General features: G+C 35.0%; 4 protein-coding genes and 1 non-coding gene across 5 annotated transcripts; 2 read left to right on the top strand and 3 right to left on the bottom strand.

The window, feature by feature from the left end:
* The first annotated feature begins 20,564 nt into the window (after positions 1-20,564).
* Positions 20,565-30,068, top strand: LOC139840629 (uncharacterized). The gene is made up of 4 exons (XM_071830885.1): positions 20,565-20,646; positions 20,733-20,857; positions 29,760-29,897; positions 29,946-30,068. The coding sequence occupies exons 1-4, from the start codon at positions 20,565-20,567 to the stop codon at positions 30,066-30,068; spliced, it is 468 nt and encodes a 155-aa protein (XP_071686986.1).
* Positions 30,069-31,844: 1,776 nt separating this feature from the next.
* Positions 31,845-31,917, top strand: TRNAK-CUU (transfer RNA lysine (anticodon CUU)). Its single transcript has one exon. It is a non-coding gene; the product is annotated as a tRNA-Lys (tRNA).
* A 415-nt stretch (positions 31,918-32,332) lies between these two features.
* Positions 32,333-34,427, bottom strand: LOC139840225 (peptide-N4-(N-acetyl-beta-glucosaminyl)asparagine amidase A-like). Its single transcript, XM_071830471.1, has one exon. The coding sequence runs from the start codon at positions 34,289-34,291 to the stop codon at positions 32,483-32,485; it is 1,809 nt and encodes a 602-aa protein (XP_071686572.1). The 5' UTR covers positions 34,292-34,427; the 3' UTR covers positions 32,333-32,482.
* Positions 34,428-38,781: 4,354 nt separating this feature from the next.
* LOC139843451 (clathrin heavy chain 1-like) lies at positions 38,782-50,574 on the bottom strand. The gene is made up of 30 exons (XM_071833530.1): positions 50,362-50,574; positions 49,678-49,882; positions 48,775-48,863; positions 48,601-48,679; positions 48,381-48,508; positions 47,844-47,942; positions 47,635-47,743; positions 47,470-47,549; positions 47,163-47,390; positions 47,017-47,082; positions 46,748-46,864; positions 46,430-46,627; positions 46,201-46,317; positions 46,011-46,070; positions 45,796-45,882; positions 45,584-45,667; positions 45,374-45,508; positions 45,234-45,296; positions 45,050-45,154; positions 44,835-44,947; positions 44,484-44,736; positions 43,973-44,109; positions 43,602-43,880; positions 42,167-43,169; positions 40,970-41,455; positions 40,716-40,886; positions 40,413-40,598; positions 39,567-39,689; positions 39,361-39,471; positions 38,782-39,257 (listed from the first exon to the last, which is right to left on the bottom strand). The coding sequence occupies exons 1-30, from the start codon at positions 50,404-50,406 to the stop codon at positions 39,108-39,110; spliced, it is 5,106 nt and encodes a 1,701-aa protein (XP_071689631.1). The 5' UTR covers positions 50,407-50,574; the 3' UTR covers positions 38,782-39,107.
* A 1,452-nt stretch (positions 50,575-52,026) lies between these two features.
* On the bottom strand, positions 52,027-54,720 carry LOC139844167 (uncharacterized). The gene is made up of 5 exons (XM_071834370.1): positions 54,257-54,720; positions 53,776-53,868; positions 53,480-53,635; positions 52,971-53,345; positions 52,027-52,332 (listed from the first exon to the last, which is right to left on the bottom strand). Exons 1-5 carry the CDS (start codon positions 54,540-54,542, stop codon positions 52,181-52,183), a joined length of 1,062 nt encoding a protein of 353 aa, XP_071690471.1. The 5' UTR covers positions 54,543-54,720; the 3' UTR covers positions 52,027-52,180.
* Between the last annotated feature and the right edge of the window lie 17,369 nt (positions 54,721-72,089).

The raw sequence follows: 72,089 nt of genomic DNA on the forward strand, positions 1-72,089 counted from the left end.
TTTTAAATTATAATCTCAAGTTATCATTTATCTGTATCTATTTAGATATATACTTATTTATCTACAAGTAATTGTTCGTGAATCGTCGGGAGTGGTCGAATGTCAAATGAATATATGAAACAGTTCAAACTTTTTGAGATTCATCCTTACAGACTTTGCTTATCGTGTCGAAATTATATAAAGATCAAGTTTAAATTTGGTCGGAAATTCCCGGGTCGTCACAGTGGTCTTGAGGGTCCCCTATTAATCAAATAAGCCGCCGTATTAACCGCATCCGCCCAAAACATCTTAGGCAAACCGGCATGTAGTCTCATACTCCTAGCTCTTTCGTTCAACGTACGATTCATACGTTCGGCGACCCCATTGTGTTGCGGTGTCTCCGATACCGTTTTCAACATTCTAATACTGAACTTTGCACAATGGTATTTAAACTCAAGACTACCATATTCTCCTCCATTGTCCGACCTTAAGCACTTGACCTTTAAATTTGTCTCATTCTCAACCATAGCTTTCACTTCACAAAAGTACCAAAAACTTCGGATTTAGCTTTAAGAAAATAAACCCATACCTTTCGAGTGGCATCGTCAATGAAGGTGACATAATAACGAGAACCTCCATGTGATTCTACATTCGTTGGCCCAAAAATGTCCGTATGAACTAGCTCCAATTTCTTCAACTTTGGTGAATTCCCCGATTTAACAAAAGTTACCTTCTTTTACTTCCCATAAGTACATGGTTCGCAAAACCCAAGCTCTATCTTTTTCAAATCCGGAATTCTCCCACTCGAACTAAGAACCTTCATACCCTTCTCACCCATATGCCCGAGTCTTCGGTGCCATAGAGTAGAACTAGCCCCAACATCAACCGTAGCAATCATCGTGTCTGCTTCAAACACCTCAACCATATAAAGAGTTCCCCTTTTATGTCCACGAGCTACGACACTACTGTAGTGACCCGAACTTTTCCATGTTTATATATATTAATTGAGATTGATATTTACATGATTAAATGTTTCCAACATGTTTGAAATGTCCCGTTCTTATTGATTAAAAACGTTCCATATTAATTGATTTCGTTGCGAGGTTTTGACCTCTATATGAGACGTTTTTCAAAGACTGCATTCATTTTAAAACAAACCATAACCTTTATTTCATCAATAAAGGTTTAAAAAGCTCTACGTAGATTATCAAATAATGATAATCTAAAATATCCTGTTTACACACGACCATTACATAATGGTTTACAATACAAATATGTTACAACAAAATAAGTTTCTTGAATGCAGTTTTTACACAATATCATACAAGCATGGACTCCAAATCTCGTCCTTATTTAAGTATGTGACAGCGGAAGCTCTTAATAATCACCTGAGAATAAACATGCTTAAAATGTCAACAAAAATGTTGGTGAGTTATAGGTTTAACCTATATATATCAAATCGTAACAATAGACCACAAGATTTCATATTTCAATACACATCCCATACATAGAGATAAAAATCATTCATATGGTGAACACCTGGTAACCGACATTAACAAGATGCATATATAAGAATATCCCCATCATTCCGGGACACCCTTCGGATATGATATAAATTTCGAAGTACTAAAGCATCCGGTACTTTGGATGGGGTTTGTTAGGCCCAATAGATCTATCTTTAGGATTCGCGTCAATTAGGGTGTCTGTTCCCTAATTCTTAGATTACCAGACTTAATAAAAAGGGGCATATTCGATTTCGATAATTCAACCATAGAATGTAGTTTCACGTACTTGTGTCTATTTTGTAAATCATTTATAAAACCTGCATGTATTCTCATCCCAAAAATATTAGATTTTAAAAGTGGGACTATAACTCACTTTCACAGATTTTTACTTCGTCGGGAAGTAAGACTTGGCCACTGGTTGATTCGCGAACCTATAACAATATATACATATATATCAAAGTATGTTTAAAATATATTTACAACACTTTTAATATAATTTGATGTTTTAAGTTTATTAAGTCAGCTGTCCTCGTTAGTAACCTACAACTAGTTGTCCACAGTTAGATATACAGAAATAAATCGATAAATATTATCTTGAATCAATCCACGACCCAGTGTATACGTATCTCAGTATTGATCACAACTCAAACTATACATATTTTGGAATCAACCTCAACCCTGTATAGCTAACTCCAACATTCACATATAGAGTGTCTATGGTTGTTCCGAAATATATATAGATGTGTCGACATGATAGGTCGAAACATTGTATACGTGTCTATGGTATCTCAAGATTACATAATATACAATACAAGTTGATTAAGTTATGGTTGGAATAGATTTGTTACCAATTTTCACGTAGCTAAAATGAGAAAAATTATCCAATCTTGTTTTACCCATAACTTCTTCATTTTAAATCCGGTTTGAGTGAATCAAATTGCTATGGTTTCATATTGAACTCTATTTTATGAATCTAAACAGAAAAATTATAGGTTTATAGTCGGAAAAATAAGTTACAAGTCGTTTTTGTAAAGGTAGTCATTTCAGTCGAAAGAACGACGTCTAGATGACCATTTTAGAAAACATACTTCCACTTTGAGTTTAACTATAATTTTTGGATATAGTTTCATGTTCATAATAAAAATCATTTTCTCAGAATAACAACTTTTAAATCAAAGTTTATCATAGTTTTTAATTAACTAACCCAAAACAGCCCGTTGTGTTACTACGACGGCGTAAATCCGGTTTTACGGTGTTTTTCGTGTTTCCAGGTTTTAAATCATTAAGTTAGCATATCATATAGATAGAGAACATGTGTTTAGTTAATTTTAAAAGTCAAGTTAGAAGGATTAACTTTTGTTTGCGAACAAGTTTAGAATTAACTAAACTATGTTCTAGTGATTACGAGTTTAAACCTTCGAATAAGATAGTTTTATATATATGAATCGAATGATGTTATGAACATCATTAATACCTCAAGTTTAGTAGGTAAACCTACTGGAAGTGACAAGAAATGATCTAGCTTCAAAGGATCTTGGATGGCTTGAAAGTTCTTGAAGTAGGATCATGACACAAAAACAAGTTCAAGTAAGATTTTTGCTCGAATTAAGATAGTTTATAGTTATAGAAATTGAATCAAAGTTTGAATATGAATATTACCTTGAATAAGAAAGATAACCTACTGTATATAACAAAGGTTTCTTGATCTTAGATGATTACTTGGAATGGATTAGAAAGCTTGGAAGTAAATTAGTAAACTTGAAGGGATTTTTGAAGTATTCTTGAAGTGTTCTTCCTATGATGATTATAGATTGATTCTTGAAGTGATTTTTGATGAAGATGATGATTAAATACTGGAAAAATACGTTCATAATAGTGTGGGTGTGTTGAGAGAGAATTAGAAAGAGATTTGGAAGTGAAATGGAGTGAATGATGAGTGTTAATTGGTGAGTGGTGAGTGGGGTTAAAAGGAGTTCTAGTTAGTTGACTAGCTCATGGTAGAAGTTAAAATTGATTAGTCATACATGACATAATCAAGAGTGGAATCCCATGCTAGTTCCTATTGGTATATACCCATAGTAAGTACGTTTTGAAGCTGTGTATAATACGGGTAAGAATACGACTAGAATTCTTGATGAAAGAAAAGAATGGGAAAGTAACTGTAACCATTTTCGTTAAGTATGAGTGTTTTGATATATGTCTTGAAGTCTTCCAAAAGTATTTTAATACATCTAAATACACTACATGTATATACATTTTAACGGAGTCGTTAAGTCATCGTTAGTCGTTACATGTAAGTGTTGTTTTGAAACCTTTAAGTTAACGATCTCAATTAATATTGTTAACCCATTGTTTATTATATCTAATGAGATGTTAAATTATTATATTATCATGATATTATGATATATTAATATATCTTAATATGATATATATACATTTAAATGTGGTTACAACGATAATCGTTACATATATGTCTCGTTTCGAAATCCTTAAGTTAGTAGTCTTGTTTATATGTATATAACTCATTGTTAATATACTTATGGAGATACTTACTTATCATAATCTCATGTTAACCATATGTATATCCATATATATATCATCATGTCGTTTTTACAAGTTTTAACTTATAAAACACTAATATGAAGAAAAAGCTTTTATAAATGAGTTCATATTATGCTACGAAATATTATTAACTACTCTTAATATTCTGTAATGATGTTCATAACATCATTTGATTCATATATATAAAACTATCTTATTCGAAGGTTTAAACTCGTAATCACTAGAACATAGTTTAGTTAATTCTAAACTTGTTCGCAAACAAAAGTTAATCCTTCTAACTTGACTTTTAAAATTAACTAAACACATGTTCTATATCTATATGATATGCTAACTTAATGATTTAAAACCTGGAAACACGAAAAACACCGTAAAACCGGATTTACGCCGTCGTAGCAACACCGCGGGCTGTTTTGGGTTAGTTAATTAAAAACTATGATAAACTTTAATTTAAAAGTTGTTATTCTGAGAAAATGATTTTTATTATGAACATGAAACTATATCCAAAAATTATGGTTAAACTCAAAGTGGAAGTATGTTTTCTAAAATGGTCATCTAGACGTCGTTCTTTCGACTGAAATGACTACCTTTACAAAAACGACTTGTAACTTATTTTTCCGACTATAAACCTATACTTTTCTATTTATATTCATAAAATAGAGTTCAATATGAAACCATAGCAATTTGATTCACTCAAAACGGATTTAAAATGAAGAAGTTATGGGTAAAACAAGATTGGATAATTTTTCTCATTTTAGCTACGTGAAAATTGGTAACAAATTTATTCCAACCATAACTTAATCAACTTGTATTGTATATTATGAAATCTTGAGATACCATAGACACGTATACAATGTTTCGACCTATCATGTCGACACATCTATATATATTTCGGAACAACCATAGACACTCTATATGTGAATGTTGGAGTTAGCTATACAGGGTTGAGGTTGATTCCAAAATATATATAGTTTGAGTTGTGATCAATACTGAGATACGTATACACTGGGTCGTGGATTGATTCAAGATAATATTAATCGATTTATTTCTGTACATCTAACTGTGGACAACTAGTTGTAGGTTACTAACGAGGACAGCTGACTTAATAAACTTAAAACATCAAAATATATTAAAAGTGTTGTAAATATATTTTAAACATACTTTGATATATATGTATATATTGTTATAGTTTCGTGAATCAACCAGTGGCCAAGTCTTACTTCCCGACGAAGTAAAAATCTGTGAAAGTGAGTTATAGTCCCACTTTTAAAATCTAATATTTTTGGGATGAGAATACATGCAGGTTTTATAAATGATTTACAAAATAGACACAAGTACGTGAAACTACATTCTATGGTTGAATTATCGAAATCGAATATGCCCCTTTTTATTAAGTCTGGTAATCTAAGAATTAGGGAACAGACACCCTAATTGACGCGAATCCTAAAGATAGATCTATTGGGCCTAACAAACCCCATCCAAAGTACCGGATGCTTTAGTACTTCGAAATTTATATCATATCCGAAGGGTGTCCCGGAATGATGGGGATATTCTTAAAAATGCATCTTGTTATTGTCGGTTACCAGGTGTTCACCATATGAATGATTTTTATCTCTATGTATGGGATGTGTATTGAAATATGAAATCTTGTGGTCTATGGTTACGATTTGATATATATAGGTTAAACCTATAACTCACCAACATTTTTGTTGACGTTTAAAGCATGTTTATTCTCAGGTGAATACTAAGAGCTTCCGCTGTTGCATACTAAAATAAGGACAAGATTTGGAGTCCATGTTTGTATGATATTGTGTAAAAACTGCATTCAAGAAACTGATTTCGATGTAACATATTTGTATTGTAAACCATTATGTAATGGTCGTGTGTAAACAGGATATTTTAGATTATCATTATTTGATAATCTACGTAAAGTTTTTTAAACCTTTATTTACGAAATAAAGGTTATGGTGTTTTAAAAATGAATGCAGTCTTTGAAAAACGTCTCATATAGAGGTCAAAACCTCGCAACGAAATCAATTAATATGGAAAGTTTTTTAATCAATAAGAACGGGACATTTCAGTTGGTATCAGAGCGTTGGTCTTAGAGAACCAGAATTTTGCATTAGTGTGTCTTATCGAGTTTTTTAGGATGCATTAGTGAGTCTGGACTTCGACCGTGTTTACTTGAAAAATGATTGCTCAACAAATTTTGTTGGAAACTATATATTTTTAACATGTGAATATTATGTGATATATTAATCTCTTAACGCGTTTGATATTATGTGATAGATGTCTACCTCTAGAACAAGTCCCATTGACTCACCTAATAATAATGAAGAGTCAAATGTAAATTGGAATGATTCGTGGACTGATTCACAAGTTCCCGAAGAGGAACCGGAAGAAGAGTCGGAACCAGAAGAAGAATCGGAACCGGAAGAAGAATCTGAACCGGATGAAGAAATAGAACCGGTGGGGGAAATAATAAAACGGTTAAGTAAAAGAAAATCCTCAACCAACCGACCAAGGTTAATTATGGTCAATGGTGTTTCCGCCAAGGAAGCAAAATATTGGGAGGATTACCAATTCTCCGATGAATCGGATTCCGACGAGAATTCCGATGATGTTATAGAAATTACCCCAACTGAATTTAAAAAGGCAAAAGAAAATAATAAGGGAAAGAGCATAAAAATAGAGAAATCTAATTCCAACCCCGATGAACTTTATATGTATCGTCAAACCCCGAAGTCCTTAAGTTGTACAATGACCCGGGAACCTCTAAACCACCAGGTTTTTCTAAACCAATGTGGAAAATTACGGCTCGTATTAGGGGAACATCATATATCCCTAGAAACTTGGCAAAACGAACCAAAACCGAAGAAGAAGAAACAAGCGAGTCGGAATAAGATAGTTGTATTCGTGTGGTGTAATATATGTAATATAGTGTGCTTATGCTTTATGATATATGTAAAAATTGCTTGTATTAATAAGTATTTTTTTTATGAATCTAACTCTTGTCTATTTTACAGTATAAAAACACAAAATGGATAGACAACCCAATATTTTAAGAGACCTACCCGGAGACATGATTGATGAAATCTTGTCTAGAGTCGGTCAGAATTCTTCGGCACAACTATTTAAGGCGAGATCAGTTTGTAAGACATTCGAAGAACGTTCCAAGAATGCCTTGGTTTATAAAAGGCTTTCGTTCGAAAGATGGGGGATATCACATTGGGAAATCCATAAGTTACGATGTGTTTACTTTGACGCATATATTGCGGGGAACCCAAATGCTATTTTACGCAATGGGTTAAGAAATTATTTTGACTCAATATATCCGAATATTGGACTTCGTGATTTAGAAAAAGCGGCTAACATGCAACATAAAGAAGCATGTTATGCTTACGGATTAGTAATATTCGATTCTCACCAAAGTGAGAACAAGAACATCGGCCTACAACTATTAAACAAAACGTTCCCACAAGTGACGGAGTCGGTAATTGGGGTAAGAAATGAGGTTTTTAGATTGTTACGGGACTGTTGGACATTACGTAACCCTCGTTCCTTTGACGACGTTACAACACGCTGTCTTATCAACGGCCATAACGGTTATGTTTCACAAGACCAAGGATGGGAAGTAGTCCTAGTAAAACCAGAATGCATGACTTGTTTCTGGACGTATGAATTACGTGTCTTTATTGCCTTTGCTGAACGACTTGTGTATTAGCTAGAATTATCTTCACAACTATCTTGTATCAAAGTTATTGTGTGCTATATTTCATGCTTTATGTAAAATAAGCGGTATTGTAAGTTTGTAAAATATTGTATAAAAGTTTGAACGCGAAATATTATTATAATCAGTTTTTCATATAGAATTGTAGTAGTTGAATTGTATATTAGCTACTAAGTATGAACTTAACGGGTAGGTGCTACCCGAATTTAAATTTATAAAACGCTAATATGAAGAAAAAGCTTTTATAAATGAGTTCATATTATGCTACGAAATACTATTAACTACTCTTAATATTCTGTATGATTAACTTGTTCCATTTGACTATTTTGAAGGAAATGGCACCGACTACTCGACACACTGTAAATATGAATGAAGAGGAATTCCGTACTTTTCTAGCTTCAAACATAGCCGCAGTACAGGCTGCGCTACATACCAACAATAACCTTGGATCTAGCAGTACAGGAAATCGTGTAGGATGCACCTACAAAGAATTCACTGCCTGCAAACCTTTAGAATTTGATGGAACCGAAGGACCGATCGGATTGAAACGGTGGACCGAGAAGGTCGAATCGGTGTTTGCCATAAGTAAGTGTACTGAAGAGGACAAAGTAAAGTACGCTACGCATACCTTCACAGGTTCTGCGTTAACATGGTGGAATACCTATCTAGAGCAAGTGGGACAAGACGATGCGTACGCACTACCGTGGTCAGCATTCAAGCACTTGATGAACGAGAAGTACCGTCCCAGAACCGAGGTCAATAAGCTCAAGACAGAACTTAGAGGGTTACGAACCCAAGGATTTGATATTACCACGTACGAAAGACGATTCACAGAATTGTGCCTATTGTGTCCGGGAGCATTCGAAGATGAGGAAGAGAATATCGACGCGTTTGTGAAAGGATTACCGGAAAGAATCCAAGAAGATATAAGTTCACACGAGCCCGCCTCCATACAACAGGCATGTAGAATGGCTCACAAACTAGTGAACTAAATTGAAGAAAGAATTAAAGAACAGACTGCTGAAGAGGCCAATGTGAAGCAAGTCAAAAGAAAGTGGGAGGAAAACGGTGATAAGAATCACCAATGCAACAACAACAGCAATTACAACAATAATCGCAACAATTATCCCAACAATCGCAACATCAATCGCAACTACAACAAACGGCCCAACAACAACAACAACAACAACAACAACAACAATAGCAACTACAACAATCATCCCAATAACAATAATAACCGCAACAACAACAACAATCAGAAGCAGCTATGCCAAAGGTGTGAAAAGTATCACTCGGGGTTCTGCACCAAATTTTGCAACAAGTGTAAAAGAAATGGTCATAGCGCGGCGAAGTGTGAGGTCTACGGACCAGGGGTTAATAGAACGAAAGGAACAAATGGTGTCGGAACGAGTAATGGTGAAGCAAGTAGTGTCGGAGCAAGTTATGCCAATGTAGTTTGTTATAAATGTGGAAAACCGGGCCACATTATTAGAAATTGCCCAAACCAGGAGAACACGAATGGACAAGGCCACGGAAGAGTTTTCAATATTAATGCGGCAGAGGCACAGGAAGACCCGGAGCTTGTTACGGGTACGTTTCTTATTGACAATAAATCTGCTTACGTTTTATTTGATTCGGGTGCGGATAGAAGCTATATGAGTAGAGATTTTTGTGCTAAATTAAGTTGTCCATTGACGCCTTTGGATAGTAAATTTTTACTCGAATTAGCAAATGGTAAATTAATTTCAGCAGATAATATATGTCGGAATCGAGAAATTAAACTGGTTAGCGAAACATTTAAGATTGATTTGATACCAGTAGAGTTAGGGAGTTTTGATGTGATAATCGGTATGGACTGGTTGAAAGAAGTGAAAGCAGAGATCGTTTGTTACAAAAATGCAATTCGCATTATACGAGAAAAAGGAAAACCCTTAATGGTGTACGGAGAAAAGGGCAACACGAAGCTACATCTTATTAGTAATTTGAAGGCACAAAAACTAATAAGAAAAGGTTGCTATGCTGTTCTAGCACACGTCGAGAAAGTACAAACTGAAGAAAAGAGCATCAATGATGTTCCCGTCGCAAAAGAATTTCCCGATGTATTTCCGAAAGAATTACCGGGATTACCCCCACATCGATCCGTTGAATTTCAAATAGATCTTGTACCAGGAGCTGCACCAATAGCTCGTGCTCCTTACAGACTCGCACCTAGTGAGATGAAAGAACTGCAAAGCCAATTACAAGAACTTTTAGAGCGTGGTTTCATTCGACCAAGCACATCACCGTGGGGAGCTCCTGTTTTGTTTGTCAAGAAGAAAGATGGTACATTCAGGTTGTGTATCGACTACCGAGAGTTGAACAAACTTACCATCAAGAACCGCTACCCACTACCGAGAATCGACGACTTATTTGATCAACTACAAGGCTCGTCTGTTTATTCAAAGATTGACTTACGTTCCGGGTATCATCAAATGCGGGTGAAAGAAGATGATATTCCAAAGACTGCTTTCAGAACACGTTACGGTCATTACGAGTTTATGGTCATGCCATTTGGTTTAACTAATGCACCAGCTGTGTTCATGGACCTTATGAACCGAGTGTGTGGACCATACCTTGACAAATTTGTGATTGTTTTCATTGATGACATACTTATTTACTCAAAGAATGACCAAGAACACTGTGAACATTTGAGAAAGGTGTTAGAAATATTGAGGAAGGAAGAATTGTACGCTAAGTTTTCAAAGTGTGCATTTTGGTTGGAAGAAGTTCAATTCCTCGGTCACATAGTGAACAAAGAAGGTATTAAGGTGGATCCGGCAAAGATAGAAACTGTTGAAAAGTGGGAAACCCCGAAAACTCCGAAACACGTACGCCAGTTTTTAGGACTAGCTGGTTACTACAGAAGGTTCATCCAAGACTTTTCCAGAATAGCAAAACCCTTGACTGCATTAACACATAAAGGGAAGAAATTTGAATGGAAGGATGAACAAGAGAAAGCGTTTCATTTATTGAAGAAAAAGCTAACTACGGCACCTATATTGTCATTGCCTGAAGGGAATGATGATTTTGTGATTTATTGTGACGCATCAAAGCAAGGTCTCGGTTGTGTATTAATGCAACGAACGAAGGTGATTGCTTATGCGTCTAGACAATTGAAGATTCACGAGCAAAATTATACGACGCATGATTTGGAATTAGGCGCGGTTGTTTTTGCATTAAAGACTTGGAGGCACTACTTATATGGGGTCAAAAGTATTATATATACCGACCACAAAAGTCTTCAACACATATTTAATCAGAAACAACTGAATATGAGGCAGCGTAGGTGGATTGAACTGTTGAATGATTACGACTTTGAGATTCGTTACCACCCGGGGAAGGCAAATGTGGTAGCCGATGCCTTGAGCAGAAAGGACAGAGAACCCATTCGAGTAAAATCTATGAATATAATGATTCATAATAACCTTACTACTCAAATAAAGGAGGCGCAACAATGAGTTTTAAAAGAAGGAAATATAAAGGATGAAATACCCAAAGGATCGGAGCAGCATCTTAATATTCGGGAAGACGGAACTCGGTATAGGGCTGAAAGGATTTGGATACCAAAATTTGGAGATATGAGAGAAATGGTACTTAGAGAAGCTCATAAAACCAGATACTCAATACATCCTGGAACGGGAAAGATGTACAAGGATCTCAAGAAATATTTTTGGTGGCCGGGTATGAAAGCCGATGTTGCTAAATACGTAGGAGAATGTTTGACGTGTTCTAAGGTCAAAGCTGAGCATCAGAAACCATCAGGTCTACTTCAACAACCCGAAATCCCAGAATGGAAATGGGAAAACATTACCATGGATTTCATCACTAAATTGCCAAGGACTGCAAGTGGTTTTGATATTATTTGGGTAATAGTTGATCGTCTCACCAAATCAGCACACTTCCTACCAATAAGAGAAGATGACAAGATGGAGAAGTTAGCACGACTGTATTTGAAGGAAGTCGTCTCCAGACATGGCATACCAATCTCTATTATCTCTGATAGGGATGGCAGATTTATTTCAAGATTCTGGCAGACATTACAGCAAGCATTAGGAACTCGTCTAGATATGAGTACTGCCTATCATCCACAAACTGATGGGCAGAGCGAAAGGACGATACAAACGCTTGAAGACATGCTACGAGCATGTGTTATTGATTTCGGAAACAGTTGGGATCGACATCTACCGTTAGCAGAATTTTCCTACAACAACAGCTACCATTCAAGCATTGAGATGGCGCCTTTTAAAGCACTTTATGGTAGAAAGTGCAGGTCTCCGATTTGTTGGAGTGAAGTGGGGGATAGACAGATTACGGGTCCGGAGATTATACAAGAAACTACCGAGAAGATCATCCAAATTCAACAACGGTTGAAAACCGCCCAAAGTCGACAAAAGAGCTACGCTGACATTAAAAGAAAAGATATAGAATTTGAAATTGGAGAGATGGTCATGCTTAAAGTTGCACCTTGGAAAGGCGTTGTTCGATTTGGTAAATGAGGGAAATTAAATCCAAGGTATATTGGACCATTCAAGATTATTGATCGTGTCGGACCAGTAGCTTACCGACTTGAGTTACCTCAACAACTCGCGGCTGTACATAACACTTTCCACGTCTCGAATTTGAAGAAATGTTTTGCAAAAGAAGATCTCACTATTCCGTTAGATGAAATCCAAATCAACGAAAAACTCCAATTCATCGAAGAACCCGTCGAAATAATGGATCGTGAGGTTAAAAGACTTAAGCAAAACAAGATACCAATTGTTAAGGTTCGATGGAATGCTCGTAGAGGACCCGAGTTCACCTGGGAGCGTGAAGATCAGATGAAGAAGAAATACCCTCATCTATTTCCAGAAGATTCGTCAACACCTTCAACATCTTAAAATTTCGGGACGAAATTTATTTAACGGGTAGGTACTGTAGTGACCCAAACTTTTCCATGTTTATATATATTAATTGAGATTGATATTTACATGATTAAATGTTTCCAACATGTTAAGCAATCAAACTTGTTAAGACTTGATTAATTGAAATATGTTTCATATAGACAATTGACCACCCAAGTTGACCGGCGATTCACGAACTTTAAAACTTGTAAAAACGACATGACGATATATATATGGATATACATATGGTTAACATGAGATTATTATAAGTAAGTATCTCCATAAGTATATTAAAAATGAGTTATATACATATAAACAAGACTACTAACTTAAGGATTTCGAAACGAGACATATATGTAACGATTATCGTTGTAACGACATTTAAATGTATATATATCATATTAAGATATATTAATATATCATAATATCATGATAATATAATAATTTAACATCTCATTAGATATAATAAACAATGGGTTAACAACATTAATTGAGATCGTTAACTTAAAGGTTTCAAAACAACACTTACATGTAACGACTAACGATGACTTAACGACTCAGTTAAAATGTATATACATGTAGTCTATTTAGATGTATTAAAATACTTTTGGAAGACTTCAAGACATATATCAAAACACTCATACTTAACGAAAATGGTTACAGTTACTTTTCCATTCTTTTCTTTCATCAAGAATTCTAGTCGTATTTTTACCCGTATTATACACAGCTTCAAAACGTACTTACTATGGGTATATACCAATAGGAACTAGCATGGGATTCCACTCTTGATTATGTCATGTATGATTAATCAATTTTAACTTCTACCATGAGCTAGTCAACTAACTAGAACTCCTTTTAACCCCACTCACCACTCACCAATTACCACTCATCATTCACTCCATTTCACTTCCAATTCTCTTTCTAATTCTCTCTCAACACACCCACACTATTATGAACGTATTTTTCCAGTAGTTAATCATCATCTTCATCAAAAATCACTTCAAGAATCAAGCTATAATCATCATAGGAAGAACACTTCAAGAACACTTCAAAAATCCCTTCAAGTTTACTAATTTACTTCCAAGCTTTCTAATCATTCCAAGTAATCATCTAAGATCAAGAAACCTTTGTTATATATAGTAGGTTATCTTTCTTATTCAAGGTAATATTCATATTCAAACTTTGATTCAATTTCTATAACTATAAACTATCTTAATTCGAGTAAAAATCTTACTTGAACTTGTTTTTGTGTCATGATCCTACTTCAAGAACTTTCAAGCCATCCAAGATCCTTTGAAGCTAGATCATTTCTTATCACTTCCAGTAGGTTTACCTACTAAACTTGAGGTAGTAATGATGTTCATAACATCATTTGATTCATATATATAAAACTATCTTATTCGAAGGTTTAAACTCGTAATCACTAGAACATAGTTTAGTTAATTCTAAACTTGTTCGCAAACAAAAGTTAATCCTTCTAACTTGACTTTTAAAATTAACTAAAAACATGTTCTATATCTATATGATATGCTAACTTAATGATTTAAAACCTGGAAACACGAAAAACACCGTAAAACCGGATTTACGCCGTCGTAGCAACACCGCGGGCTGTTTTGGGTTAGTTAATTAAAAACTATGATAAACTTTAATTTAAAAGTTGTTATTCTGAGAAAATGATTTTTATTATGAACATGAAACTATATCCAAAAATTATGGTTAAACTCAAAGTGGAAGTATGTTTTCTAAAATGGTCATCTAGACGTCGTTCTTTCGACTAAAATGACTACCTTTACAAAAACGACTTGTAACTTATTTTTCCGACTATAAACCTATACTTTTCTATTTATATTCATAAAATAGAGTTCAATATGAAACCATATCAATTTGATTCACTCAAAACGGATTTAAAATGAAGAAGTTATGGGTAAAACAAGATTGGATAATTTTTCTCATTTTAGCTACGTGAAAATTGGTAACAAATCTATTCCAACCATAACTTAATCAACTTGTATTGTATATTATGTAATCTTGAGATACCATAGACACGTATACAATGTTTCGACCTATCATGTCGACACATCTATATATATTTCGGAACAACCATAGACACTCTATATGTGAATGTTGGAGTTAGCTATACAGGGTTGAGGTTGATTCCAAAATATATATAGTTTGAGTTGTGATCAATACTTAGATACGTATACACTGGGTCGTGGATTGATTCAAGATAATATTAATCGATTTATTTCTGTACATCTAACTGTGGACAACTAGTTGTAGGTTACTAACGAGGACAGCTGACTTAATAAACTTAAAACATCAAAATATATTAAAAGTGTTGTAAATATATTTTAAACATACTTTGATATATATGTATATATTGTTATAGGTTCGTGAATCAACCAGTGGCCAAGTCTTACTTCCCGACGAAGTAAAAATCTGTGAAAGTGAGTTATAGTCCCACTTTTAAAATCTAATATTTTTGGGATGAGAATACATGCAGGTTTTATAAATGATTTACAAAATAGACACAAGTACGTGAAACTACATTCTATGGTTGAATTATCGAAATCGAATATGCCCCTTTTTATTAAGTCTGGTAATCTAAGAATTAGGGAACAGACACCCTAATTGACGCGAATCCTAAAGATAGATCTATTGGGCCTAACAAACCCCATCCAAAGTACCGGATGCTTTAGTACTTCGAAATTTATATCATATCCGAAGGGTGTCCCGGAATGATGGGGATATTCTTAAAAATGCATCTTGTTATTGTCGGTTACCAGGTGTTCACCATATGAATGATTTTTATCTCTATGTATGGGATGTGTATTGAAATATGAAATCTTGTGGTCTATGGTTACGATTTGATATATATATGTTAAACCTATAACTCACCAACATTTTTGTTGACGTTTAAAGCATGTTTATTCTCAGGTGAATACTAAGAGCTTCCGCTGTTGCATACTAAAATAAGGACAAGATTTGGAGTCCATGTTTGTATGATATTGTGTAAAAACTGCATTCAAGAAACTGATTTCGATGTAACATATTTGTATTGTAAACCATTATGTAATGGTCGTGTGTAAACAGGATATTTTAGATTATCATTATTTGATAATCTACGTAAAGTTTTTTAAACCTTTATTTACGAAATAAAGGTTATGATGTTTTAAAAATGAATGCAGTCTTTGAAAAACGTCTCATATAGAGGTCAAAACCTCGCAACGAAATCAATTAATATGGAACGTTTTTTTAATCAATAAGAACGGGACATTTCAACTACTACCCTTAATCACCTCCCATTGGCTATTCTTGAAAGTAACCTCATTACCTTCTTTATCTAATTGACCAACCGAGATTAACTTCCTTTTTAACTTAGGAATAAACCTCACGTTCTTCAAAGTCCAATTAGAACCAAGAGTAGTCTTCAATATAACATCTCCTATGCCTTTAATCTCGAGACTTTTGTTGTTTGCCAATCTAACTTTACCTTGATACGTCCGAAAATTCCTCATCACGCTCTTAGTGGGAGTAGCGTGAAAACGAAGCTCCCGAATCCAAGACCCAAGACTCCACCAAAATTTCAACACTACATAATAGTGCATCCTCCGTATCTTCCGCAGTCTAGTTAACATCTTTCCGGAGCATTCTTACAATATCTTTGATAATGCCCCTTTTGATTGCAACCCCAACAAATAACGTCACTTTGGTCTTTCGATGGATACCTCTTCTTGAACTTCCCTTTACCCTTTTTCACACCCCGATTAACTTTCCTACCATAGTTGTCGGTACTTAACAAAGAACTGGATAACAATTCCCCCGAACTTCTCCTACGAGTGTCTTCACCGAGAATTAAATCCCTAATTCCTTCATACGCAAGCTTAGTAGTACCGGTAGAGCTACTAACCGCGGTAACCGTACCCGACCAACTTTCCGATAATGATGAAAGCAAGATTAGTGCTTTTAGTCCATCATCAAACTTGATTTCAACCGACTCTAATCTTGAAACAAGATTGTTGAATTCGTTGATATGATCCGTTGCATTCATACCTTCCTTCATCTTCGTGTTGAACAATTGTCGCATGAGAAAAATCTTATTCGCCGCCATAGGTTTCTCATACATGTTGGAGAGTGCTTTCAAACAATTAAACGTTGTCTTTTCGTTCATAATATTACCTACAACGTTCTTGGCGAGTGCAAGACGAACCGCACCCAAAGCTTGACGATCCAAGAGCATCCAATCGGCATCGTTCATGCCTTCGGGTTTGGTCTCCAACAAAGGTTGATGAAGTTTCTTTTGATACACGTAGTCTTCTATTTGCATCTTCCAAAAGGCGAAGTCTTTACCATCAAACCGATCGATCTTTAATTTACCGTCTTCCGCCATCATTCCCAACTCAAACCTTGAGCTCTAGATACCAATTGTAAGGATTATAGGACCCAAACAATAGAGTAATTCTAGAGAATTACTCTTTCACAATCGACAAACGAAAGAACAATAATTAAAGAATTAAAGATGCGAGATTTAGCGTGGTTATATGTAATCGAATGTCGATTACTTTAATCCACAGACCAACTAGAGATATTTTATTGATATAATTCGTAGATACAACTGAGGGTTACAATAGGATGCTTATATAGGCCAAAACACCTTGGAGAACAAGAAAAAACATAAATATGGAAACTTTTCGTAAGACGCAAGCCGCGCCGCGCCATTTGAGGCCGCGCCGCGCCTCAAAGGCTAAACTCTGGACGGACGATTTCCCAATCTGATGCTCTGTTTCATGTACTAGGCCGCGTCGCGCCTTCCATGGTCGCGGCGCGCCTCCTCCTTTGTTTTAATATCCTTCACATCCAACAACTCTCTATGGAACACTCTCTCTCTAAGATTCTCTCTCATCTCTCTATTTCTTTTATCCATCATTCTTGCGACAACAGTGTGTGGCCAGACTCACCACTCCATTTGGATAAGCAACACAAAATAGATTTCTATAAACCCCTACCTGTGTTTGTAATTAAATTTTACTTATATTAAGAAGGAAACTAAGGGCAATATCGTTCAAAAAATTGATTGTGTATGGTAAAAATAGATTTTGTACGAATCAGCTTTTAAATGAAAATAGAATTGTATACAATTCGAGTGCATTAAGCTCTAAAATTGCTATCGAAGAACAACGTACCGTATATAAATATAAATGTAAGTCAAGATTCAGTGACAAATAGTTCACTTGAATATATCTTGTTTAATACGGAGTATAATACCAAAGGGCCATTGGTCTGGCGGTATCGTGGTGACCCTTTTAACGAGGTTGAGGGCAAGTCCCGTTGTGGACATATTTCGTGGATTATTGTAAATATTCGTGTTAAGTGTGTGTGAATTTGTCTTTCAAAAAAAAAAATACGGAGTATAATAGGTACAAGTACAACTAAATGTTTTAAGAACTGATAAAATTTTAATTTAATATTTTATTAAAAATTAAAAACTTGATTATAAATTTGCAAGATTTTCGCTAACTTTACCTAACTGCGATTTTATTTCCTCGGTTGAACCTTTGCTTACACTTATTTTTTTTTTTTTTTTTGAAAAGCAAATATATTATTAACATAACAGGGATACATACAAGGATTGTCAAGGAACATGGCCATTTACCATGAACCAAGAGCTAAACACGACAATGTTTGCAAAGGAAGCAAACCTAACACGACAATCTAACTAATGTTAAGGTACACTTTCGGGTTGTTTAACCATGAAAACCACTTATTTATTATCCATTAATTAATTATCAATTAATATTAGGATTTTGATAACCATTGTCTAAGTGCTATGGTTAAACATAATTGCAAAATTATTTGTTCAATATAAAACTCTATATTTCTATTAATAATAAAGTAATTCTCGAATTTAAATATAAAAATTACGTTATAAAATGAAAAATCAACACTTTATAATAAAAAAATTTAAAGGTCATAAAAGTTACGTTTATCATTTTCATTAATACTAGTTATTAATATTAATAAAACTAATATCATCATATATTATTTTATTTTATTTATAATATAAAATCAAATTATAAAGTTATAAACAGGACTTATTCACCAAAATATACATACATACATATACTGATACATACAGATGTCGTTCAAAACAGGATAAATACGAATCCCGTATTTAGGTGATTGTAGACTCATTTATAACTACCCACTCATTCGAATCACACATAAAACAACAAAAAAAGACTCGCAAAACGTGACGTTACGTAACGTCGTGAAAGAGGAGGGCAGCCAAACAAGAACTTAGTTTCGATACGAATTTCGGTTTCATTTTGGAGGTAAACGTAACCCTAACTTAAGTATTAACGTGTTATTATGTTGTATTAATCGACTATTTTCATATCTCTAAACAAAATTAACCCTAACCAACTCAGATTAACCGATAAAGCCAACGGTTTCAGTTACAATACGGAAAAGTTTGGGACTTTAATCGACGCAATTGGAATCTAAGAATTATCAGTAATACATTATATTGTGTTAGGATTATTACACTTAATTTAATTTCTAGAATTAAAAGAAGAAAAGAAAAGTCATGAAATATATAGCAAGAAATCACTTGCAACTGTAAAACGATTAAGACGTCGTGTTCATGGGAAAAAAATTATGATTTCTATTTTAACCCCCTGAAGTATCTAAGAGTTTACAAAGTAAATAGATATGTTGCTGTAGTTATAGTTTACCCCCTTAAGTATGAATTTCATTTCATAAGAGGTCCTATAGTGACGTCTACTAACTTTACATTTAGAAGCAATATTTTAATTAGGTTTAGGAAATAATAGTGGGAGAACAAGATGTAGGAGGTTGGCAAGATGTAGGAGGTTGGAAGTAAAATTAGCTAAATTTATTGATTATATATATTTCATAGAGGATTATAGCAAATTAGCTAAATATGAATTTAATTAATTTGTTAGTTATGGTTTGGCATAAGAATTGTGTATTTTTTATCACTGATTTCTGAATGGTATACGAGGGGCGATCTGTTTGTCCTCAATAAGTAGGACCATGTTTGATTCCAAGGGCCGTATATAATTTGTATTGCCAACAATTAGCTTCTCGGAGGGGTTTTCCCAACCTTCAATTGTAAGGGTTGTTGCGATTTGAGTTTCATTTTAGCGCGTGTGTGAGTAACATATGATCACGAAGGTAGTTAAGGACTCTCTGAGTGATGCTGATACTACCTTTCAAAATATTGTGTGATTTTTCTTTGATTTGCCTTATAACCTTCCTCAATACACAGCTTACGCAGCTCAATAAGCTAGGTGGATATGAGGATATCCAAGACAGTCATCGGATAACAAAACAAAGTTTATCGTGTTATGATAACACAATTATAAGCTCATAAGCTCCTTAAAAAGGCTTAAGCCACGTTTGTTTTTAATAGTATGACATTTTAATTTGAAGTGCTATTGAAGTGTGCTTATTTTTGAATTATTCTTTAAGATGTGTCAAAACAATTATTTAAAAGCATTCAAGGCACTGACCTTGAAATTATTTCTTTTGAGATATCATAATATATAAGTATTCTTCACAAATTTTGCTGTTTATTTCTTAGAAATTCCCATTTAGGTTTATTAGGAAGGACTTAATATCTGATCATCAATGCAATACATTTCTAATTGTTTCCATAAAAAGTCACTGATTAGATAGTTGTTTGCGTGCACAGAAATGTACTTAATATTTGATGTATCAAGATTAAGATGTGTTGATATACATACTCTTTTTTTTTTTAAAGATGTCTTATAGTTGAAATTACCGTTATTAAGTTGTTTATGAGTTTGATTCATCTATGCAGAGGTTTTAGTTACAAAGGGAAACATGAATTTTGCAGCTTCATTGAGTAAGAGATTTTGTGTTAGTGACTTGGTTAAAAGAATCTCTGTTTATAGTTCTGCAACTGGTAATAAAACCTCTTGTAGCTTTCATCATTAATTCCTTTAACTAATGTAGGTACGTTAACAAGCTTGTAATTTTACTTAATCATAGATGTAACTGGAAATGGATTAAGCATGGTGTTCAGACGCTGGTCCACCAAAAAATCAGCCGGGTGCGCTAAGAATTTGCATGATTCGAAACCTAAGTATCTTGGTTTGAAGAAGTTCGGTGGCGAGGTCAGTGTTCAATTTTAGTATTTTTTTTTTTTAAAAACTTTTTTTATGTTTATATATGTGGATTATTATAAGTTGCAATGTGTTATTGTAAGCCTTTTTTGTGATTCCATCTACACGGCAAGGTTGTTAAGTTGGTAGTCGTAGTCCTGAACTACTTGGTCCGGACATTGTAAGAACTAGTTATGTTGACCAATTTTGACTATTTTTAACTGACTTTGTTTGATATTTGTTCAAAAAAAAAAAAATGCAATTTCCGTCAACTAAATTGTTCCAGGACTTTAGACTAAAACCAACTTTTGACCGAGTTTGACTTATTGACCGGGGACATTATCCGACTTGACCTAATCGGGACATCCTAAATCATAATGTGGACTAATCGAGATTAGTCGGCCGATTTTTATAACCATTTCCACGAGAATTAATTATTGGTAGTCTATCCATAGCTAATAGGCATTTATTATCAACTTTTTAAGATCATCCAGTTCATTCTTTTTAATTAGAATCCCCTTTCAGCCTAAAGTGGGTACTCCTGCTGTGTTTAATTAGGGCTCTGTCGAACATCTTAAACTACGTTTTTTCGTTGTATGTTATGTAAATGAGAAGACCTGTTGCTTGTTCACGTTAAAGTAAAATGGTTAATGGATGAGGTTTCTATATTCAGAATACTTGGATGACGAGTATTTTTATTTTAACGTACGCAACTTAGCTGGTTTATCTTGTAAACGTTCTAGGCCCTTTCCCAGGCCAATCCAATATGTCTCCTAGTGAGATTTGAAGATATTAGCACGCCAACCACTAGGTCTTCTTATTTACGTTAGAGTACATAATCCAAATAAGTGTTGCGTTTATTAAAGAATTGTGATTAATATGCACCTTTACTTCTAACTATGAGTGAAAATTTTGTATAAAATCACTTAATTATCTTAACACAAAATGAAATTGAACAAATATAAATTCTGCATTTCATTGTTATAAAAAAATCTAGTTATAGATCAGTTGTATGCACAGTATTGTTGTATATGAAAGAATAACTAACATAACTAATTAAGCTTTTATATGTCTATAAACTGTTACATGATACAAGGTGTTTATGATGCTTCACATAGTTGAGTTGGGAACTTGGGATTTAGGATGATGGTATTAGTTCCATTATAACATAGTGTTAAAATTACTAATGTATTTCTAGAGTTATCTAGAATTAATTAGATAACTAATAGATATTTAGTAACTAGATATTTAGGAGCATGTGGTAAGAATTGACTAGAAATATGGTTAGTCAAAAATATTAGAAGTTACTAGATATATAGTAACCGACATTGAGGCCGATAAATAGGCAAATGGGTCTTGCATCATGAAATGTACTCAAGAAACTTCAATCAATAAAAAAGTCTTATACAAGTCATCCATCCAATCTCTTCTAATTACAAACCGTCCCCTCTTTACATCAAAATTCAATATCATCACTAATTCAATACATCTAATATACAACTAATCATCACTTTTATAAATCAAAATCTATTACTATTCTAACAAGTGGTATCAAGAGCCGTTTGGGCGTTGTTCGAGTACACCATGACTACCGTTGGTGCATACAATATTTCCGTCCCAATCTTTGATGGCGACAACTATGATTTTTGGAGTATCCGAATGAAGACATATTTCCAAGCACAAAGCTTGTGGGATATTGTCGAAGTCGGGTTTACAACTCCAAAAGACGTCGAAACTCTGTCCGCGGAAGAACATGAAAAATATAACAAAAATGTTGTAAGAAATGTTGCTGCGCTAAGCTATATTCAACAAGCCTTGACACAGTCTATCTTTCCACGAATCATGGGAGCTACGACAGCCAAAGAGGCGTGGAAGATCCTTCAAGAAGAATTTCAAGGAAATGTCAAGGTGAGATCCGTCAAACTACTAACTATAAGACGAGATTTTGAAAATTTAAATATGAAAGAGACCGAGACCGTTAAAGACTACTATTCTAGAATAAAAGAAATTGTTAATCAAATGAGAGCCTATGGAGATAATATAACTGATAAAAGGATCGTAGAAAAAATACTCATCAGTATGACAGAAAAATACGATCATGTCATTACCGCTATTGAAGAGTCAAAAGACATAGAGACTCTGTCAGTAACGGAATTAGTTGGCTCTCTTGAAGCATATGAGGCTAGACTAAGTCGGCGTGGTGAAAACTCATTCGAAAGTGCCTTTCAATCTAAACTCAAAATAAGGTCTCAAAAATCTAATAATGGGGGGAAAAGAAATCTTGAAGAAAATTCGAGAGGAGGAGAAAAACCCAGAACCGGGTTCGATCAGAGAAGAAAAGCCACACTCCATGTGGTATTTGCAAAATAACAAACCACTTGGAGAAAGATTGTTTTCACAAAGGGAAGCCACAATGCAATAACTGCAAAAAATTTGGGCATCTAGAAAAAGATTGTCGTTTAAAACAAAATCATCGAGCTAACTTCAGTGAAGATATACCGGAGAACAAAAATCAGCTATTCTATGCCTGTCATGTCGTAAATAAACAGAGGGACGATACTTGGTTAATCGACAGTGGGTGCAGCAACCACATGACTGGAGATGAAAAGTTATTTGATAGTATCAACACCTCCGTAAAGTCCCGCGTCAAGTTTGGGAATGGAGCACTCGTGGATACTAAAGGAAAATGTACTATTACTGTTCAAACTAATAACGTCACTCGATCTGTTAATGACGTTCTTCTAGTACCAAGCTTAGCAAGTAACCTGCTAAGTGTTGGCCAAATGATGGAGCACGGATACTCTTTACTGTTCGAAGATAAATCATGTGTTATTCGTGACAAGAAAAACAACTATAAATTAATAGCCGAAGTGCCAATGGAGAACCGCAACTTTTTGCTTCGTTGGCAGTATATCAGAGACACGGCCATGAAAGTTCAAGTTGAAGAATTATGGCTATGGCATCGAAGATTTTGCCACTTTAACTTTCACGCACTAAAAATCCTCCAACAGAAGAATATGATGAAAGACTTGCCGAACATAGAAGAAATCATTGACACGTGTGAAAGCTGTATGATGGGCAAGCAACATCGAAAACCTTTCCCTCGTGACAAAGCTTGGAGAGCGAAAGGTATACTGGAGCTGGTGCACACCGATGTTTGTGGACCAATGAGGACCCCGTCACTTAACCAAAACAGGTACTTTATTCTCTTTATCGATGACTATTCTAGAATGACGTGGGTGTACTTCATGCGTGAAAAATCTGAAGTATTTACTATATTCAAGAAGTTTAAGAACTTCGTAGAAAAGAGTAGTGGCCGCTATATTAAAACACTGAGGAGTGATAGAGGAAAAGAATACACCTCTACACAGTTTAATAAATTCTGTGAAGACGAGGGAGTTAAACGCCAACTCACTGTTGGTTATGCCCCTGAGCAAAACGGTGTCTCTGAACGTAAAAACAGAACTGTAATGGAAATGGCCAAAATGATGATACATGAAAAAGGCCTTCCAAACAGTTTCTGGGCTGAAGCTGTATACACGGTTGTATATATATTGAATTGATGAAGACGCTTCTTGGAACTGGGAAAAGGACAAAGTTGAAAAACAAACATATCTGCCTCGGATATCTATGGAAACTCCAGCCAAACAACCACTACAAGTTGAGCATTCTGAACAACATGAAAGTACCGGTGAAACAAGCCCTGCTACACCAACTTCTCCATCAACAAGATTACCTTTGGTGCAAGACGAGTCAAGTCCAGAGTCAACACCTGGAAGAGTCAAAGCGTTAGCAGAGATATACGAGACTTGCAACTTTACAACTATAGAACCTGAAAGCTATGAAGTTGCAGCCAAAGATGAAAAATAGGTGACTGCTATGAACGGAGAAATAAGAATGATCGAGAAAAACAACACATGGGAGTTAGTTGATCCTCTAGAAAATAAAGAAATCATTGGAGTAAAGTGGGTTTACAAAACAAAGCTCAACCCTGATGGTTCTATGCAAAAACACAAAGCAAGGCTAGTAGCTAAAGGCTATTCACAACAACTTGGAGTCGACTACAATGAAACTTTCGCACCCGTAGCACGACTGGATACTATAAGAGCACTTATGGCGCTAGCAGCTCAACGAAGGTGGAAGATTTACCAGCTAGATGTGAAATCAGCTTTTCTAAATGGGTTTCTTGAAGAAGAAATATATGTCGAGCAACCACAAGGGTTCATTAAGAAAGGAAAAGAAAATCAAGTCCTAAAGCTAAAGAAAGCTTTATATGGACTTAAACAAGCACCACGTGCTTGGTATAGCCGCATTGACAGCTACTTCACAAGTTCAGGATTCAGGAGGAGTCAAAGTGAGCCCACACTCTACATCAAAACCCAAGGTAACTCTGACACTCTCATTCTTTCCTTGTATGTCGATGATCTTATATATACGGGAAACAATGAGAGAATGATACAAGAGTTTAAAGAAGACATGATGAAAACGTTCGAGATGAGCGACCTTGGTTTGATGCGTTATTTTCTTGGCATCGAAATCAGTCAAGAAAATGAAGGCATCTTCATATGCCAAAAGAAATACACGGAAAATCTCCTCAAAAGGTATAAACTATACGGTTGTAAAACCATAGCCACGTCACTAGTTGCCAATGAGAAGATGAGACAAGAAGATGGATCGGAGAAAGCTGATGCTTCAAGATTCAAAAGTCTCATTGGAAGTCTACTATATCTAACAGCAACAAGACCAGACATCATGTACGCAACAAGTATGCTATCCAGGTACATGAAAAACCCTACTCAAATACATTACGGAACTTCTAAAAGAATACTAAGATACTTTCAAGGTACCAAGGACTATGTAATATGGTACAAGACCAATATAGACTCGAAGCTTCATGTATACACTGATAGTGATTGGGCCGGATCGGTGGATGACATGAAAAGTACTTCAGGATACACATTCACACTTGGATCTGGTGTATTCTCATGGGCATCAAAGAAACAAGAAACGGTAGCACAATCGTCAGCCGAAGCTGAGTACATCGCAGCCGTGGAGTAGGACAGCGGAAGGCTTTTGATTCACAATCACGTTGTGAACAGGAAAACTGTAAAAAAACAGATCACCTAGGGTTTTCTTGATTCAAGAACAAGAAGAATAAAGAAACAAGTTCTTTGATTGATAATAAAATTCAGAATAAGTTCCTAGAAACTAAACAATAGAGCCCTATTTATAATAGACTAATTCTACATAAACCCTAATTAACTTTCCTAATAAAAAACAAAGTTTCCTAATTTAAATTATTCCAGCAGATTACTTTCTTTCTCTTCAAGTAACCCCTTTTACTTGTTCCTCAAGTTTTCATCCCACATCATTCTCCCCTGCTTGAAAAGGACTCGTCCTCGAGTTCTCGGTGTTATATCCGGGGGAATAGTAGTCGCACAAATCTCCTTTTTCTTCCTCTCATGCATGCATACCATAATCTTATTTGCTTTGTCCTCGACCAAAGTAGGGCATAGAGTAATTTTTTTACCATCTTTAGAGAAGGTGTAGGTGTTCTCTTTTCCATTGTGTACGACACCTAGATCAAATTGCCAAGGTCGTCCTAGCAATACATGGCAAGAATCCATATCTACAATATCAAAAACAATCGTGTCTTTGTACTTGCCCATAGAGATCGGAACTTCACATTGTTCGGTTATCCCTACATCTCCAACGGCTTTAATCCAACCAATCTTGTACGGTGTCGGATGCTTTCGAGGTGACAACTTAAGTCGTGTGACAATATCTCGTGAGATGATGTTGTCACTACTTCCACCATCAATGATGACATCAACAATATCTTTATTAATTTTGCATTTGGTTCGAAAGATATTATGACGTTGAGTGTCTTCAGGCGTTTTAGGTGAAGCAAGCACTAATTTACGTACGACATATGAGTACCCTTCGTATTGATCTTCTTCCTCATTAACAACATCATCAGGACCAATAAAAATTTCATCATCATTTTGTTCAACATCATTGACATTATCTCGTTCCACCATGTTTACAGCTTTCATTGACCGACATTGACTTGATGTGTGACCTGTTTGTTGGCATTTATAACAGCGGTCCCCAACGGGTCGGGCATACGGGTTGGCTAAGGTTTTCTTGTTTCTCTCTTTAAAAGTACTAACGGTTGGAGGTTTATTCTTATCTCCTTCAGGGGCTGTTTTGAATGAGCTTGTATCACCTCCAGAGTTATTCTTTATATATGAAGGCTTATTCGTGTATGTAGTGTTGCTATAAGAGTCGCTCTTTTCCCCTTGTTTAGAGATTGTTTTCTCGGCTTTAAGGGCTAATCTGATAGCTTCATCAATCGTCCAAGTCGTCTGAAGAGACACAATTTCTCGAATCTCAACTCTTAAACCGTTATTAAAACGAGCCACTTGTTGTGAATCCGATTCGTTCAAATTATTTCGAGAAGCTAATCTAAGAAATTCTTCTGAGTATTCTGTGACGCTTCGAGAATATTGTTTACAATTATGATAATTAGCATAAAGTGTTTGTTCATAATCAACAGGAAGAAAACGTGCGTACATCAACCTTTTCATCTTCCGCCAAGTGCGAACAGGTTGTTTTCGTTGGCAACGACGACCCGTTTGAAGGTTGTCCCACCACGATAAAGCTGCACCTTTAAGCTTGTAAGCAACATATTTGACTTGAGTTTCTTCCTTAATATCCATAAGCTCAAAGTATTTTTCAGTTTCGGAAACCCAATCTAGAAAACCTTCAATGTCTAGTGACCCGGAGAAAGTTGGGATGTCAGCTCTAATCTTGGGTAATCGATCTCCTTGTCGATTTTGGTTATCAACAACCACTTCTTCCTCCTCACTTGACGAAGAGTCATAGATTTTATCAACTCCAATAGGAAGACGATTTCGTGGTTGTCTTTCTTGATTCCTTGGTTGAACATTCAAGTTCGCGATTGCTTCAAGAATTCGGGTATTCTGTTCCACTTGTTGTTGTGATTGTTGTTGCAACTGTTGCTGAATAGCTTGTAGGGCTTGGAGTAGCGCGGTATTGTCATCCATTAGTAACAATAACCAAATAACAATCAGCAAATTTGAATATCACCTCAATATCCGCTGCTAATAACAGTAGCAGTAGTAGCAGCACAACAGATTTTTTTTATTATTTTCTATTTTTTTCTATTGAAGACAGAAAGCAAAAACTAAAAAAAAAAAAAAAAAAAAATCAAAATTAGATGAACAGTACCGCCGGATGAATAGTGCTGCCGATGAACAGTGCTGCCTGATGAACACTAACTCGTGAACAATAAATCTGATGCGTTTTCTGACGATGAACAGTGCTTTGATGAACAGTAGCGTCGATGAACAGGAACTTTTTTTTTCAAATTTTTTTTTTTTTTTTTTTTTTTTTTTTTTTTTTGCAGAATAACTGAAACGGATAGGTAAATCTGGAAACCCTGATTTATGAGTTTCGATAGACTTGATTCAAGATATCAATTTGAGAGAAACCCAGATTGAATGAACTAGAATCGATTGCTAGTCTGATACCACCTGGAGTAGGACAGCGGAAGGCTTTTGATTCACAATCACGTTGTGAACAGGAAAACTGTAAAAAAACAGATCACCTAGGGTTTTCTTGATTCAAGAACAAGAAGAATAAAGAAACAAGTTCTTTGATTGATAATAAAATTCAGAATAAGTTCCTAGAAACTAAACAATAGAGCCCTATTTATAATAGACTAATTCTACATAAACCCTAATTAACTTTCCTAATAAAAAACAAAGTTTCCTAATTTAAATTATTCCAGCAGATTACTTTCTTTCTCTTCAAGTAAACCCTTTTACTTGTTCCTCAAGTTTTCATCCCACATCAAGCCGCTAACTCAGTTAATCAAGCTATATGGCTAAGAAGAATACTAGAAGACATGGGCGAGAAACAAGATGAAGCTACAAAAATATTTTGCGACAACAAGTCTGCAATCGCGATGGCAAAGAATCCAGTATTTCATGGTAGAACAAAACATATTGATATCAAATATCACTTTCTACGAGAAGTCTCGGCCAAAAAAGACATCGAATTAAAATACTGCAAAACTGAGGAGCAAATTGCAGATATTTTTACAAAAGCGTTGCCAAGACCCAAGTTCGAGTTCTTACGCAACATGCTCGGAGTAACACCGAAATACATTAAGGAGGAGTGTTAAAATTACTAATGTATTTCTAGAGTTATCTAGAATTAATTAGATAACTAATAGATACTAGTATTTAGTAACTAGATATTTAGGAGCATGTGGTAGAATTGACTAGAAATATGGTTAGTCAAAAATATCAGAAGTTACTAGATATATAGTAAGCGACATTGAAGCCTATAAATAGGCAAATGAGTCTTGCATACTCAAGAAACTTCAATCAATAAAAAAGTCTTATACAAGTCATCCATCCAATCTCTTCTAATTACAAACCGTCCCCTCTTTATATCAAAATTCAATATCATCACTAATTCAATACATCTAATATACAACTAATCATCACTTTTATAAATCAAAATCTATTACTATTCTAACACATAGAAATAGATATTGTGGTGGATTTAGGGGTGTGTATCTTTTTGGACAATTTAGGGGTGTTTGGGATAGCTTATTTAAGCGTATATCTTCTTAAATATTCTTACAGTAAATAAACAAATTCATCAATCCAAACACCCCTTTATTACAACTGATTATCGACTCCCGATTAATTATCAGAATCACATACTTTGAAAACACACCTCCGTGATTGTATGTTTAGTGCGATTGTTATATATATTATCTGTGTAGAAAATAAAAAAAAAATATTCTGATTATTTCTCCTCTTTATATGACGATTTCTGTAACATAATTGACATAGTATGGTGTTGATGGTTACAGAGAGTGATACCGGGGAATATAATAATACGACAGAGAGGCACTCGTTTTCACCCGGGAGATTATGTTGGTATGGGGAAAGACCATACCCTCTTCGCATTAAAAGAAGGAACTGTCAGGTTTGAACACAGAAACATTAGCGTCCGCACGTGGTTGCATGGCAAAACCAAAGATGGATATGTTGGCAAGATTGAACGCAACAAGATAAGAGTCCGCAAGTTGGTGCATGTCGACCCCAAAGAAGGCCATCTAATTCACCCAATCTACTTGAAATTAGCTGCTGATGCTACTAAGTCAGACGTCTCACCGTAATTAGATCTTCTAAATCAACATTCATAACCTATAAATTTAGTTTTGTTTGGTTCACGGTCCATGATTTCTATCTTTTTACGGTTCACGACTTTTGCACCGTTTATAGTGTCCCTAGCAGTCATGACCACACTGTTCTCATTTGGACCGTACATTTTAAGTATTTGTTTTAGCTTTCAAAAGATTATCTAATCCTACTGTTTTTAAATTTACTTAAATTTACCGTGGATTCTGACCATTCTATGATACTCGTCACGATCTGAGCTACCTTTGCCAACATCCCTATCCCTATTATACACTATATTAATATTAATTACAGAGTAGGATTTTTCTATTTATTTGTACTTAAAAATAACCAACTCATTTGACTTTTAATAACCAACTCATTTGAAAAACAGTTAGGAAAAGAAGATAAATGTTGTTATGTTAATACTTTTGACATTGTTTATTTCTCTCAGATTCTGAAGTACAATGATATTCGGAAGGGGGATTTAGAATATAGAAGTGGTTTTAAGTGAATAATAAAATTAAAAATATACTTGAAAGTTTACAAGACATGTATAAAGATGTAGATGAGGACTTATAGAACACCCACGTATATTGAAAGGGAGGTGATCATTTGACACTGATTTTTAATTCAAACAGACCATTTTACATAAATTTCCTATTATACCCTTTATATGATATGCTAAATGTATGTACTACTTGTATAAAACTAGTACTCCGTATTATGATTTCTGAAGCTTTGTTTTGTTGTCAGTCCTCACCTTTTAGAAGACTTAGGATTTTGGTGATTTTAATGAGTTTAGTATTTGTTGGTTGTGTATTGTTTTGAACTTTTGATGTTTGCTTACAACTGGCCGATTGTCGGTCTTTTGACAAGTAGATCGTAGGATCTTCTAGATTTGTTATGGTCTACACCAATTATAACTGGTTCGATCTTATTTAAGTTTTTTTTTTTTTTTTTTTTTTTTTGAACAGCGATTGGGATCACCCGAGGAGGACTTTAATCACCCGTTGCGATCATCTCCCGTTTCGACTATGCCGATGCAGCGATAAACCCCGCCCCCATCGCTGCCCGGGAGGAAACCTTGAAACCGATCCAAGGGCACGGCCAAGTAAAACCCTCCTCCCCTTTACCCCCCAAACGATATGAGAAAGGTGTCATGGGTGGATACTTCATGGCAGGGATGAAAATTGTGTTTTTAATATGTAGCCAACGTACGAATATTGAGTCAGGTCACATGTATAAATTGTTGAGCTAATGACTGATAATGAAGTACTTTTGCACAAAAAGAGTGTCAAAATGTACCAAAATATCAACCAACTCAATATCAGTTGTACTTGACAACTATTTTTAGTTTTTTACTTATAATATCCTAATGTTTCTATAAATGATATAAATGATTGTATGTGCCAAAATGTGTACACAATCGCAGTTGAAGAATAAGACCACCATCTGAGCTAAAATACGAAATCTCAGAAAGTAGTCAACATTTAAATTAATTTAATTCCAGATAGCAAATAATAATTTAACTTCTTAACATCTGAATTATTATTTTCGAACATTTTAAATATAAATAAATATAAATATAGATAGGATGAATAGCATAATGGCTGTAAATGCAAATAGTGACATTTTTAAGTAAAATAGTAGTAATATAACCAAACTGGTGATGTTTCATCTAGCAAACTATGAATGGTTTAGTATACTTCACTTGATTAATCTTGATACGGAAAAATATGATGATTAACATCATTAGGATAAGAAAAACAACAGCCCGTCTAGCTCAGTTGGTAGAGCGCAAGGCTCTTAACCTTGTGGTCGTGGGTTCGAGCCCCACGGTGGGCGTTCATTTTAAATTTTTTCCTGGTAACACTTACCAAGCTTATCTACAAATCTAGGTATAAAATCATTCCTTTTTGCTTATCTACCAGGTAGCTTGCTTTGGTACATGATTCGCGGGTCTCAATATGCACAAAATGATGTAAATTCACGTATCGTAAGCTTGGTAAGACAGTTATTATTTGCCTGAAAATGCGACTTATAACTCGCCTCCCACAAGCCTAAATTGTGAGCTGCTAATAACTTCTCATCTTAATTCATGTCAAGTGAATTGCTACTATACAAGTTAGGCTTTTCAAGTACATAACCTAACCACAAAACAATTTTAGTAACAGTGGGAAATTATAACACGTTCCATGAATTCAATTTAATGCAACATTAAAGGCTCAAATTCAGTTTGATGTAGAACTTATTTACCTGAACCAATGTAAAGTTTTATTTGAATTAAATAGCTAAAGCTGAGAGAACAGCTAGTTATTCATGTCAAAAGACATATCAGTCAAACATAACCCTTACACAATTACACTAACCATAACAGTGAAACTCTACTACTAAACTCGTGGAAAAAGAACTAATCAATACAATTTGAGCTTGATTCATCCGAAAGAACTTCACCATCCACCACATCAACCTTTCGATAATAACAACCCAATCCATCATGGTAACTGTAATTTTGACGGTTAATTGCTGAACCCGAAAGCACTTCATTCCCCTTCACCAGCATCGAACCAGTACAATTCTGTTTATGACTCAAAACACTTGAAACTTTAACACCATCAAACTTTTCAGTCATTTCTTGCTCCACTTTCGTGTTCATCACATAAGTATCTTTCTCTGATCCAGGTATAGTTTCAATTTCGACCTTCAATGGATACTCAATTTTTACATCTAGACTATCAATCAACTCACCCAAGTCATTTGTGATCCTTATTTTTGTTTTCCTTTTGTACTTATGATTCAGTTCTTTCTTAGTACCGTCGTTTTTAAACTTGAGTTTGTTCTTAATCTTGATCTTTTCAGTAAGTACGGTTTTAAGATTCCCTATGCTTGAATTAACCCACCCCGTAACTTCACTTGTCTGTTCACCTTCTATTTCAAATTCACCATCTAAACCTTCAAACTCATTCTCACGTTCCATCTCCACTTCTGGAACTTTAGATGTTATAGTTTCCGCTTTCACATCCGATTCATCCAACCACAAATGCAAATTAGCATCCACAAGCCAAAACGAAATACCATCAACAATCTGAATCCCGATGGTATGACTCTTATTATCCAAAAGAAGCCCTAAAAAAGGCGTCAAATCGATATCATAAGAAGGAAGATTAAACGCTCCAATCGACACAACAGGTTCCCAAAACAACGGATTAATCCCGCCTGTGAATATCACCGGAAAAGGAACCACCGATCCCACCAATCTCCCATCAATCGTCACCATAATCTCACGATATGCTCCGTGAGCTCTTCCTGTCGACAACTGATTCATCTTCACGTACGAATCCGGCGGATTCATGTACCAAAACTCGTCATCTCCATGAAACGAAACATACAATTCAAGCACCGCTCTATATGTTCGTTCTGAAATCTCAACATTGGTCATTTTCACATCAAATTCATTTTGAATTCGAAACCAGAAACCCTCATCAATACCATTAGAAAACGATATCGGTACAATCAGATCCGCAGGTCTGAGATACGGACACGATGATTCAGACGCTTTATCAAACCCTAGCTTATTTTCCTTATCATGATTCTTCTTAACAGTAATTAATTTCCTATTCAACGAATGACCTTCCAGTTCTCCAGATAACGGAAGTTTGACGGCGTTAACGGAGTAAAATATAAACGATACATTAACATGATAAACGCCGGTAAACACATCGTTAATTAGGTTTTCAAGCATAACAGAAACAGTGAGATTGCTTTTAGTAATAACCGAAGAATACTTACTAATATCCTTTCGAACATTCCAGAAGATACCGTTCTCAGTCGGTTGAGCTGTACTTGTACGTAGCAGCTCTATACCGTCGATCCATATTCCGGCGATACGGTCGTACTGTTCGCCGGAAGATGCGGCCTGAAATTCGAGGACTGCGTGGGACCATTGACACGTGGAAGGTGGCGGAGTGTAGGGGACGGTGACAGGTGGAAGGTTGTAGGTGTTACCGAAGCTGTGGTTGAGTACGGAGACGGTGCATGACGGAGTGAGGTTGTCGGTGGGAAGTGGATGAGTGACCTGGAAATACTGTTGTGGTGTGACGTCATTATTCGTTATACGTTTTTTAGTTATTGATTTGATGAAATGTGAAGGTTGTGATGAATGGATTTGATTTGTGAAGAACAGGAGGGTAAAGATAATGAGATCGGTGATGCTTATCATGCTTACCTTCTATTTTTAGATTTTTTTTTTTTGTTAAAACTACAAGTATAAACTATGAAGTTCATAGTATATATCCTCTGTTAATATGGGTTCGACTTTTTCTACCATCACTAAAAATAGATAGATGTGATCTAAAACTTATGGACTTGTTTCAGAAAGGGGATCAGTCGAATTATATCACGTGACTGGTATTTGTTTGTTCTGAGGGAAAGTATACCATAATCAATGATACCACAGATATTTTTTTTAGGCGTCAACGTCATTAACTTTCGATTCAGTTACCGTAATAATCCGTACTCAAGATGATGATTTCAAGAGGGTGTTGAAAAGCCCTCGACCCGAAAGGAATTCTTTTTTCTTTACAAGTGCGCGATGCGCACTTTGAACATGGGTGCGGTGCGCGGCCCTTTGCAAAAGTGTTGTTCCATATCCACATTATAATGCGCGGCGTGCACTCCGTGCTGTACCAGCTTTTCTAACATTTAATCAAATTGACATTTGACACTTGACACGAAAATCAAAAAATGACTTTATCCTTGGTTTTTAAACATACATATTATGGTAGAGTAAAACCTTAACATCACAAAACATAATATGACCCCATAACAAAGATTCCCATATTAATTCGAATCGTGCATAACATCTTTTATACATACAAAGATACGCTTACATAAAAAAAAACCACTTGCAAACATTTAATAGACTAAAACTAGCTAGCTTTTCGTGCCCGCACTTCACTGCAGGTTGATTTTTTAGTTAGTTTATTTGCAGTGGATATTGACTTGTTTAAATAATGATGTTATTGGCATGGATGCGTAGTGGTTACATCAAAAACATGTCAGCTACATTTAGTAGTTACGTCAGTTACATGGTTATTCCCTATTATGTGATGTTAAACGGACCAATATTTTTCATATATGTAATTTTATGCGTAATGATTTTGTAATAAAGAAATACAAAACATAATGTTGGCTTTTATATGGATGACAATAATTATAAAGTTATCTATTATCCATCTGCTAATTAACTTGAGTTGTACAATGTATATATAAATTATCATATAATGTATATATAAGCACCCCACTAATAGCCATTAGCCAATGATATGAGTTTATGATTACACTATTTAGAAGTATATATAATCAGTTGCACACAACTTAATCACATAAACCCCAAGACTTGTTTTCATAAATCAAAAGATGATAGTATATTTAACCATTTGCAATGATCGGAATCAGTTTTAAACTTATTAACAATGATCGAAACTATCTTCACAAGTCACCAAATTACCCAATAATCCCTAACCTTCCGTAACCCTACTAAAATCTCAACTTTTGAACACGAAATCAATAACAAAACGCCAAATTTAGGGTTACACAAACATTCAATCCAACCATAAACCCTATACCCCAAATATTAGTGTATCCTATGGTTTATACGCATAAGAATGTCATTTCTATACGAAGAAACATTCGGAACACATGAAAACAGTGTTTAAAGTATTTTTCATTATTCATCTATTCAGCGTGTTCCGTCAAAAACGATAAATAAAGGACATAAACAGGCCGCCTAGCGTTTTGCGTAAGCCTTGAAGGCAGCTTTCTATGCTTAAACCCTTAAGTAAGCACGTGAGCAGCACACATGCAACGTCATTATTTAGCATAAAGTCGGTTACGTAAATCTCGCATAAAATAATTAATAGCAGCATGACACGTGTCTCCGAATATCAAGGAGCATTTATGCCTATAAATTGGCCACCTGGGTCATCACTTTACAACTAACTGAATTTGTGACAGAGAACACACTTTCTCTCTCACACAATACTTTCTATCACTAGAACCGCTCAGCCACAGAACGCTAAACGCATAAACGGACCAATTCACATTTTTGGTTCCGGAAGATTGATAAAACCACCCCACGACTTTTAGGTCGTGAACTGGGTCTGCAAGGATTCGTCCCAAGGGTAAACATCAATCGAAAATTCACCTCATCACACGGATTAGTTCTAGTACTATACTGATACGTATAGACGCTAGCCGAAAACACGTACCAACAATCACCAAATTGAATTTGAGTTTCCTACCAAAATAGGAGATAGAGATTGATGATGAAGATGAGCAACTGCATATCACTTTTGATGTTGTTGATAACCACCTACAAGTCTCATGCACCCTCCACAATCCTTCAATTTCTTCAACAATGAGTTCTAGAACCCCAAAATCGCCACTTCACTCTCTCTCTCTCAAAATGTCTGGAACATGTTTGGTGAAAAGAAATGAGTAGTCTCCCCAAAAATCCCAGCTCTAAGCTTTATAACACGAATTTACACTTTACACCCCGAATACACAAATTTACACAACAACCCATGTCTGCCCGACAAAATGCACGACGCGCATTACGCTGAAGGTTTTAGGATGTCACATGTGGTCAACAAATTTCCCGCCGGTCGATAGTCGGAATCTATCGACGACGAAAGGGAGAAAATCCTACAAGATCCGTAGTTAAAAACCGTAGTGTTGGTGGCGAGTTCAGATCGTAGAGACGATCGTGAGGGGAGAGATCCAACGATGGGAAGCCGTATGTGTTGCAGTGAGGGAATTCTGTGTGTGTGAACCTGATGTAGGTTTTAGCCCCATGTTTATATAAGAGAATTAAGGTTTAGATGATTTGTGAGCCAAGTCAATCGTAGAGGCCCTAATCCGGTAAACCCTACGTCATCAAATTTAATTGTATATTTGGCTAACACCTATCATATTTTCATGAAAAAACAAAAATTAATTTAGAAGATTCAAAGATCTATATTAGTTTAATAGTGAAATAAAACCCCACCACATTAATATTCATCCTTTAATAAGTAACGATCATCAGATTATTACTTAGTAGCAGTCCATTCATCGATGAATTGTATAAAGTAATGGTGAAACTATTAACGATTTTTTTTTTAAATACAAAGCAATACAAGTTAGTGTGTATGGGTATAATACTTACAATTATATCCCTAAGTTTATCTAGGAAGTTGAACCTGCATTATCATAAATAAAGGTATAATAGTAAGTTAGTGTGTATGGATAAAAATGAGTATGTGAGTGTCACCTCCCTTTCTGAAACTATTAACGTAACTTTCATTTCTCACTCAACAAATAATCATCTACCGTCATACATATCAAACCTACTTTCAATCACTCTCGATCGATTATACAAGGAATTCGAAAATAGATGTCAGCTTGTTTATATTCATCTTCATTTTGTGATCACATAAGTGTATTTTGACATGTCAAATATGTCAGTTTGATAGTAAAAAGAACCACCTCTAACTTTGAAGAACTTCTAAATTACAAAGCTTTTATAGATACAAATGCAATGCAACAAGTTACATATAAATGTTATTTGATGTTGATATTATTAATTAACCAAAGCTAAAAACCACAAAAATGCATTGTTAATTAGTTGTACGTTATATGAAATGTTCTTATTATTAATTAACAAAAGCTAAATACCACAAAAATGCATTGTTAGTTAGTTGAAATATGAATATGTTCGTGTACGAGCATGCATCACAATGCTTGTGGTCTCTTATTTACTTTGATATTGAAATCTGATCTGAAGTATAATGATTATGTAGGTAACAAAAAAATCTTCACATACTCGATGTGCACATGTAATAAAATATACGGAGTATTAATATTTTCTAAAGGTAGCTTTGAGGTTTTATCAAATTACTATGCCTTTAATCTTAATATGAACTAATTAATATTCACATTTAATTTAGTCCAAAAGTTATGGTAGTTTTTTTTTTTTCGATTTTTAATTCTCATTTGAACCAAAGTTAAAATATATTTGAAATTCCTTATGAATTTAGCATTCCTTTTATGACCTTCTTGTTTGTTATAACAAGTGATTTGAAGAATAAAGATTCGAATTCTTTGATATTCATTGCGGTAAATATTATTGTTCCAAAAACTAAACTTATATAAATATTATTACAAAAATATCACCGTCAGATATATTTTTTTTTCATTTATTCACAATAATGTCACTCATTAATCATTCCCCCCATTAATTTAATTATTTATTTATTTCAGGTTCAAAGTTATGATTTTTTTTTACTTCATTTTACTCAAAGATCTCTAATCAAACAATCTTTGCCACAAAATAAGACACCTCTATTCACACACTTGTATAAACAAAGCCCATGAATACGGCAGAAATCTTGCATAGGATAGTATAAAAATCTTAAGACCTTGATTTTGAACATAGAAACCGAGATATTCGCATATCAAGTCACCTGAAAAATGAAGCTATGGAGTTCTAGATTATATTTTACACTTTTTTAATCTGCTTGTGAGCAGAAGTAATTTGCTAACCGCCAATTTTCCCTACAGAATGGAGCTTTATTTATTTATTATTATTATTATATTTTTGTTTCTATTCACACGAAAGTGGAAATCTTCGTAAATAAGTGAAGCGCCAGATGAAGGGAATGTAAACTCTTAAAGAAAATGGATGATAAACCAGTCTTGGACAGAAAAAATACATGCAGAAGTCGACAACATATAAAAAGCAGCATATACATCCTATGGAACCCTCGTTTTGGTACACAATACATAAAACAGCAGACTCATCATGCTGCCCTACTAGCTGCAAAATTGTCTCAGCTACGGCTACCGAAAGAATATTACACGAAAACTTATCCACACTAGGAAAATAAAAAACATATCAATCTTTCATATTATTCCTTTAATCTGAAGAATTTTGCCCCCAAGAAACGTACCCTAGAGGAACCCATATCAAATTTTACTCAATACCGAGAAAGCAATCAGTAGGAACCCATTGGTGGCATTCCAAATGGAGGCATTGGCGGCATTCCCATTCCGCCCATTGGTGGTGTTGGTCCTGGTTGACCATATCCACCACCCATACCTGGTGGTGCAGGTAGAGCAAGTGGTAGTAGTTGAGCATACATATTCTGCAACCCAAAAAAACATGTATGGTTATCAATCCAGATCTTAATTTTCATTTATAAATCAAATAAATATAAAATATGATAAATAATTAATTAAATAAAATACCTGCTGCTTGATGACATCCTGCTCTTCATTCTCCTTGGCTTTATTTTCCTTCACTGCTTCTATTTTGTCCTTGATTAGTTCATCAACCTTGCCAGTGTATTCACGTATAAACTGCAAGAATCAAGAAATGGGGAGTTCAATATCTAATTACAGTAAGATCCAGTAGCTGATGTAAAGAGTAGTAAATAAGGTATATTGATTTATACCTGAAGCAGATATGGGAAGGCAAAATCAATCATGTTGTTCAACCAGGCCAGCTCAAGTGCAACATCGGGGCGGATTAGATCATAACAAACAAAGAGACATGAGGCAAAACATTCTTTCTTTCCCTGCACGATTAAGTAGAAGAGATACATGAGCAAATTTACTCAATAACAATGTGATCAGTAATCAGAAAACGGATAACAGCAAGGTTATCAAAAGATAATATACAGTTCATTACAGATAGACATGGTTAAGGAAATTTTCAGTGTGTAGATGTGAGTTATTTTTTCACAATTCTATGTTTGTAACAACTCAAATGCTCTCTCTTATATTAATGCAAACAAAGCACGTTGGTACATATAATGGAATGAGTTAGATAAAACGAAGTGTGTTTTAACTAACTATATACTATTGATTAATCACAATCAGCTGTAAAGAAACATGCTGCAGAGTATGCAATCAGTTGTCTAAATGTTATCACCTTCAGGGAACTGATAAACAAAATGGCCAAAATGGATATTTTAGTATCTTGATTATTGTTTAAGCATTCAAACTTATAAGATGTTATTTGTTAGCAATTTATTTTAAAAACTCCCCATTTTAACTGCAATAGTTAAATTTTAACTAGTCATTAACAACAAAAAAGTGGGTTAAAAATAGAGGCTTTTAAACGCATCTTCAAATTTCTTAAGAAAATCAGTCTTGTTAGAGCAGATATATCCAAATCATGTTATTAATCGTTTCAATAAACGGATAATTCGAATCACTTAATCTGAACACTAGATACTTATTGAAAGTTCATATCGCAATAAATTAGATATCATGTTTCAATACACCCCCTAATGTACCTGATCAATGAAGTAGACGAGTAACTCCTCTGCAAGTTCACGATCACCAGACTGTGAGGCAGTTTCCATGGCATCTTTATACACCTTATCTTTCTTAGACAATGCAATTGACTGTTTCCATCTGCCTGCTTTCTTGTAAATATATGCTGCAACACGTCTCATCTCAAGTAGCTCATGTTTCTCAATCTGCCAACACAAAAAAAATAAATAAATAAATAAATAAAAATAAATAAATAAATAAATAAATAAATAAAACAATAAAGAAATGTAATAAAGAAGTTTGAGAAGTGAAGTTGAACCGACCTTTTGAGCAAGGCCTATCTGGTCAAAGTTGTCATGTAAATCAATAGATTCACGCAGCCTATCATAATCTTCTTCCTCAACATATATTCCATTTAATGCCTCATTTACAGCAGATACATTATTGCTTTGAACTGCCACCATGTATGGTTTAATAAGATGAAGTTGCCCTGCCTGTATATCAGAAACATCAATTTGAGTAACTGTACAAGTTATATATATAAAAAATATAAGAGGCTCATTGGTGTGGCACAAACCTTCTGCGTTATATCAACCACACGTGTATGGTCAACACGTAATGCAAGGACATTAAGAACATCATTGATAAGATCTGGATGCTCTTGCAGGTAAAAGTGTACAGCCTTGTAATACAGCTCAACGTTTGCTACTTTAACAACAATATCCTTAAACTGCATATGATCCCAAGCTTCTGGAGAATGATTCATGACAGTACTTGCAGCATTATCAAACTCATCATACTGAATATACAAGTAGGTCAGTTCTTTCCAGTGATGTTGTTCATCACACGCACGGATGAGTTTTGGGATGTTGAGACGTGTTGAGAAGAGTTTTATATGTTCCATCAACTTCTCGTGACGGTATCTGGCGTAAAGTACGCCCAACTCAGTAAAGATACCCATATGAGCACGTTCTAAACCTAAACCGCTCTCCATGAGAGATATTAGTTCATTGAAGCATCCTCTGTTCTGGTAATATTCACTCACCTCCTCCAGGTCATCCACCTACATATCTCAAGAAATTAAGATTTACATATCCACTAACTTCAAAAGGAAATATACAGTATATACACACATAAACATTTGTACATCCTAATAGTTTCACACCACCTAAAACATGTTGAGTTACTAAAATTTAACATGTCAGGCATAAGTCCATGCATACTACCAATGATCCAGTTGATACTACAATATAGAGGTGGCAACTTTACCCACTTACTCATAAATGGGAGTTTGAGAGAATTTGAATAATGTTTGAACCCTCAGAAAGGTTAATTTGTCAACCAACTCACCAAACCAGACCACTGAATAAAAAAGTTTGATCCCCATTTGGAAGCAAAAAATAGCTAAATATGAAGTATTTAAATAGAGAAGGGATCAGAAGTTGCTGAAAGTGTAACTTCAGAGCATGAAACCTATTGAACCTCTTTAAAAAGATGGCCAGATTATTATTATGATTGATTGATGGGCAATAGCTAGATTGCTGTAATCACATTTGATCCAGTCCATTTGACTGTTCAATTTTTTTTTTTTTAGTTATTTCAACCTAAATCAATTCAAAATATTACTACTAATTTACAAAATTTTATCTGCAAACCTTGGACAAAAAGGAATAGCCCTGCCGCCCAGTTGGACCACGACAAAGGTTACCCATTTTGAACCCACCCACCCAAACCGCCCATTTTGTCACCTCTACAGAAGGATTAAAGATATCACCTGCACAATAATATTCAGACCGCAAATCTGAGCCAAGCGAAACTCCTCAGCATCAACACAAGCAAAGCAGACTTCTTTCCAAGTCTTAGCACTATTGGCTTTACGAGCAGCATCAACAGCACCTTGAAATTGTTGCAGCCTTACAAGTGTGACAGCAAGTTTAGCCCAGTTGGAGATGAAAGCATATATAATCTTAGCAGCTTCATACAGAGCTTCATCAAACAAACGATCACCAACATTATGAAGGTTGGCAACATTAGGCATGAGAATGAATTCCTCAATGTCACTCAATCTGTCAATCTTTGCATATGCATAGATGAGCTCGCCATCCACTTTGGGCTCCTTGGTCTTTTGTCTAACCATCAGTAGATATTTCACCAAATCATGGTAGCATTCAGTGTCCTCAGCAGCACGAATAACATCCAAGAATTGGGTAGAATCATCAGCTCTAATGAATGATTCTATTGCCTCACTAACTAATCCTTCCTTTAATTGGGCTTTCGCCACCTGGCTCCACACAGCATCTTCTTCAACACGAAAAGCAAACTCTTCAGCCCGTGGAATACTTTGGATATTATCCAATAGAACATTGACAGCTTGCACATTTAAGTTGAACTTTTTGAATATTGCAAATGCTTCTTCATACAGTTGTGCTTCTACAGCCACCTCACCAACAGCAGGCCCATCAAAGTTGTCTAATCTGTTGATGTAGTCCATGACTCGCGACGAATCAGCTTTAATGGCAGTTAAAATAAGCAGGTTTTGGAGGTTGAAATTTCCACTGAAAGCTGAATTTTGAAGGACAATTTTCTCAAGTAGCTCGATAAGCTCATGTGGAAGATCAGCAGTCATAAAAGCCTTGACAGCAGCAGAAACCTGCTCGGGGCTTTTGCTTTCAGGCAAAGCAGTAGAGACGACTTGATCAATGAGCTGTCTTCTATATTCATTTTCAGGGTTCAGAACCTTATCCCAGAGATCAGCATCCATCCTCTCTACAACATACCTACAAGAGAAAATGATATAAGTTAAAATTTACTCAAGAAACACGGTAAAATGCAATTGTACTAGAAGCTAAAAAGAGAGGGAAAGATGGGTGGTTTATGTTGGTTGTTGCAGGCTGAAACAATTAAGGTCAGGTTGACAAGCAAACACTGATTTGTCCACTTCTTGAGATCTTTTTGAAAACAATCAAGGTGTTTTGTATGATTAGAAAAACATTATTGAACCATCAATCAAAATTCTTGAATATAAATGATTTATGATGCTGTATGCACCAAAAGTGGACTTCTTGTAACTCAACCTAATTCCCTTTTGGCAAATATTTTTTATCTGGCACATTTGGGATCAAACACGACCCAAAAAAAAACCCATTTGTAAGTGAATGGGTCAAAATTGCAACCTTTAGAAAATAAAGATTCACCGGAAGTCAGGTTACCTTGCTTGCAACTTGAAAAGAGAATTCTTGTTTGTTACGTTGACAAGTTCCTCGTCACATTGTCCTCTGCGGTACGCAACAACGGCAAGTGTAGGATCACGCTTCTCACAATATATACCCACAACACGCGAATCATAATAGGGGTTGGTGGTAAGGAAATGTTCTGGATTGTTGTTGCTATCTATTATAATTTTACCCAAAGCATTGTGTACATGGGGATCTTGACTTCCTTCACTCACAAGGTGCTCCAAGAATTGGGTAAGTAACCGAAGTCGATTCCTAAAAATTCATAAAGGTAATGATATAAGAAGACAAATTAACATAACGAAGTATTAAACATACAGAAGATCAAAGTTAAAGAGAGAACACACCTCTTTTCACACTCATCCACAAGAGGCTCAACCGGAAGCAGAGAACGAACAGATAAAATCAAACCTTTAATGAAATCTTCAGGACACTCGTCATCCAAAAGCTGTCCTACAACTAAAGGAGCGTTCCCTGGGTTGACCTATATAAATATTCCATACGAACTCAGATACACAAGCATTGTTAAATTGCAGATAGACGTGGATATTACGACCTAGGTAATTATGAATGGCTTGATTCAGGTTATATTTTATCTTTAAGGGTGGAATAAAAATGGTGAAAAAGGAAGACTTAAAGCGACTTTAGGTTTACTTTTAATGCATAAAGCCTTTTAAATCATTTTATTACTAGGAGGAAGGACGGCATAGATATATTTGTAATCATATTTCACCATGTAACAGGGTGTTGTGGTCAACAAAATCTAACCCACCAGTCAGTTAAATCCTACCGGCTAATCCACCCAAATCTGCTACCCATACTTACAAATGAACACCAAGTCATTATTAGGGACCATACCTTCTGAACATAACCTTCAATATAGCGAAGCATATTGTTTGTATACAGATAGTGAGTAAGATCCGGGACAAAGCCAAAGCGATCACACACATTGATCAATGGCCTTGCATCAGGAAGCTTGGCTTCCATTAGAAAGTTTTTGGCCTTCTCAGCATCATAAAAGTTTGATTCTCTTGTCACACGCTCAACCTCCTTGATTTGTCCTGTCTTTGCAGCTGCCTCAATATACTTAAAGTGGATATCAGGATCCTCGCTGTCATAACAATCTTCCGTTAGTGCTAGTAGATAGCACATACAATAAACCAAGAACTGAAGCTATTTAAATAACAGTGTCATTTATAGCCAACTTACCTGGAGCTCAGATATGACCCCAAAAAGAAGTATAGACCTTCGTATGATTTAAATTGCTCAAAAAGTTTGATGCATGCTTCAACACCCAGCTGTTCACAGTATTCTTTGGCAACCTACAGTTCACACAATAGTCAACAAATAGGAATCAGCTTCTATTACCATTGATTTGACTTCAAACATTCACCCTTAGAACATAACTTTGACTTCTTATTTACCTGCACAATTATCTGAAGGTTTCCCCTTAAATTAACCAGCAGAAGATCCTTCATGCACTCAAGGGCCCACTCCTTTGACAGTGTCCCAAAAAATTCTACAAGAGACTGATAAATAAAAGAAGTTAGATAATAGTGCAGATAAACATCACAATGTAAAGTACACAAGTCCAGAAATAGACAAAACCTGTGGCTCAATAGCATGTGTGTTCACAATGACGCGCTTGATATCAGGTAATTCACTGTAATGCTGCAGAAAAACAGAGTTTCAATCAAACACATTAGGTATCTTCCCAAAAACAGGTGAGTTTCTACACATTAACAAACCTGAAGAGCGCGGACGAAAAGACCCGCTTTCTCACAAAGTTGAGCAATGCGAGGACGATCATAGTGACTAAACATTCCATTTGCTAATATAGCGTCAGCAACATTAGGGAATGTCACAAGATTGATTTCAAGAACCTGTACAGAGTAGAAATGTTGAGATTGAATCCGCATTTAGATGGCTAGAACTCATTCGCATTTGGTGACATGTACCTTGGTTTGCAGGTGAGCATGTTCTGGCAGGTTGGGCTTAAGGACATCCAAAAGGAAAGCTGTTGCCTCCCGAATTAAATTTCTCTGAAGAAGATTGAATGGATGAAAAATGCATTTTAGAAAGTCTAAAACTATATAATGTATACAACTTGATGCATCATAAAAGATATTATAATATCAAACTCAATCATCTTTGTGTATGATAAATATACCTGGAGAAAAAGATCTGTAATTGTGTTGTAATCAACTGGACAGCCTCCCTCCATTTGTGACATCATCAAAGCAAAATTAACAGCACCCTGCAAAATGCAACACAAGTTAAAAAAGTGTATCTTCATGAATCTTAATTTAATTCTCAACAGAGCCAGGTACACATTTTAAACTGGTGAAATAACATACATATATTCTTGCGGTAAAGCTCTAGTACCTGAGGATCTGATCGAAGAATCGTTTGCAGAAGAAACAAATAATCAGGTGTATACCCAACCTGCACCAAATGAAGATTTAATATAGGATACTTTATGGCACATGGATATTATTATTATGGATACCTACTTTAAGTTAAGTTAAACTAGAACACCCGACACCGACAGTTACTGCAAAGAAGCTACACATACCTGCTTGGAGTAAATTAGAATCTTGTCAAACTCTCTCCGCTCGGCAAAAGCTGCAACAACTTTCGGTGTTGCTCTTGCTTTGATGTAAATTTTCAAAGCAAGATCATTGTCCACAGTCTACATATAAACAAGGAAGCAAGTTTTAAACATAGCATATATGCTGTGAATAGAAGGAGACAATTGATTACTGCAGATTACTAGAAAAAGACAAAATTTCAAAATTGCATACCTTTACAAGATCTCCAAGCTCCTCACTGCATTCCAGCTTGTCCTCAGCCAACCAATTCTCCAACAGATTCTTCTTGTTCTGGTTAACAACAAGACGAGATAGCTCCAACGATTCAAAAGCATTCAGCTTTCCTTTAGTTAAAAGTGTACCAAAGTATTGCAACAAAGGTGGTGTTTGACCAGCTTGCACAGGTACACTCTGCAATGACATACAGAAGTTCGCTAAAGGTCAAACTGGCATATAGCTTTATAACTATAATCAGAGATTAAACCTTCATAGGTAACATCCATTGATATTTAAGTTCATAGAGGTACACACCTGAAATTTTGCAACGGTGTCTGGTGTACGGAGAATGCCTTGGGGAGACTCTGCGGCAAGTTCAGCAGCTTCTTTGTACTTGGTTTGTGCAAACAATTCTTGAAATCGTTGAACAACCTGATAAGTTGGAAATCAATCAGTCAACCATTGTCAACTACTGACAGGATTACATACATGAAATGACTTGTCTAGATTATTTTTTCAACATACTTCCAAAAAAGATAAAATAAACAGAAAGGGTCTCTTGAAGAAAAAACTCCTAAATTTACCAGATTCTCTGCTCCAGGAAGGTTTCCTCTTTTTGCAAGATTGACGGCAAGTTCCAGGTTGTTCAGCTGCAGTGACATATTGGTTTAATTCCTAATATAAAGAAAATGGTATAATGATTGTGGACGGAAAATCATTAGACACGTACTTGTCCACTAACAAAAGGCACAATTGTTGACTCATTTACAGTTGCAAGTAACACCTGCCCACGTCTGTTTACAGCATAGAAGCCGCCAACTGATGAAGCTTCAGAGGTAAGAAAAATAGGATCTGGGCTAATCCTATTTCTATAAACTGCAGTAGCTGTTTCAAGATCATACACGAACAAAAGCCCCAGCTTGGTAATTACATAAATCAGACTATATTTGTGTGATATCTGCAAAGTGATAAATTCACACGTAAGTTACCAATGAAGCTTGAAGCTTCTTATTTGATGGATGAAAAAGACAAAGTACCTGCATAGCAACTGGAAAATCATCTGGAAAGTCGGGAGGGAAGAAAAGGTCTGCTTGTTTCTTAGCAAATGCGGCTTTTCCTGCATATGTAAATGACAAACATTAGCTTTCATGCATATGAAACAAGCAGATACTGAATGATCATAGACTATATTGAGAATAAACCTGGCTGGGCACCAAGCTCAATGACATGAAGCTTCGATGTAACTTGTCCAGCATTGGAGCTTTTTGTTGCAAAAGAAATAAGAATCGAAGGATTCTCATTTCCAGGAACCTGTGATCATTATCAATTCAGCTGACGATGTATTGAAAAAAATAGCAAAGAAATCATACTCTTTTAGCAATAGTACTAACAGAAAGGAACACATTTTTACTTTGAAAGAGGCAAATGATGCTGCATGTGCTTCAAGAGCTTGACTGCGCTGTTGATCAACAGAAAAGAGCTGCATGTTTCCTTTTACTAGCTGAGGTCTCTGTTAGCATCACAATGGCAGACATGTTACTAAAGCTGAAAAATCCAGCAAACTATTGCCAAGAATGGTTCTCTATGATACAAGAATTCATTAAAAGTTGCACACAACTGCATAATAAATAGAGTATTTCAAGAGACACACTAGATGAATCCATCAATTCCAAAGAATATCTTGCGTGTTAGTAATGTAATACTCCTTAATAAACAACACTGATTTGAGAACTAAAATTAGATTAATTTAGTTACTGTTTCCGCAAAACCTAGAAGCAAGGAAAAGGGAAATCAAAGGTAAAACCAGGCCATAAATAATACACGATATATATACAATAGTGCAGACAAAATTAGTGATTGTATTACAGTGATTGTAATACAGTTGATCTAATCAAAACCTTAAAAAATAAGGTGATCGACTGCAAGAAGATTACAGAAAACAACGAACCTCTGGTGAGCCAGGGGCAATCCCAATCAACACCAACCATTTCTCAGATGGATCGCATCTGTAGTTAATAATTTGATTGTTGGCTAAATTGGCAGTTCTATCAAACATCTTTGTAGGTTCAGAATCACCTGTACCAAATATAATGCAGAACATTCACAGTTTAATACCATTTAGGAAATAAGTAAGTAGTATTAATCCAAAAAAATTGATGATAATGTACCCTCAATCGACCAATGATACACCGAGGTCTGAGTTACCATGCCCAACATCTTCGGAGAAATCCACTTCCAAAAGACAACCTGAAGATGGAAGTATAATAAGACCAGATACACTCGAACGTAGAAAACAAAATGAAAAGGTCATAAACCATTGATATACAACATATTGCTGTTACCTGCTCGGGCATCTGATGGGACTTCATTTTGGCTTTCATCTCAATATTAAATATCTGTAAGTGGTCTTGAGTAGTTCCGGGCAGTTGAGCTTGAACAAAATAAGACCTTTATTAGCTACAGATATAAATCAAAACTTACTCTTGTTTCTCTAAGAACCTTCATACGACTTTTGAGCTTTCTTTCTACATTATTATGAAATATAACTATAGTTCAATTTTGAGTTGACATAGAAACTTGAAAAAGTAAAAGAAGTCTAAACAAGTTCAACTCTTGTAACACCATGACTTGCATCAGGTATAGTTTTCAAACTTGCAAGTTTTTGTTCCATTTCAAACTACTACAACAGCATCAAACATCTAAGTATATGAACGTTGACACAGCAAATATATAAACCAATAGCTTAACAGATACCATGTTCTGTCACAAGCATGAGAGAACATGACAATGAGCACTAAACTGGTCTAAACATTCCTTCACAAGGTCACTGAAAATCATTTTACATCTCTAATTGACTATAAGCAACCAAAGTGGCAAAGTGCGATGTTAATTATATCAAACACTACAACATTAATCACATAACACCCTGTATAACCCCACCCACTCTCCATCCCACAAAACTAAAGTAATTCTCATTCTGCATCGTTTAAGTTAGAATAAACATTTCAGTTTTAAAGAGGTTAAAGCAATTTCACCTGGGGACCCACATGTCAAGAAGGCAAAGATTTTATTGATAATTCATATTAATGAATGGTACTTGGTTTAAACTGAAACCATGAAATTCACTTTGATAACCTCTTATTTATCATTATGAGCAGATATCTTATATGTCTAACTGATAATAGACCAGAATCACTATGCACAAAAAGTTAAATTTTCCGAATTCCAGCAGATTGAACGAGTACCTTTTAAAGCCAGTATCTTGGAAACTGGATTCATGAGAGCTGAGTCAGCAGTAATCGGCCTCCTTAGAGGCTGTGAAGGCATATTCATATCGATAATCACCACACTATTTTGAGGTGATGTTTCACGTACACATATAAACTTATCTGACTCCATTGTGACATTGGTAAACGTAATAAACTGTGGATTTATCCCGACGCTTGGCAACTGCAATATCGTGTAATCAATCAATGCGAAAATAACCACTAATGAAAAACCACATCAATCAATTACCAAATAGATCTGAAATTAGAATTCTAAGCAAAACTTTTTGTCTAACAAATCAAAGACGATACATGAATTATCAAAGTTAATGACCTCGCATAAAATCAACACCATAAAAACTCAATATGTAAGTATAACAATAACATATAGTAAAATGTGCTACGTTAACCTACTCTTATATGATAATACTAGATCTAGAAGAAATTTAGTAACCGCGTATCCTCTAATGTAACATATCTACAAAATATAACCACACAGAAACACCAATTTGTAATTATTTATTTCAATTAAACCTAAATGACGAACAAACTCAACGAAAACAATAAGATTAGCAAATTGAGCTCTGTTATCAATAGTATAAGTGTGATCTATTCGCCTATGTACGTATAATAGAAATTAGGTTTCCGTTGAGATTGACATACCGTGAGTGCCTCTTTCATAGTAATCGGAGCGTTAGCGGCCGCCATGGTGGAGGCGAAATAGATCGAAACGACAGCAGATCAGGTGTAGATGTGATCTACGCAAGGAAAACTGCGTTAATTGAATCGCCGGTGGAGAATTTCTGATGGCCGGAGAAGAAATAGTCGGCGATATATCGGAGGCGAGAGATCTGGAGAATGTGTAGTCTGGTAGTACTTCTCAAAGGCGAAGACTTAAAAAAAAATACAAAGCAATAGGAGAAATGTGTGTTGTGTGAAGGTTAAATATATCAAGATGAGACTGTAAAACTCGGTCCTTCGTAGTTAAGTTACAAAAATTAATGGTAACAATTTGTTACCGTTGATAGATACATAAGATCATACGGAGTATAAGATAACATTAGATTCACCGTTAGAGTATTTTTTTTTTATTTTTTTTTTTCGAAAGATATAGCACGAGAAATTAAGGTACAACACGAACATAGAGCCCACTACAATTGGATTGGGTACTATGGAGAACTCGAGAAAACATGTTGCAAAGGGAGCAACATACATACATATGAACTAATAAAAACTAATCTAATCTAAACAATTTAACCGTTTCTAACAATAGCACCTTAAGCTATTATTAAGTTGTAAAAAAGTTATTAGTCCGCATAGCCTCCGTTTGGTGTTCGCTTAATTTTAAATTTATGGTTTTTATACCTTTTATTCACGTTTATGGTGACCGGTTCTTCATTCGAATATACTTTTCTGTTAAATCTTTATACGCTAACTGAATAGCGTATTATTAACTAGAAAAACATAAGGAACATGTATTCTAATCGAAATTTAGGTAAGAAAACTCTTTTTTTTTTCAAAAGAAAACAAAAAACGCTAATGAATATATATCCTTTTCCTTTAAAACTACGAAATGTATATCTTTTGAAAATCTACAGAATGTAAATATTTTGGTCCGGTACGTTTTCACCTTTTTCAGGTTCGGTCGGTCCCATATCGAGTACAAAAAGAAAATTTAGGACCATGGACGTACCGAAATTCCTTGGAAATGCTCGGTTCAAGTCCAGTTCGTTCCGATCTTAGGGTTTTTCCCATACAATGCACACCCTACACAAACTACATGGAGCAACAATATAATGTACTCTTGCTTGCATCTATCAAGGTGGTTAGTTATTAGTTATGCTTTATATTGTTTGGTGGTTATTTTGATCATATATTTGTATGTTAGTTTGGGCAGTGTTACTCCAGTCTTTTGCTTTATGAGAGAAAGTTTACCATAGGAAAAAAAAATTCTCTTCCCGTCTTAGGTCATAGGTGCATCGACAGAAGAGGAAATCACAATTCATTTTGCTCAGAAGGCATATCTTGGAGTGAGAGTGTAGCGGGTAAGGTAAGGAGGCTGCCAGAGAGGAAGGCAAACCGGATGATTAAGCAAGGATAAGTTAACACGTGTCGGAGAAAGCCAAATGTTGTAGGTAAGCTCTATACGGCCTGGAGCATTTATTCCTATTCGTTTGTAAGTTGTTCAAATGATTATTATGTGACTGTTTGTCAAAAAAATATAATGAATCTTGTTAACTTATGTTAGGATAGCATTTTGAAAAATTAGATAGAATCACATATTCATGATCTGATACTTTATGCTTAATATATATGTATACGTATATATATGCTGAAAAACATACCCTGTAATTGAATAATTATAAAGGGAGTTTCACCAAGGTGTGATTAACTGTACATGATGGACCCAAGAGACTTACATATTAAATGTCCATTTGGGATGAGTTAACAAAACATAACCATAGGCACATTTAGAGAAACATTACAACACCTCAAAAATAGAAATCAACAAAGAACTCTTAAGACTAATAACCAAAGCAGAGACTACTCCTCCCTCTCTTTCACCTTCACACCCTTCTCTCACACTGTCCATCCATTCCAGAATAGAGTCTTTAAGATGATCTTTGTAGCATGCTGCAATTTCAAAAACCACAAAAGAAAATAATATTTATCAAACTCTTCGTGCAAAAACATAATAATAATAATACTCCGTAACATAATACAATATTTCAATATAAACATAAATATGTTATTATAAGTTCAGTATCAGCTGCTAATCATAATAATAAAAGTCATATGAGTGTATCACAATGCAATGCAACACCGCATACAAAGAGAAAAAGAGACACGAGCAGGATTTTAATAAGATAACTTGGATGGATACTTTAATTGTCCTAAATAGCATAGCAGTAGTATAAATGATTTCATAAACTCCTACGGTTTACCTGTCATGAGTCTCCTAATTTTGTAAACAAATCAGGAATTCATAAAACTAATCATAGTAAACTTAGAATCATATAGCCTACTTGGATAATCAACAACTTGGCCCCTAACATAAATCCACATTAACTGAAGATCTAAAAAGAATAAAGCCTATCAAATATAATCTAATCTGCTAATAATAATACTAACAATAATCAGAGTCATATAAATGTAACACAAAACAACACAAACACAACATACGAAGAGAAAATAGTAAGCAGAATCATAACTTAAAAAAGATAAGATAGGTAGATATATTGTTCTAGATAGCATAGTAGTAGTAAACTAACTCTGAAAAGGGGCACCGTAATCGACATTGACTTCGAACACCCTGGGTATGTTGACCATCATTGAATCATCAAGACGAGGAAATACAATCCTGAATTTGCCTCGTATGATGCGAGCAGTTACCTTGTGATGATGGTAGCGAAAGCACGGCAATGTAACCAATTGCTTAGGAGATGGTGTAAGATCATATGAAGGATCAGGTTGTTTATCGGTCCCAGTTACTACCACAAAATCTCGAGCAATAAAAACCTTGATGCTCTGATTACGGAGTGGAGACACGTCAGCAGTAACAATCACCGTTTGAGGATGTGAGCAACAACTGATGTCAAGATCAAGCAGGTGTAGATATCTCTCCTCAAGCATATCAACCGTCATATCTGATCACAAAAATAGATGTATGTGTATATTACAAAAACAAGCAGCATAACATTAATTTGTATATTCTCCCTCGCATAGTTAGTTAAACTCCCTAATAACAGTATATTTAAGTAGTAAATAATTAACTTAGTACCTTGAAACAACGGGACGATCTTAGTGGGGAGGTTATCAACGAACTTGACTAAGCTATCGATAACAACCGGAGGAGGAGACGAAGGTGAAGCTGCTGGTCTCGCAAGTTCATACAAAAGCTTAACTGTGGTCTCATGTGTAGCCCTACCAAGCATTTCTGTTCATTTTTGCAAATTTATTAATTATTCGTATTACTCATCGACGAATTACTGTATCAATTAATTTACCTATTATGAAATTGATAAAGAACTAAGTAAAAGTAATAGACATAGAAATAGATAGATAGATTAGATATACCCTTCAAAAGGAGGCTGATTTCACTAACATCAGTATTTACTTCTGTAGATGACTTAATGGTTTCAGTCAGATTCATAATCTTCCCAAGCAAATCTGATGCATCGGTGTTCAATTAGTTTATTTAATCATATATAACGAAAAGTATCAAGTCATTAGTAGTATAATTTGGTCAGCCCTAAACCAAAAATAAAAATAATAAAATAAGAATAGTAACTAATTGATAGTTTACCAGCAGCACTGAGTATGTTTATCATAGAAGCATGCATTACTATAAATAATTTAACGCATATATCCAAATTAAAAATTAACGTCTCGAACGGCAAAATTAGGGTTTCAACTAATTAAATATTAACTCCAGGGGAACATTATATCTCGAAATTAGGGTTTTGACTCAAATAAACTTAGTGAGCCCTAAGCCAAAAAAAAATTTTAAAAAATAAAATAAAAAAATACTGTAGTAACAATGGGGGTAGTAATATACCTGCTGCACTACCAGGAACAGGAAGAGGAGGAGCAGGAGCAAGAGTAGAATCCTTCTTCCTGAACAATTTAGTGAAGAAACCACCTGCTGACTCAGCTTTTGGATACTCGTATAACGGCAACCCTATTATTCTTCTTCCATATTTCAGCTCGTCGTGATAATTATTAACAAACTCCGATGAAGAATGATGAGTGCTTGTTGTCGTTAACAAACGCCCAAATCGTAAATTTTGTTGTGATCTTGATAATCCGGTGACCATCTGTCTTCCATATTTCAATAATGCCATTTTTCCTTCTTCTATCTTCTTTAATTTTGGATTTAAACTGTTATAATAAAGTAACACTCACCCTGTCTCGAGATAAACACGCAGACACGTTTATACCGTTTTAAAAAAGCCCTAAAAGTTAGGGTTACATACTTGCATACTTTTCTTTTCCCGCAAGGTTCCTTCTTACCCGACCGGATCGGCTTGGATCGGATCGGATCGGACCCACCCGACTTTATACTTTTATATACTACTGGAACTATATTATCTCCCACGTGTTTATAAAAAAACATGATTATGTTATTTCTATGTTATTTTTATTTTTTATGTTATTGTTATTAACTAGTAAATGAGCTCAGTGGCGGAACCAGCATGGGGCAGGGGGCAGATGCCCCCAGTCGATTTGCAATTTTTAGTGTAAAAATTTTGGGTTTTTCGATTTTGCCCCAGTGAAAAAAAAAATTTGCCCCAAAACCACCATATTTTGCCCCAAAACCTTCATATTTTGCCTAAAAACCTCCACATTTTGCTCAAAAATCACCATATTTTTCCCCAAAACCTCTATATTTTACCAAAAAAAAATTGATACGCTTTAAAAAAAATTTCGCCCCGGGTGAAAAAAATTCCTGTTTTCGCCACTGAATGAGCCCCCGCGGTTCGCAGCGGAAGGCTAGAACGGACACTAAGGGAAAACGTAATATTAAAAAAACAATGTGTATTAATAATAGCCTGAGATATTTAGCGTTTTTTGAAAAGCGTCCATTTTGCGTATAGGTAAGTGCATTGTGTTCGTAAAATTATTTCGAGTTGAACCGTGGTTTCGGAAAAATTTAACGCGTGGCAAGTAAGAAGATGTGGTCCGTTGAAGATTTGGGTGAGTTTTTTTGAAGTTTTTTTCTTTAAAAATATGTAAGTTTCACTTTAGCCCTTGAAATTTGAGGTGTTTAACATTTGTTAGTAAATAGTGCTAGTGGATACGACGATTTAAGCGAAATGTACAACTCCTCTAAGCATGTAAGTGGGCTACTATTCATCAATAGTAACCCACTTTTGCTCAAATGTAATAGTAATAAAAAGTTAGTTGATCTATTTTGTAAAAAAAAATATTTTTCGACATCTTTTGGTAGCATTGAAGGGTTGTTCCTTTTATGAAAGTTGTTTTTTTATCGTTTGAGACAAAAAAAAAAAGTAGCACAGTAGTAGCGTGGTGAGTGTTATTATTCAATATTTTTAGTGTTAGTGATGAGATAAATAATATTTTAGAATATAGGTATAAAATGGGGGGGTTCGATTTGTATTTTGATGAAAGTTAGGGGGTTGGGTGTGTGAAAAATGAAATATTAAATAGTACTATAAAATGGGGGGTTCGATTTGTATTTTAATGAAAGTTAGGGAGTTGAGGGTGTGAAAAATGAAATATTAAATAGTATTATTCATAACTAATAAGACAAATTTTGTCTATTAGTTATACTAGTTGTGGAGCTCTCGCTTCGCGTCGGGGGCTCCGTTTTGAATTCAAGTTAAAAAAAAAGTCTTGATCTATTTTGTAAAAAAAAAAAAATTTCGACATCTAACATTGAAGGGTTGTTCCTTTTGTGAAAGTTGCTTCTTTTAGCGTTCAGGTTTTTTTTTTTTTTAAAGTTAGTTGATCTATTTTGTAAAAAAAAAGTTTTTCGACATATTTTGGTAGCATTGGAGGGTTGTTCCTTTTATGAAAGTTGTCTCTTTTATCGTTGAGGAAGAAAAGAAAAAAAAGGAAAAAAAATAAGTTAGTTGATTTTTTTGTAAATAAGAGTTTTTTTCGACATCTTTTGGTAACATTGAAGGGTTGGTTCTTTTACGAAAGTTGCTTCTTTTATCGTTGGAGACCCAAAAGAAAAAAATACTGTAGCACAGTAGTGGCCCCTGTGGGTCCACTGTTTGAGCGCAGCGTAAAAATCGGTAAAGCGTGGTGGGTGTTATTATTCAGTATTTTTGGTTTTAGTAATGGGATAAATAATAGTTTAGAATTTAGAATATTGGTATAAAGTAGGGGGTTTGATTTGTATTTTAATGGAAGTTAGGGGATTAGTTTTGTGAAAAGCGAAAATATAAATAGCACTATTCATCGCATATAAGACAAATTTTGTCTAGTAGATAATACGTTAATTAGTAATTATAATTAAATTATTATTATTATTATTATTATTATTGCAAAAAGAAAAATTATCAAAGCCATGTAACTTTTCAAAAAATATTACTGTAACAAATTACAAAACACGAAAAAATGAGAGATATAGATTTAAATTGTGACTGATTAATTTTATTAATTTTAGATAAAAGAGGACGAAACCTCAGGCACAGAATATATAAAAATTATAAATGAGTTTTTTTACAGAGTATACATAACTACACAACTGACCAATAGATACTTTTGTATCAACTCATTTCAATGACTTTGACCCAACTCAATTTAAATTTTACTATTAATTAAGGCACCTCGTTTATGTTATTTAATTTAATTTATGCATTGTTTGTGGCTCTAGCAATACTCAATTTGAAATACATTTTCGATGCCATCCCTATTACATTACATTTTATGTTTAATTTATAATCTCATTTACGTACCAACACTTTTATGAAATTTTATGGTAACAAATATTTGTTTGTAATGATGTACTCTTACAAAACTAACTTCAAAACACACATAAGCATTCTCTAAGTTCTAAGTTCTAAGTTAAAAGGTATGTTTCCTGAAAAACACGCAAGATTTTTTTTCTTTTCAAACTAACGAGGATGTTATAGACAAATGTAAATACAATCTTTTCGTTACTACTCTTTTTAGATGCAACTCAAATATGTAAGTTCAACTTAATTCTTTATCACATATTACCCTTTAGTAATAGCGGAATTTCAAACACGTTTAATGCATCTTTAACGTAATCCCAAACACGTTGAATGCATCTTTAACACTCAAATAGTTAAGAACAAACTTAGAGAACCTTCATGTCAATTTTATGAGTCATGTTCAATAACTAAAAGTGGACATTTTGTATAAAAAAGTGAACCTTTATATACGTACTAGCTACTCACAAGTCACAACAACGTACGATTGATGCTACACTTTTTAATGATAAATACAGTTAAGTCATTTCCACATGTATCATCACTTAGTGCCCCACTAACAAAATAAGTTAAGTGAAATACTTTTTTCCGGAAACCCCAAGTTAGGAATAGTAGAAAACGATGTTTTTTCCAAAATGTAACAAACAAAACTACAAGTCATGTGTAGGCTACTATACGGTATATGGAATTTAATTGAATTATGTCATGTTTTATTTTATGCTCCGTATATCTCGTATTTTTAATTGTGATGGTAAATAATAGTAACAAACCAATGATTATAGTAAAAACTAGTTGTGGAGCCCTCGCTTCGCGCCGGAGGCTCTGTTTTGAATGCGAGTTAAAAAATATCTTGATCTATTTTGTAAAAAAAAAAAAAAAAAAAAAAAATCGACATTTAACATTGAAGGGTTGTGAAAGTTGCTTCTTTTAGCATTCAGTTTTTTTTTTTAAGTTAGTTGATCTATTTTGTAAAAAAGAATGTTTTTCGACATCTTTTGGTAGCATTGAAGGGTTGTTCCTTTTATAAAAGTTGCTTTTTTTATCGTTAAGGAAGGGGAAAAAAATTAGTTGATTTTTTTGTAAAAAAGAATTTTTTTCGACATCTTTTGATAACATTGAAGGGTTGAATCTTTTACGAAAGTTACTTCTTTTATCGTTGGGGACAAAAAAAAAATATTGTAGCACAAATAGTACTATTCATAACAGAAAAGACAAATTTTGTCTATTAATTAATATGTAAATAATTTTTTTGGGCTCAGAAAATATTGTGATAGTAACTTTTTCAAGCTTAGAAGACTTGGATTAATCGTGTCTATAATGGGCCTATTACTTGATCTAAATTACTTCCGCTTTTAATGTGATGCATTAAACTCAAATAATTAATTTGAGTCTAATGGACATCCTTTATTGGACCCCATGAAAAGGTTGGACCCTATGCTGTCACACATGTTGAACACTCCATGAGCAGGCCTTGCAAACTCAATTAGTTATCAGTCTTCTACTTATAGCATGTTAGCAAACTACGTCCGTTGTGACGTTTTGGTGATTAGCCCGTCCTGACTCCGTCTCAGCGTCTAATAAGTATGTAACGACCCGACCAAAACCGTTATTGACGGCGCCGTTAACTTAGGTCCCGTTGCGTGGTCGTAGTCCCTATATGAGACTCGTTTGACCAAAATTATGTCGCATTCATTTGAAAGGTACAAGACTTGCAAGTTTAGTTTACAAAACCGTTCGACAACAAGTCTAAGTTTACAAAAGTCATAAAGTATAAATGAAATAACTTGCGACATAATTAGTTTAAAAACACAGTTGCTATAAATAGCGTAAGTATGTAAACAAAAGTTTGAATCCAAAAGTGCTATCCCTAGCGTATGCATGCATGGTTGACTCCAATCAAGTAATCAAAGAGTGCGGAAGCATGTATCAAGTAGCCAAGTATGAACCTGAGAAAACATGTAGAAAACTGTCAACGAAAAACGTTGGTGAGATCATAAATGTATTTGTAAAAGTATGTTTTTAAATCACAAGGTTTAGTATCGAGCGTATACATCTCTAAAGATGTGTTTGTATCAAAAAGTATACATCTCAAAAGATGTGTTTGTAAACCATAAGATTTAGTATAAAGTGAATATCAAGCGTATACATCCCAAAAGATGTTGTCTGTATCACGAGCACCCAATTACCAAAACTTAACTGAATCTTACCTCTGCATAATAATGTTAGAACCTACACTATATACCGAAAATACGTTTCATCCGTCAGATGAGGGTTCGTCAAACCCGCATGGCCACACAACATAATTTCTCGCTCACACCCTACAAGTGTAACTAATGGTAATTGAACTTGAGGATTTTCGTTCTAACTCGTATGTATCTTTGCTCTTGTATTCGCATTTGTATTCAAAGTATGAAAGTATAAACCGTATAAATGTATATAAAGTATATGTTTCTCAGCCCACGATTTAAAAGTATAAAAGTATTTGCAAAGGTGGGACTATGATCTCACCTCGAGTGCACGAGTATAAAAGTACTTCACAAAGTAACGTATGCATGAAAGTTGCTTAGCCTTGACCTAAACAAGTAAGTTGTATAAATTAACCGGTTACGATACAAGGTCGGGTGAAATGTGTTCAATTAGTCTTATGGCTCGTTACGACTCGATTAAATATAGCATGTGAATCAATTTGTCAAGTTTCATACAAGAATCACGTATAAAAGCATGTTAGAACGATTGCATAAAAGTTTGGTTAAGTTTGACTAAAAGTCAAACTTGGTCAAAGTCAACGAAAAAGTCAACACGTTCGGGTCGGGTCCCGGACTATTTTTCTATGCTAGTTATTCATATACAAGTATATTAGAACAAGTTTCATGTGAATCGGAGGTCGATAGCTAGTCAAACATTTCGCGTGAAATGCGCCAAACAAAGCAGAATCTGGCCAGGCCAATCCGCGCGCCGCGCGGGGATGGGGCGCGCCGCGCCACCATCTGGGCAGACACTTTCCTGTTTTTCAAAGTATGCACGAACCAAAACATTTTCCAACCCAACTCTTGACCCGCAAACACTTATAATGCCTATCATATATCGTCGAAAAGGTATTTTGACGAGGAATACAACTAACCACATATCATCAATCAAAAACATCATTTTCAACAACCGATTTCTCGTCAAGTGATCAATAAAAGTCTATTTTCAAATTTTCAAGTTCCTCAAATGCATTTTGAGTTTCGGGAATCCAATTCTCACATATGATATGCCGTTGTGAAGGTAATGAAGCATACATTACAACTAAACACTAACAATTAACATTCCATGGCATTCAAGCATCCAAAAATTCATGTCAAGAACTATCAAACCCTAGTCAAACATCTCAAAATCAATAATCATGCTTTTGAAGTTTTCTTAATCAACCTACACATCAAATTGAAGCTAATGATGCTAGTAACACATTTAATACATGAACTTTAACAATTAAACAATATTTAATCATCCAAAATCAAAGATTAAGCACACCCATTTCAAAGTTCATACTAGTTACTCCAAATCAACAAATCGAGCAAACAAAACATATATTCATGTTATACACGAGCCATAGACACTAACTAGCACAATTTCAAGTCAAAAACACGAATTTAAAGAAAATTAGTGATTTTAGAAAGTTACCCAAATGAGATGAAATTGGTATCAAAATGTAGAGGATGAAGAGAGGATCGCGAAAATGTAATTTGTTTTGATGTTTGCTCCATGATTCGGTTTTAGATGATAAATTTGTGTTTGAGGGTTTTGTGTTCATAAAAGGGAAGTAGAGAGAAAAAGGGAGGAAGAAGGTGAAAGTGTTGGTGAAAATGAATGGATGAGATGGGGTTTGACTAGTTGACCTAGTCACTAGTTAGGCCCCTTTGCAACTTTGGTCCCTCGAGTTTCAAAGCGGGTGCGGGAATTAATCAAACGAATATTTTAAAAACGCTCGTGTAAACGGGTGACGTTAAAATTAAATAACGAGGGATATTATTTTAAAAAAAAAGATGGTGTTAAAATAAATTTAACGGAAAAACGCGGGATGTTACATTATCCACACCTCAAAAGAAATTTCGTCCCGAAATTTAGTTGGAAGTAGTAGTTGTTGAATCTTCCTCGAGATCTTGCGTTGTAAATTCTACGAATGAGGGAGAAGTACGTTCTAGGGTATTTCAACGAACTTTGACGGTCGGGGTTTCACGTCGTCTTAGAGTTTGGGTTCACGATTCATGGTTTCAACCGGTCCTCCTAGGAATGAAGTTTATTGTCGATAGTAAGCTCATCGAAAAGAAATGACAAGTTCTTGTTTCGCAATACACGTCCTTAAGTTGACACATCGAATGTAGGATAAACGGAGACTCGAAATGAGCCGGAAAATCTAAACGGCTAGCAACGGGTCTAAAACGCCCCAAGATTTCAAAAGGATTAAAATATCACGGATTTAGCTTTCTATGTTTCCCGAAACGGATTACACCTCCTCAAAGTGCGACTTTTAACGTGACGCAGTTTCCCATGGAATTCGAAAGGTTTATGTGTAACATCGGCATAGCTCCTGGTGATTACGAGTCGCGTTGGGTCTTGCTTGAATATGAATAAATCCTCTCGATTGCTCATGAATAGGCTCGGCCCCGGTGAATTGATCATCGTTTACTTGGTTTCGACAAAAAGGAGGATGACGTTTCCGGTCACATGTGGTTTCAAAAGGTGTGACGTTAAAACTCGAATGAAAATCATTGTAGTACGAGGATTAAGCTAAAGGAAAATACTTTTCTCAAGTAAATTTGAAGTTAGTAATACAACTCGTATTATGGATTCTAAGGTTTAAATCGTATGTTTGTTCGGTCCGTCGGGTTGCGGATGGTACGCGGTACTCATGTCTAAACGTGGTCCCGAGGCTTTTTGTGAGGCACTCCGAAGTCTAGAAATGAAACGAGGATCTCGGTCCGAAATGGAGTACATTCCGAGGTATATTTGAACAAATCCGTTAGGACTCGAAAACGTTAGTTAGAACAAGTTTCTTAAGAAATTTGCGTTGCGGAAGATTTATCGGTTTCCAAATACGTTCATCGAGACTATTCACCCTCGAGGCGAATACTAGTATAACGTGAAGAGTCTCTCTCCATTGAGAATTTAAAATAAAAGATTTCCTGAACCAGAATTACGAGTGTAAGGCGAGAGAAGTTTCCGCCTCGATGCGAGCATAACGAGTAAATTGTAGTTAGTCAATAAGACTGTGCGAGGACGAGATAGTATACACGTGTAACATACGGTTGAAGTCGAAAGGAATCGGTAATTCATTCGGAAGCATAAGTATAGTTCGACAAAAATCGAAGGTGTGTCCCCGGTATGGTTGTTATCAATATTCTCGGAGTTTTCAGATGTCCAACATGAATAGATGAAGTCATGTACATGGCTCATGGTGGTGTTTAGGTTGATCGAGTCTAACCACCATCACGTGTCACTAGAACTTTGGTATGTCTTACCGTAATATAACCACGTTGATCGAGTGTCGTTATATTACGCTAACTCATACCTCCATTCCCACATCACTCTATAGATTCAAGTTCGTGTAATCGTGAAGTTTAAAATAAACAAAGTGTAACGACGTCTCTAACGTGACTCGTATTGAATCGAAAGAATTAGTGCAACTATAAAGAAGCGTTCCCCGAGGGAAGTGTATAAATGATTGTTCACGTCAATGTGGTTCGAGTCAGACAATAAGGTATTCAGGTATGAAAAGAGTAACGAGTCATGATAACGAGTAGCACGCAACCGTAGTGATAAATGTTGATGATGATTCTCACCTAGAGTAGTGATGGTAGTAACACCAAAAAGTAGATAGTAAGAAACACCAGCGGGAAACCGATAGTAAGTTGAAACGGTGGCAAATAACAATCCGGGAGACAGAGTTCCCGAACAAGTGTGACTAATGAAGTCGTCGTCATCCATACGTGTATGAATCATGAATTTACGTGTGTTACCAAAAAGTGGCGGAATACGAGTTCGTATGATGAAGGTTGGGTACCATTAAAAAGTTTGCCTAAGAATGATTCAAGTATAATGCACAAGTAGTCAAGTAAGTGCTATATATAGCAAATGTATGTTAGAATGCAAATGCTAACTATCCGGTTGTAGTCTAGACTCACTAATGCGTCCTAACAACTCTGTTAGACACACTAATGCACGTCCTAGTTCCCTACAACTAACGCTCTGATACCACTTGTAACGACCCGACCAAAACCGTTATTGACGGCGCCATTAACTTAGGTCCCGTTGCGTGGTCGTAGTCCCTATATGAGACTCGTTTGACCAAAATTATGTCGCATTCATTTGAAAGGTACAAGACTTGCAAGTTTAGTTTACAAAACCGTTCGACAACAAGTCTAAGTTTACAAAAGTCGTAAAGTATAAATGAAATAACTTGCGACATAATTAGTTTAAAAACACAGTTGCTATAAATAGCGTAAGTATGTAAACAAAAGTTTGAATCCAAAAGTGCTATCCCTAGCATATGCATGCATGGTTGACTCCAATCAAGTAATCAAAGAGTGCGGAAGCATGTATCAAGTAGCCAAGTATGAACCTGAGAAAACATGTAGAAAACTGTCAACGAAAAACGTTGGTGAGATCATAAATGTATTTGTAAAAGTATGTTTTTAAATCACAAGGTTTAGTATCGAGCGTATACATCTCTAAAGATGTGTTTGTATCAAAAAGTATACATCTCAAAAGATGTGTTTGTAAACCATAAGATTTAGTATAAAGTGAATATCAAGCATATACATCCCAAAAGATGTTGTCTGTATCACGAGCACCCAATTACCAAAACTTAACTGAATCTTACCTCTGCATAATAGTGTTAGAACCTACACTATATACCGAAAATACGTTTCATCCGTCAGATGAGGGTTCGTCAAACCCGCATGGCCACACAACATAATTTCTCGCTCACACCCTACAAGTGTAACTAATGGTAATTGAACTTGAGGATTTTCGTTCTAACTCGTATGTATCTTTGCTCTTGTATTCGCATTTGTATTCAAAGTATGAAAGTATAAACCGTATAAATGTATATAAAGTATATGTTTCTCAGCCCACGATTTAAAAGTATAAAAGTATTTGCAAAGGTGGGACTATGATCTCACCTCGAGTGCACGAGTATAAAAGTACTTCACAAAGTAACGTATGCATGAAAGTTGCTTAGCCTTGACCTAAACAAGTAAGTTGTATAAATTAACCGGTTACGATACAAGGTCGGGTGAAATGTGTTCAATTAGTCCTATGGCTCGTTACGACTCGATTAAATATAGCATGTGAATCAATTTGTCAAGTTTCATACAAGAATCACGTATAAAAGCATGTTAGAACGATTGCATAAAAGTTTGGTTAAGTTTGACTAAAAGTCAAACTTGGTCAAAGTCAACGAAAAAGTCAACACGTTCGGGTCGGGTCCCGGACTATTTTTCTATGCTAGTTATTCATATACAAGTATATTAGAACAAGTTTCATGTGAATCAGAGGTCGATAGCTAGTCAAACATTTCGCGTGAAATGCGCCAAACAAAGCAGAATCTGGCCAGGCCAATCCGCGCGCCGCGCGGGGATGGGGCGCGCCGCGCCACCATCTGGGCAGACACTTTCCTGTTTTTCAAAGTATGCACGAACCCAAAACATTTTCCAACCCAACTCTTGACCCGCAAACACTTATAATGCCTATCATATATCGTCGAAAAGGTATTTTGACGAGGAATACAACTAACCACATATCATCAATCAAAAACATCATTTTCAACAACCGATTTCTCGTCAAGTGATCAATAAAAGTCTATTTTCAAATTTTCAAGTTCCTCAAATGCATTTTGAGTTTCGGGAATCCAATTCTCACATATGATATGCCGTTTTGAAGGTAATGAAGCATACATTACAACTAAACACTAACAATTAACATTCCATGGCATTCAAGCATCCAAAAATTCATGTCAAGAACTATCAAACCCTAGTCAAACATCTCAAAATCAATAATCATGCTTTTGAAGTTTTCTTAATCAACCTACACATCAAATTGAAGCTAATGATGCTAGTAACACATTTAATACATGAACTTTAACAATTAAACAACATTTAATCATCCAAAATCAAAGATTAAGCACACCCATTTCAAAGTTCATACTAGTTACTCCAAATCAACAAATCGAGCAAACAAAACATATATTCATGTTATACACGAGCCATAGACACTAACTAGCACAATTTCAAGTCAAAAACACGAATTTAAAGAAAATTAGTGATTTTAGAAAGTTACCCAAATGAGATAAAATTGGTATCAAAATGTAGAGGATGAAGAGAGGATCACGAAAATGTAATTTGTTTTGATGTTTGCTCCATGATTCGGTTTTAGATGATAAATTTGTGTTTGAGGGTTTTGTGTTCATAAAAGGGAAGTAGAGAGAAAAAGGGAGGAAGAAGGTGAAAGTGTTGGTGAAAATGAATGGATGAGATGGGGTTTGACTAGTTGACCTAGTCACTAGTTAGGCCCCTTTGCAACTTTGGTCCCTCGAGTTTCAAAGCGGGTGCGGGAATTAACCAAACGAATATTTTAAAAACACTCGTGTAAACGGGTGACGTTAAAATTAAATAACGAGGGATATTATTTTAAAAAAAAAAGACGGTGTTAAAATAAATTTAACGGAAAAACGCGGGATGTTACAAAGTAGGTCAACGGTTAAAAGATGGGTCAAAGGTTTTCTTGAGTCTCAAGCGAAAATCTCAGTTTCTTGTGCCCTGAAACATACAAAACCAGCACGTTGCTTACTGCATGTCTTGGTGTAGTAGAATGGATTTGGTTTTATCTAGCAACTTCTTAAATAAATAAAATAATATAAATATTTAAAAAGTGTTATGGATATAATTTAAGGATAATATTAAAGGATTGATAGTGTATCAATATTAACTTGCAACGAAGGCGTTAGAGTATTGAAATTTTGATCTCTTTAATTTAATAACTTCAAAAGATCAAGCAACGGATACAAGCAACGGATACAATATTTGAATGATGGCTTTGAAATATTGAGATTAACTTGCAATGAAGGCGCATATATCGCACAAAACCAATAAAAATATACAGCGAAAAAGTTGCAGTCAGAAATCGCGAAGAAAGATCAAAGGCAACGCTACACGTAAAAGAACATAAAAGGTTTTTTTATGAAGTAAAGATGTGGGAGAATCTGGAACAATTAATGAGTATTGTAAACGACGATTGGGTATTACGTGGTGACTTTAACGAGGTCAGGGCCCAAGGCGAGAGACTAAACTGTTCGTACAACAATCGAAGGGCTGATCTCTTTATTTAATAACTTCATTGAAAGAATGCGACTCCTAGAAATAGCTTTAGCGGGAAAACATTTTACTAGGATATGTGACAACGGATTGAAGTTCAGCAAACTCGATCGTGTCCTGGTATCCGAGCAATTCTCTCAAAGATGTGGTAACTTGTTGACTATCGCGTTGGATAGAAAGATCTCTGATCACCGTCCAATACTCCTAAGAGTAAAAGATGTCGACTTTGATCCTAAGCCAACCAAAGTGTTTGACATTTGGTTAGAAAAAAAGATTGTTGAAGATATAGTATCCGAAGCTTGGACTAAGGTCTTTGTAGCTAACAGACCTGATATTGTGCTCCGTAAAAAATTGAAACATGTCAAAGATAGATTACAGGCTTGGAGCAAAGATTCATGGAGCGGGTATGAGGATATTTGATTTGGAAAAATCGAGACCAAAAGGTGTTTAAGAATAAAGTAGGTACGGGTCCAAATATACTCAACGGAATACAAATTAAATCTTTCGAATGGATTGCGAGTCGTCCTAAGAACATAAAGATCGAGTGACATCAATGGCTTACCAACTCAAGTTATTACCTCGGGCATTGGATATCACAAAACTGGAGTTGGTAATAACAGTAAACCTATCCAATATAATATCCAAATTAGAATAAAAAATTCAATATAATATACATGATCATATTAATGTTAATATTAAATATTAATAGAGTTAGGTAGATACATTGTCCTTGATAGCATAGAAGTAGTACAACTAATAACCCTAAAAACTGCCTTAGAAATCATAGAGTTTAACTTGGAACACCTTGGGATTTTTAACCACCGTTGAATTTGAATTGTGACGATCGCTCCAAATCCATATGGACGAACATGTCTGTAACACCCGTTTTCAGTTACGAGTTATTTCGAACGACATTCGAAATACGAGGCATGTAAGTGTATATTTGGATCCCAAATAAAGTTGGAGTTGATGTTCTAAAACCTTACCATTGGATAGTAAATCTCATTACGTTTCCAACGATATTTGATTCGTTAAAAACGGAGCTACGGTTTGAAAGTTATGACCAAAACAAGTTCAGTTTCAGACTCAGTTCATTGGGACTCCGTCCAGACTTTGGGACGCCAACCAACAATGAAGGTTAGGACGCTGTCCAAGCTTTTTGGATGCCGTCCAGAAGGCCTGACGGGCCAGCAGCTCTATTTTACTCAAATTAAAAGGGGTATTTGGGTCTTTTCACTTGGGGTCAGTTTGGGATCATCAAAAATGATCTAGAACTCCATTTGGAGCTCATTCTCACCCACACAAAACACTCTCATCTTATTTTAGAGAGAGAGGGTTAATTTAGAGTGAGAAAACTTGGTTTGGTGAAGTAGATGAGCGTTTCGGGTCAAAGCTCGAGAGTTAAAGTTGTTCCTTTCATTCACGGCTGCATTTTGGTAGTATTGGTAAGTCTCAACTCCGAATTTCATTGTTAAGATTCTTGTGTACATTTAGGGTTTGAGCTTGTTATTTGTAAAACCCTTTTAGATGATGAAGAGGGTTTATGGAAACCCATTATTTTGATATTTTGCGGGTTTTGGGTTGGTTAATGATTTAAGCATGTTTAAGGTTTGTAAGTGGGGTATAATCACTAGTATTAGTGATTTTAGGAGTGTTGGAACTTGTAAGACCCATTTGGGGGAGGGGGTAAAATGGGTGAATTTGGGTTATGTTGAGATAAGGAAAACCCTAATAGCTATGATCTAGGGTTTGGCCATGTGAATTGAAGTTGTAAGTGTTAAATTATGTATTAGTCATTAATACACTTGTAAATGATGGAAGAATTGTAAATGGGTCACGTTTGGCTAAAATGGTATGTATAAGTGTTGAAATGGGTCAAATGAGTTAAGGTTGACCTAATTGGGTAAAATGGGTATGAAATACCCTAAGTTTGTGTTAATTGGTGTTAGTAGACTTACATCACTAGTTTTAGTAATTAAAGATGAGTCTTGGCCATTTATGGGCGGTTTTGGGTGTAAGTGAGTTATTTAATGCTTTTGGGTCACTAAATGCTCGAGAGTGAGTATTGTGGTTAATTCCACAAGTTGTGTATTGAATGTGTACTTATGTATTAGGTACCTTGCTCGAAGCATACGGAAGTGCTAAATCACCACCGACGTGATAAGGTGAGTGGAATAATTATATGCGTAGGTATATAATGTATCTATTTGTTGTAGCGTGAAATGTGTAGTGTCGAGGTGTTAAGACACCACGTTTCATGTGAAGAGTGTAGCATCGAGGTGTTAAGATGCCACTCGGGTGTAGCATCGAGGTGTTAAGATGCCACATAGGAGTGTAGTGTCGAGGTGTTAAGACACCACTCCGTAAAATAATGAGTGAAGCATCGAGGTGTTAAGATGCCACTCTGGGTGAAGTGCCGAGGTGTTAAGGTGCCACACTAGGGGTTAGTGGTGCGAGGTGTTAAGTGCCCTAACGGATGTTGTGAACACCGATGGCGTTTTCGCGAGCGTCGTTCCCTTGTACTATTGGTTAACCATGGTTATTGTGTTGTAGTGTAAGCATATTACTTTGTTCATGTTATATATGCTTGTGTTATGCTAGCATGATTATTGGAGGTTATAGCTTGTATTTGTGACGATAAGCTAATTGTGTTTGCTAGCATGTTTGCGGTATTTGTGTAAGTGATTGCAAGTAGGTATATTATGTGACAACCCGGAAATTTCCAACCAAATTTAAACTTTAATCTTTATATGATTCCGACACGATAAGCAATATTTGTTAAGTTAAATTTCAAGAATTTTAAACTATGTTCATACATTCATTCAACCTCGACCAAGTTCCAACGATTCACGAACCATTAAACGAATATGATTATATATGTATATGTGTATATATATTATAACTTGAAACGTAAACAAAATATTAGATTAAATACTTTATATGATTGTATCTGTTTCAAAATGTTTATCAATGGAATTAGAAGATAAGATCAAATGATTGAATTATCAGATATATTAAATTATGATTACAAGTCTCTGTTGAAAGGCCCACGTTGATTTGAGAAATCTTTTCATTTTAACAATATTCGGAAAATGGTAAAGTGATTTATAAATATGAACAAATTGTCAATCATTGAGAACTAGACAAAGGATAGTGGAAGATTGAATCTCATAAAGACTCGATTGATCTATTTAGTTTCAAACGTACAAAAACGTTTTCAGTTTAAAAAGAACTTTATTATTAAAACGTATATAACTTTTATAAATATCTAGAACCACTTTTGACAACTCATTACTTAACTAGTATGATAAAGATAACGATATTTATATTTTATTTTATTAAATATATATAACGATTTAAATTAATATTATATATATTTATACGCGTATTATACGTACATAGTTTTATACTTTTATTATACTTAAACTTTACCTTTACTTTATTTTTACTTTATTTTAACTTTAATAATTCATACTTTAATAATTCACTTTAATAATTCATACTTTAATAATTCACTTTAATAATTCATACTTTAATAATTTACTTTAATAATTCATACTTTAATAATTCATTTTAATAATTCATACTTTAATAATTCACTTTAATAATTCAAAAATCTATTATAAATAGAATTCAATAGGTTTCATTATTTCATAGAAACTTGAAATAGTTTTCTCTAAACTCTCTCAATCGATTTACATATATATATTTACTCCGTATTATCTCAAGATATTATTAGTATACATAAAATATTACGACGGAGTGCTGTCCGAGTGATTTCGAAGTTGTTTTTTCGAGTGGGATAGGATTAAGGAAATGATGGGTTATAGCTATGGAGGTGATTGAGTATGGTTCATGGGTATGCTCGTGAGGTCAATATAGTGTTTATCATCTCCGTTGCGTTTACGTACCTTTCCTGCAATATTGAATCTCAATATTGATATGTGAGTACTCATAATTTAATTTTTACATACTAATAGTGTATCCCTGACTAGTGCTCGAGTATATAGGATTATGCCTGCTTGTACTTTTGATATTGCCATTAGATAGGTTATGTTGATTCCTGAATTAGTTACATATACGATTGAGATAAGGTATAAGATATGCATGTCGTTGGAAAGCTAGCGAAAAATAGTTGAATTTTGGTTTAAGAATCACTTGAATCCAAGTAACGGTTAGAAAGTTATGAAATAAACAAATTGCATAATTAATTTCGTAATTAAAATTGCTGATGATAATTAGTGAACTAATTTTCTGGGTTATAAAAAGTGGTTATTTGGATTCTACTCGTCGAGTAGATGAATTTTCATATAAAGCACGTCTTGTTTCGATGAACGGTTGTCAAGTTATGGACAAAAGAAGTTTTGCAACTTTTGATGAAATGTCGAAATGGGAACTAAAATTCTCGCTGATCTGCGTTGTTTCATATAAAAAAAAAATACCACTGAATTCTTTACTGTAAGGTCTAACAAACGACTTTGACCGTTTGTCAATACGAGTTTTGAGGAATTTTCTAAAAATCTCCAAAGTAGGCTACTCGGTCACTTTTGTAAATTTATTAAAGCTGAAAAATTAACTTTGAAACGCCGAAAACGCGTTGGCAACTACGAGTTGTCTAGGTTTAGTTTACTTCTGTAATATTTATGCTTAATCTTTTTGGTAATGTGTAACTTTTATCTTTGGCCGTTTATCAATCGGAGTTCCGATAATTTTTCTAAAAATAGCTGAAGTGGCCCGTTTAGTCATGTTTGACCGAAAATCATTTTTGTATAAGTTATTATATATTTGCATGCGACCTCATTTTTACTTTGACCTTTGACCTTTGACTTTTGACTTTAACCTATGACTTTTGACTTTGAACTTTGACTTTTCCTGTTAACTTTTCAGTTAACTTTTTGTGTTGATTTTCTCTAAAAAAAAAAAAAAAACCTAAAATACTATTTTATGATTATAAAACCATTTGTGTTACGTTGTTTTACACGTCACCTTTTACTAGAATCTTAATTGAGCATGAGTAATATAACATGTTACTATACTGTAGAGTCAGACTCGAGCTATAGGATAGGATTACACTATGACCTGACCTAAATTGCTATACAAATATTGACCAACATATAAATATATATAATTAATATAGGTTCGTGAATCCGAGGCCAACCTTGCACTTGTTCAATGACGTTATATGTATTTTTACTACAAAATACAGTATGGTGAGTTTTATTTACCTTTTTACCTTTTATATTTTTGGGACTGAGAATACATGCGCTTTTATAAATGTTTGACGAAATAGACACAAGTAATTGAAACTACATTCTATGGTTGAATTATCGAAATCGAATATGCCCCTTTTTATTAAAGTCTGGTAATCTAAGAATTAGGGAACAGACACCCTAATTGACGCGAATCCTAAAGATAGATCTATTGGGCCTAACAAACCCCATCCAAAGTACCGGATGCTTTAGTACTTCGAAATTTATATCATGTCCGAAGGAGGATCCCGGAATGATAGGGGATATTCTTATATGCATATTGTTAATGTCGGTTACCAGGTGTTCACCATATGAATGATTATTTTTGTCTCTATGCATGGGACGTATATTTATGAGAACTG

The sequence above is a fragment of the Rutidosis leptorrhynchoides genome, chromosome 4, assembly GCF_046630445.1.
Source record: "Rutidosis leptorrhynchoides isolate AG116_Rl617_1_P2 chromosome 4, CSIRO_AGI_Rlap_v1, whole genome shotgun sequence".
Classification (NCBI taxonomy): domain Eukaryota; kingdom Viridiplantae; phylum Streptophyta; class Magnoliopsida; order Asterales; family Asteraceae; genus Rutidosis; species Rutidosis leptorrhynchoides.

What these genes read in the sequence shown, in the direction of transcription:
- LOC139840629 (XM_071830885.1), top strand. Translation starts at nt 20,565, where the DNA reads ATGAATTTTGCAGCTTCATTGAGTAAGAGATTTTGTGTTAGTGACTTG. An exon ending in TGAAGAAGTTCGGTGGCGAG is followed by an intron (nt 20,858 to 29,759) that starts GTCAGTGTTCAA and finishes TGATGGTTACAG; the next exon opens with AGAGTGATACCGGGGAATAT. An exon ending in TTGAACACAGAAACATTAGC is followed by an intron (nt 29,898 to 29,945) that starts GTCCGCACGTGG and finishes TATGTTGGCAAG; the next exon opens with ATTGAACGCAACAAGATAAG.
- LOC139840225 (XM_071830471.1), bottom strand. Translation starts at nt 34,291, where the DNA reads ATGATAAGCATCACCGATCTCATTATCTTTACCCTCCTGTTCTTCACA.
- LOC139843451 (XM_071833530.1), bottom strand. Translation starts at nt 50,406, where the DNA reads ATGGCGGCCGCTAACGCTCCGATTACTATGAAAGAGGCACTCACG. An exon ending in ACACCGTTGCAAAATTTCAG is followed by an intron (nt 46,628 to 46,747) that starts GTGTGTACCTCT and finishes ATGTCATTGCAG; the next exon opens with AGTGTACCTGTGCAAGCTGG. An exon ending in AGGATGTCATCAAGCAGCAG is followed by an intron (nt 39,258 to 39,360) that starts GTATTTTATTTA and finishes TTTGGGTTGCAG; the next exon opens with AATATGTATGCTCAACTACT.
- LOC139844167 (XM_071834370.1), bottom strand. Translation starts at nt 54,542, where the DNA reads ATGGCATTATTGAAATATGGAAGACAGATGGTCACCGGATTATCAAGA. An exon ending in TGTTCCTGGTAGTGCAGCAG is followed by an intron (nt 53,869 to 54,256) that starts GTATATTACTAC and finishes CCGATGCATCAG; the next exon opens with ATTTGCTTGGGAAGATTATG. An exon ending in AATCAGCCTCCTTTTGAAGG is followed by an intron (nt 53,636 to 53,775) that starts GTATATCTAATC and finishes AAAAATGAACAG; the next exon opens with AAATGCTTGGTAGGGCTACA.